The sequence below is a fragment of the Kryptolebias marmoratus genome, linkage group LG4, assembly GCF_001649575.2.
Source record: "Kryptolebias marmoratus isolate JLee-2015 linkage group LG4, ASM164957v2, whole genome shotgun sequence".
NCBI lineage: Eukaryota > Metazoa > Chordata > Actinopteri > Cyprinodontiformes > Rivulidae > Kryptolebias > Kryptolebias marmoratus.
This window is the reverse complement of record NC_051433.1, coordinates 11562475-11633539: the sequence shown is the minus strand read 5'-3', so window position 1 is coordinate 11633539 and position 71065 is coordinate 11562475. Positions and strand designations below refer to the sequence as shown.

The 71065-nt window shown below is 37.7% G+C and overlaps 2 protein-coding genes across 3 annotated transcripts; both read left to right on the top strand.

The window, feature by feature from the left end:
• The first annotated feature begins 10507 nt into the window (after nt 1–10507).
• LOC108231132 (caM kinase-like vesicle-associated protein) lies at nt 10508–28057 on the top strand. Its single transcript, XM_017408014.3, has 11 exons — nt 10508–10733; nt 21120–21259; nt 21353–21484; nt 24580–24654; nt 24736–24874; nt 25471–25591; nt 25695–25770; nt 25861–25997; nt 26092–26170; nt 26310–26397; nt 26652–28057. Exons 2-11 carry the CDS (start codon nt 21165–21167, stop codon nt 26952–26954), a joined length of 1245 nt encoding a protein of 414 aa, XP_017263503.1. The 5' UTR covers nt 10508–10733; nt 21120–21164; the 3' UTR covers nt 26955–28057.
• Nucleotides 28058–28970: 913 nt separating this feature from the next.
• LOC108231348 (RNA-binding protein 6) lies at nt 28971–44010 on the top strand. 2 transcript variants are annotated; one of them, XM_017408362.3, is made up of 23 exons: nt 28971–29116; nt 29602–29667; nt 30711–32238; nt 32332–32421; nt 32510–32579; nt 33458–33531; nt 36758–36832; nt 37233–37506; nt 37593–37750; nt 37873–37973; nt 38057–38126; nt 38527–38614; nt 39390–39442; nt 39520–39652; nt 39832–39929; nt 40875–41225; nt 41319–41468; nt 41553–41618; nt 41703–41930; nt 42009–42083; nt 43161–43258; nt 43359–43407; nt 43490–44010. In XM_017408362.3, exons 2-23 carry the CDS (start codon nt 29615–29617, stop codon nt 43577–43579), a joined length of 3972 nt encoding a protein of 1323 aa, XP_017263851.1. In that variant the 5' UTR covers nt 28971–29116; nt 29602–29614; the 3' UTR covers nt 43580–44010. The 2 variants fall into 2 exon arrangements, with proteins under 2 accessions (XP_017263851.1, XP_017263850.1); XM_017408361.3 differs by having other exon boundaries at nt 43487–44010.
• The last annotated feature ends 27055 nt before the right edge of the window (nt 44011–71065 follow it).

The window sequence follows — 71065 nt, the reverse complement described above, 5'->3', positions numbered from 1 at the left end:
GGGGGGGGGGGGGCACCAGGAGACAGAGAGACAGAGAGAAAAGAAAGAGTAGCACCAATAATATATATATTCACATAGTTACCTTTATGGTGATAATAAGACACAGCATTACACTCAAGAAATAGACATTGTCTTCACAAATAAGCACTGGTAGACTTTCCGAACCATCACCAAAGAACTTTTTAGTTTTATTTGCAATTTTTCAGGCCACTTTAGTTGATCACAGGTTTTGCTAATTCTTTATTCTTAATTCATAGTTCTAGCTTCAGTAAAACACAGTGAAATTTTATTTTGAAAACTGCTGCTTTTATTGTTTTTTTTTTTGCAAAAACAAGGTCATAAACGAGTGAAGCTTTGATCTCGGACAGACCTCAGACAGGCAGAGGTGAGTAACCGTGTTGACATGTAACAAGAAATTCTCCTTCGCCAGTAACAATTTGCCCTGACAACGTTTTTGTTCTCCTTTGGTCTGTTAAAGTCACACTTAACATTTGCTGAGACTGTATCTGTTACTTTCACACTAAGTCGCAACTCTGGTCTCAGTTCAGCAGTACATGTTTTTGTTCAGAGGGGTGAACATGCTCAGTTCAGACCACCACACGCTCACGCTGTGTAAATAAATGTATAAAATGTCAAAGTCGCAAGCAGTGGGGCCGTTACTGCCGGTGGGAATCGTCCCCCACTAATTAGGAAAATGGGGATAAACATGTTTAGCCACTAACATGTGGTTAATATTGGGTTAAACTTACCCCAAGGACTTTTTTTCTCACCCACAGAACCTTTCAAGGAATAGAATAAAAAATAATTAAAGTTATTCAAGTCATTTAAAGCACTTCCATGTTGAAATCACTGTTATTTTGTGATACGATCAGTGTTGCTTCACAACCGAAATAAAAGATTTTGTTTCTCATCTGAAGCAGAAACTGACCGTGTTAGCTTATGCCAGTAAAATTAGGGCAGGTTCTCAGACAGCAAAATGTAGATAAAAGAGATTTTATTTGTTATGCCAGGATGTATTTGTCTTCCAAAAGCCCTGTTGTGGCTTGTGAGCTTGTTGCCATGACAACCGCCATTTGATACCAGTAGTGTGTAGGAAGGCAGTGAAAAGTGGTCGAAAATTAGCAAACTGTTTTATGCATGTTTCGTAATCTATTCACAATTTTAATGTATTTCCTGTCAAGGGAATCATTAACATGAGTTGGGGAGAGTAAAATCACATTCGAGGAAATAGGATTCATTCAGGTATTGAATAACACGGGTTTATTCTCCTGATTAATGAAAAGGGATGAATGCCTTTTACATGCCCCAAAGTGAATGCCTTATTGTAATCACTTTGAATACAAATACTTTTTTTTCCACACACATATAAAACTTTGTATTTTTCTCTTTTTTTATTATGGAAATAGGCTTACTAAAGTGACCTAAATCTCCTAATGATTGTTCCACCTTTGCACCGTCATCAAGACTTGCTGAAAACTTTGTTTTAAATATGTTAACAGGAAGCGGTTTGTTGTGTTTGTCTATAGAAGAAAGAATTTGGGGTCAGATCAGGAGGTTTTATGTGATGAATGGTGGCGTATAAATGTTTATTAGAAGCAGAATTGTGTTATTGCAGAGCGTAAGTTGATATTTACGCCACTTAAACATGGTTATAAAGTGATTATTGAGCAAAAACTGTTCACAGAGGTATCATAACATCAACACATTCAAAACAATTTTTGTGTTTTGTAATGGAAAGATGAACTGTTTATGTTTCCTGGGGAAAAAAAAAATGTAGCCAGCATCATTTCTTGGATGAATCTAATCTGTTCAACTTTGTTAAGATTGCTGTGCATGCAGCACCCTGATTGAAGTGTAATAGATCTGCAGCCAGCACAGCCTGCAGCAATTAGGAGGAAGTCCCACTGTTTCTGCAAGTGGTTAAGTGTGAGCGCAGACCCTCATAAACTGAGAATTAGCACCAGAGAACTCGGAGATGAACTGCTGTTCCGCATGAGCAGAGAGACTACAGTAATTACAAGGTTATGAAACCCTCACCGTGAGTTAACGTATTTATTGGTGCTGCTTTGTCCCAAGAGCACGGCCTAATAATGAAATGTACCAAGCTTAAGTTTGTTACCATTGAGCTTTACTCTCATCGCTGCATTTAATCTTAGTTGGGAGAAGATGAACTATTTTTTCTTTGATGTTTTTCCACCACCTAACTTATATCTCTGCAGTGACGCTCACAATGCAGCAGATTGTTGTGGACTGTTTTCTTTTGACACAGAAATCATTGACGCACGACTACAGCCAAGCCAAGCGACATTTTGGACATCCGGTCTCACTGTGTTGTGGTAGCTATGGTAACCTCGGAGAGCACCAAATGTTCTGCTTCAAGTGTGAGGGTATCATCTGTGACATTATGCCTCCCTTCCTGTATGAGTGCAAAAATCCAAACCACATCCCCAGCTGTCAATGTAATTTACTCCTAAAGGGTGGAAATATCCAAATAAAATCAGTGACAACTAAAACAAACATGTTCTTGTAGCTACACAGATTTTTAGCAGACACAGTGGAGTTTTGGTTGAGATATCTGGAAGTTTTTCTCGAATCTCACTGAACAAAACATCCCACTTTCAACAATGTTTATATTCAAAGATTTACAAAAATAACCAAGCCAGTACTTGTAGGTACATATAGCATATAATAATAACTTTTTGCCTGTGTGTTTATTTATTTGTCTGTCAGTTAGAAAAATATCTCGAGCCAACATGTTTTAATAAAACTCTCAGAAAGTAATCAGTGCATGTCCATCTGCAAATGATTCACTTTGGAGGTCAACCTAATTTAAGGTGGCCACCACAGCTAATCAACCTCATTGAATGCAAAAATGGTTATAACTCAGTTCATTTTGTAGACACTGAGCAGTATTTTGGTGTGGTAGTAGCTGAGAGTGTTCCCCAACACATACTCTGAATGCAGACAGAGCTCTGCCTTTAAATAATTAACTAAATATTTTAGTTATTCTTCATCTATTACTTTGCGCAGCTCATCTATTCACTTTTCTTGTTGCATAACCAAAACAAGAATGGCACAATCTCATTTCCTCTTGAAGATTAATAAATATATCCACCCATGAGTCAAAGTTGTTAGAAAATTGTGCAAAACTAATGTATTACAGCGAACTGCTGTTTTGTAATAAAGTACAAGTCATAATATAATAGTTCTCATGCTGTTTTTGGATTTTATATAAAAAAATAGAAAAAAAAGAATTATTTTCAAAAGAAAGGTAATTAAGACTGACTTAAAGGCCACATGAAACAAGGGGAGCTAAAAGCTGCTTTCTGACATGTCCTATGTTCTAAATCTTTCAACAGATTTTGTTGTTTTTTTTCAGTCAGCATGATTCATTTATCCTGTTTACACACTCTGATCTGTAATTATGTGTGTATAAATGTTAGTATAATTATATCATTTTGATGTGTGTTAGAATGTAGTAGTCAAAAGCTTTTTTACGTCATATTTCACTCTTTTCTACATCCGCATCTGGTTTCAGTCCGAAATTGACTTTTGCAACACGTGAAACAGTTTGTTTTCTGACAGAATTCAAATGATCATGACTTTTTTGCATTCATACACACTCTGTGTTGTTTCTCCCCTGAGCATCACGCCCATGTTAAATTAAATAAGTACAGCTGTTTTATTAATAAATTGTTTGCGTGTCTTCAGAGACTGCTGTAGCGTCGTTCAAGGTCTCCTCTAATGTCGGAGAAGCATGCCTTCAGCTCTTCAAAGGATTCCATCACAGACCCCATGACTATTGGTTTTGGTTTCTATGGCAACTAAGTTGAAATATAAGTTGACTCATCTTTTACAAGCATGAGTTCAGGACTGTGGAGAGAAATATTTTGGTAAAAAAAGAAAAAGAAGGACTTCAGAGCCAGTCCTGTTCTGTTCGACAAGTGCATCCCTGTTTCTCTAACAATGAAAATGTTGTAAAAGATTGTAGGACAGTGGCCGACTTATGGGGTCACTTCATCCCTCGCAACAAAGACGCTGCACTAATAAACTTACATAAAGTCGAAAGCGATGCAGAGTTAGAAATTAGCTCACTTTTTTTTTTTTTTGAATTCCTCGCTAAAGAATCTGTCGGTAATCGAGAAGAGAAAAACAGAAGCAGTTTGCAGAGCCATTTGAGTTCATTCATAGACTCACAAATGTTGGATTAAGACAGTGCAGCCATGGTAACATGAGGATGAGCGGAGCATTGAGTATTTTCTGTGAAGCACAGTGTGGTTCTGTCTGCGAGCTTCGTGACGCAGATTCTTCTTTTGCGTATGCCTCCGTTGCATGAAAGCCTAAAAAAGCCTCATTACAGATAATTACAACTAATATAGATTACATTAGAGACATGTGCTGCCTAGTTTGGACGGAGCTCATAAACAGTCTGCAGCCTTCATAAATATGTGCAAGGCAAAAATAGCTTTTGTCATCAACGACAATTAAGGGTGGTGTTGTGTTTGCATGCCCCCAAAAAACTAAAGGATATTGATTTTTAAAAAGTTACAGATTCATTACACAGAATCAGTAAACGAGGAAGGTTTGAAACAGATTAACAAGTTTCTCTAAAGTTAAAGAGAAACCATAGAAATAATGAAATGTCTGGGATGCATATTGTCCACTGTCTTTTAAACCTGAGTTTTAAACTAAGATCCTCTTTTGATTAGAAATGATGGCGTTATAATCTTTTGGTCAAATCTCGTATAGTATTGTGAGATCATGTGAGATCTGTTAGCACTCTGAACATGTGTTCAAGATGATGCTCAACTACAACATCAGACTTGAGCTCAATTTCGGTACATTTCAGTAAATTATAGCCTTTTTTGTGTTGGCTGGTGTTGATTATCTATTGATAATCACTCCAAAAGTTAATCAGTTGTAGGTCTACATCCAGAGATTACTTCCTGAAAGTTTCATTAAAATCCATCCATGTATTCATGAGATATTTTGCTAACAGACAGACAGAGTTGACTCCTATAGTTAGAAGCAAAGTTTTAAAAACAGATCTTATATTTTCAGTCAATTCTTCAAGTGTAAGTTGAGTATGAGTCTAAGCTGCTACCACAACAAATATTAGTGCAATGTCTGTAAACATGACTGAGCTATAGCCAGTGTTGTGTTTTGTAAGGTCAGTTGTCTGTGGCAGGCATCTTGAATTGGATTTACTCCAAATAATAATAAGTTGTAGATGTGCATCTGTTGATTTCTTTCTGAGAGGTTCAATAAAATCCGTCCAGTGGTTCATGAGACATTTTGCTGACTTGACATGCAGATGAACACACGCACACGGGCAAAAACATTGTTGCCCTTTTGCCTTCGGCAGCTGGCAACAAGAACAAGTAAAGAAAATTCAGAGATGCACAGTTAGTCTATGGGCATACAAGTCTAATATTTTGTTGCCTTTTTTTCAACTCATGTAGTATTTTGCTTCAAAAGTAGTGACAAACAAACAGCCAAGAAATTAAAAAAAAACATCAAGGTTAAATTAATGAAAATGTTCAGATTTAATGCAAAACGACTTGTTGTATCCCCTTATTTTTCCCAAACTGCACCAAACACTGCAATATCCTTGTCCTTAAAAGCCAGTTACTATGGCGACAGCGCACCAGCATCGGAGATGTCAGAGTCGGTTTAGCTGCTGTGCCAAACTCATGCGCGTACAATTACCTGAGCACACACAGGTGCTGAGTAAAGACCCTTCTAATGGCAAACATTTCTCATGATGTGACCTCCAGTGACCTGCTTATTCAACTCTGCATAGGTGTGGAACAGATCATCAGTGTTCCAGGCAACATTTCTGACACAAACTCCACAAATCATGTCTGTGTTTGAGAAAAAAAATATGATTTTTTTTTTTTCTGCTACTGATTTTACTGAGTCACTGGGAGTTATACGCCTTTTCACTGTGCTTCTAAGGCCTGAAGCGGACTCAAGTTTTGCCTTTCAAGTTAAAGGGATAACCTGGTCATTTTTGAAGTGAGATTCTGTCAAATAGTCAATAATAGTTACTTTGAAATGACATCAGTCATAGAGAGCAGATACCTTTGTTTAGACTAGGCAAAGGCCTCATTTGGCTCATTAGCCTAGCCAAATGAGGGTCTGTTTTATGTTGTTTTTCAGGCTTATAAATCAACCCTTAAGGCTCCGTCATACTCCATAAGAAATCAAGAAATCAAGAAATCAAGAAGTCATGAAGTCGGCCCTCATTCACTTGGCTGCGTGGCAAAAATTGCGTCATTTTGTTCGCGTAGCAGCTTTGTCTGCCCCTTCACTGCACAAGGCCCCAAACTTTTTCTCACATGGGTTCAAGCCAAGTATTGTGTGATTGGTCAGAAGCTGTTGTGGGCGTGTCTATGCGGAAAAGCCGGTGAGCTTGAATGGAGTCATTTTACTTCGTCTGCTCCGCTGAGAAGCAGCCGACCGAGGCTGTTGGAAAATACAGCCGTCCTTACGACTGTTCCAGCAAAGCTTACAAACCTGTGAACTTTAAAAGGTAGTCACATGACGAAGATATTGTGGAAGGAGCCTCGGCCGAGCAGCAATTATTGCGCACCATCAAATTTGAAAATGCTAAACGGCGTGTCTCAGTCTGTTTAATAAAAAGTGTCTGGTCACACTAAGGGAAGCAAAATTCTGTACAAGGACAGGAGATTTGAGAGGCTGGCAGGAAGGAACCTGTTTTAACGCTGTAGGAGGAGGGAGGAGGAGCTGTCTCGTGGACTATACTACAAAAGTTGTGTACAAAAACGAACATCTTACAACCACGTGACTTCGAACCGACTTCTTGACTTCTTATGGAGTATGCTGGAGCCTTTAGCCTAGTCTGGACAAAGACTTCTGCCTTTTTGCTCGATGACTGATGCCAATAAAGTACCTATTATTGTTAACTATGACTTCATAAATTACCAGACTTTCCCTCTAAGTTTGCAAACAGAATGTCTGAAACTCATGACATCACATTTATTGGTGAAAGTCTTACAAAAAGCTGAAGGAGTCGGATCAGACCAGAGAACACCCCCTAGCATCCAGAAGGCCGTCTGATGCAGGCAGCTAGAAAAGAGAGGAAGTAGAAGGTGTAGTTTTTGTGGGGGGGGGGGGGGTTGGGAGCAGGTTAAAGATGCCCCGCTGCTCTTATTCTTGTTATCCAATTGGCTTTTTAGCGCCGTTACTCATTTCAGGAAAGAGAAGTCACTCCTGTTACATAAAGCAGTTCTACGGAGCCTGCCTACCACCTAGAATCCCAGCAGATGCTTTGTATGCTTGCACATAATTGCAAAGTTGCTGACGATCAAATCAGTGTTTGCAGCATACAGGGAGCTCTTAAAACAGACAAAAATTTGTGATTATCTCTTTTAGGCCTTTTTTTTTTTTTAAACTTCCACAATATTAGTAAAGCCAGTGGTAATAAAGCAAAATGTACACCAGGAGTGAGTTGTAACTATTGGAACGACCTCACTTAGTCCCAAAGAACGAGGTTATTCAACAGGAAAATCATTTTTAGCACCACAGCAAATCAGCAACAGAATGACTGAAAGAAACAATTTGTTGTAAAGGCCAAGTGACATTCCAGACATCATCTTGATTAAAATGCTGCTGCTGCGGGACCTTAAAAGGGTTGTACAAAAATAAATACTTGCACACCTCAATGAAGTTACAAAAAACAGGGATAAAATTTTCGGCGAAACACGGATAAGAATTGAAAGGATTTTTTTTTGTTTTTTTTTACCACTGACTCAATGTCACGTATCGACTCTGGAGCTTGGATACAACACATTTATTTAGCCCTGAAATTCCTGGATTTATAAAGCTGCTTCGGCACTTCATCCTCCGGTTACAGTCCATCTGAGACACGGGAAGTGCTTTGTCGACATTGGTAAATCAGCGTCTGAACGCACGTCTCAAGCTAAATAAAAGCACAATGTAAATTCAGTCCATTCCTGACAATCAATCTGCAGAGATTGAAATAAAACTGTGTTTTGATGATGACATGCTCCTGCTCCGCCGTTCATCCAGTCACACTGTGGCCTACTGAACTTACCCAAGCAGGCGTGACTCAGTATTCGTTTTGGTTGAACTTTCATATTTCCTCTCTCCTGGTAGGCAGAGTTATGCAAACAGCCAGAAACAGCGAAGCGCAATGTCCTTCTCTCCGCTCTCCCTGTTTTATAACCGCAGCATTTCACTTGCAAGAATATTCATAAGTTCCTCTTCTTTTGAGACACTTCTGTTGAAAAGACATCAGCTATGGGCTGGAATCCTATTCACAATCTGTGGAGCACTCCAGTGACATTGGTGGAAACATGAATGGCCAAGATTCAGTTTTAATTTGTGGCCAGGCAAACTGCTCTCTTTGCCAAAAAAATAAAAAATAAATAAAAAAGGTATGAAGTAGAAAACTGTGTTTGTGCAAATTTTTTCTTCATGCAAACAAGAGTGACTTTAAAAATAATAAATTTCAGTTGACATACTTAGTCTCTAATGTGTTTTGTTGACTTTTGTCAATCTGTAAATCAGACAAAGGATATTTTTAATTGTCAACAAACATTATTAAAATGTGGCTATAATTTATCTATCTCATAATTCTCACCTATGCAATCCGTTTCCCCCCACTCAAGTTAACATACAATTTATATTAAAGTATTAAAGTTCTTAGGGTTTTTAGGACATTTTTTAAACTTTTTTTCTTGGGACTTTGGATGCTTATAGGCACTCCTTTTAACTCAAGCCTGGCCATTTTCAGGACCTTCTTTAAATTTTGCTTTGTTTTTAATGATCGTTTTACACTGACCTGCGACTCATTCAAGTGTGAAAACACCCAGACCCAAGAGACAATCCGGAGTTCTGACCGCTGCTGATTTAGCAGAGAGATGTATTTATCAGGCAGCATATAAAAGAGAAGAGGGGTGGCTCAGGACTTTTGCACATTACTATATATAATTTAAAGTGAGGGTGGCGTTTTCACTTTGACTTGGACAATTGCCCCTTGGATTGTAGGCGTTTCTCAGTTACAGGTTGTAGTGTTCTCACTCAACATGAATCCAATTCTGAATATTTTTGCTCTTGATAATATTTAAATCCAAAAAGACTGTAGAGCCGGGCCAAGATGACAAAAAAGAAAAAAAAAAAAGTCTGCAACACCTAAAATCTTTCAGGAAGAATTTATATCATTATTTGTGAATTATAGCCTGATTGTTTTGAAATCGTGTGCCTTTCCAATCTGTTTAGTCTCAGCTGTAGGGATCACTCACCGCTATAGAAGATGGGCGATCATGTAATTAAACGTTTCTGTGGGTTTGTCTGAATGTTTGTTAACAAAGTATCTCATGAACCATTGCATGGATTCCAATGAAACTCTGAGAAAGTAATTATTGGATATACATCGGCAACTGATTAACTACTGGAGTCAACCTGATTCAAGATGGCCGCTAAAGCTAATTGATATTTGCAAACACAAACATGGGAATAACTCAGACACTCTTCCATATATTGACCTAAAATTAGGTGTGGTGGTAGCTGAGAGTTGTTCCTAACACATACTGTAAAGTCACACAAAGTGTGCAAGCCCTTTGTTTAATACCTTGGCATTTACTGTTGGAGGCAACTTTGTTTGTCTGTTAGCAAAATATCTCATCATCCACAGGATGGATTGTAACGAAACTCTCAAAAAGGAGTCAAAAGATGTATATTTATATTTAAATAACTTTTCGATTCAGCCTGATTTAAGATGGCCGCCACAGCTAATCGAGCTTAGCCAACACAAAGATAGCTATAACTCAGGTAATATTACAGATATGCAGCTAAAATTTGGAGTGATAGTAGCTGAGATTCCTTCCCAACCCATGCTCTAAGCGCCAACAGATCACATAAGATATTTGCCAAAAACCTTGGCATGTAAGGCAGCGGTCGATGTGCAGTCCTTCAAGAATTGATGTTTCACATTATTTATCTATTTGTTTTGAGCAGCAGGCACTGGCTTTCTTTACAATCTTAATAAAGTGTCTTTATGGGGTTTTTTTTTTTTTTTGCTTTTGCGTTTTATACAAATACATGAACATTAAAACTACTACAGGCCATTTCTGTTTTGATTATTAAATCAAACTGTAATATGGTACCAAAAAATTGCTTATTTTTTAAACGAAATAAAATAATTTTTTAAAGGTTGCTCATAATATTAAACATAAACCAGAGAAAGAGTTTTGCGTAAAGGAGGGGAGGAAGAAGATGATCTTTTGACTCCGTTTTTCCCCTCCCCACCCCTCCAGTTGAGCAGTGTGAACATCACCAACAAAAGTTGGAGAAAAAAAAGAAAAGAAACGACGATGTGGAAACATTTGATGCAATGCTGCAGGCGCAATCAGACGCTGGAGCGGCGCGCACACACACACGCGCCCGCGCGCGCGCACACACACACACTCCTCCTCTACCTCCTCCCTGCATCATCGCAGCCCGTTCTGACCATCATACATTCACGTAACAGCACTCCGGTGAATAAGCTGACTTGTTGGAAATGTTCGAGGAGCTTACATTTGTCTGACAGCGCGCTGCGGTGGAAGATCGGAGCAAAGTGAAGCCGCACCAAAAACAACAACAACAAAAAAATAAATAACCAAAAATATAAACACAAATAGAAGCAAGAGAGGACAAAAAAAAGGAGCAGGAGTCCTGATTAGAACCAGTTTACTTCATTAAAGGTAAGTGAGCGCGATTTGAGTTTGGTTTGAAAAAAACAAAACAAAAAACAAATATTGTTAATGAACACTGCTAAAATGATGGGGAGAATTTAATTATTTAACAACTGCATGCGATCACATGGGAGGATAAAACTTTTGTGGCAACGAGAGGTTTTGCTCGGAATATGATCTTTTTTTTGTATTTTTTAGCTTCAGTGCAGTTTGTGCAGATGCGTGAGCAGAATGTGTGAAAAGCTGTCAATCTCCTTCATTTCTGATGCTGTCTCATTTATAGACCGCAGCACAAATCTGTTTTAATGACTTTTGCTGTCAGTTTTATAAGTTGCTTCAAAAAAAAAAAAAAAAAAAAAAAAGAAGTAAACCCAAAACAAACTTGACACAAGTTGAAGACGTCCTCGAGCCGTTCTCTTCTGGGTTCATTTTAAGCTCCTCTCAGTCACACAGTCCTCCTGGCTTCTTGTCATTTCTCGTCACCGTTTCGCACCCATCCAGTTCTCCTCACTTACACTGATGGTGCTTAAAACCATCACTTCTCCAGAGGGAGGATAAGTGGCCATGTCAGAACACTTCTGCCCAGAGAAGAGATCTAATATAGTGACTGCCTTTCCTGCAGAATAAATCAAGCCACGAAACTCTGTTCCTGTAAAGAATACCAGCGCTGGGATTGGGAAAATAATGCGAAGCACTCTTGCAGCTAATTTCATGCACAGAAGTTAGATCAGCTCTCCTATACTCAGGTCAGATGAGGTAGACAGTGTCTCGTGTTTTAGTGAAAATCTCACTGATTATTAAGAGGCCGTAACTGTTTTTTTTCTAAATGTCCAACATGGTCAAAATCAAGTCCCTTCAGGTGAAATATCGGCAACATACTTTACATTTCTTCTAGTCTGTGTCTGTTTTCCCTTCCTCCAAAACAGTAATCGAATATTAATTGGAACAAAAGTGTTCAACACTGAATGGAGTGTTTAAAAAGTGTATTTTCTGTGATATATAAATATATTTGTTTGCACGAGCTTTGCCCTGACTGGAACACCTGTGTCACGTTTTATTCCACTGGGCGTTCACCTACAGGTTGGTAAGTTAAAGCTGTCAGATAACTGAGACCCTGTTACGTAATGTTGGATTCACGTGGGTAAAATGAGCGACGACACGACAGCTTATTAAGTTTGGACGCCGTCCACGCTGACTGTTCGGCTGTTTTTTTTGTGCGAACTCTGTTGTTTCCGTGGCAGCCTCGTGAAGTGGCAGCTGTCTTGGCCCGGTGATGGCAACGAGAACACAGAGAGCTGTTCTGCACAGACAGTACTCTGGTGCATACTGTAGCACTTGGAAACCATGGCAACAAAACAACATCAGAAGAAAAACTGGTCAGATGAGCCAGTGATGCTCGAGAAAGGAGATGAATGGTCGACTCGATGCAGAGGAAAAACGGAGCACAAAAGAAGGCTGATTCACGCTGATCAGAAAGTTGTTTCCGCCTCTGTGGCCTTTTAGATGGGAAAAAAGGGAAACATTAGACTTTGCTCTGGTTTATTTCTGATATAATGTTGTTGGAAAATGGAGGAACGGTGGTGTGGTGAAGTTGGAAGTTGTTGCATCACAGCAAGAGGGTCTGAGTGTGTAAAATTTACATGTTTTCCCTTTGCCTGTTCAGGTTTTCTCTATGTACTCTGGTTTCCTAATGGGATAATGTATTTGCCTGTGTGTGCGCAATTGTTTTTCTGTTTGTTAGCAAAATATCTTGTGAACCACAGAACGGATATGAATGAAGTTGTCAGAAAATGGATCTATCCAGCTGTTACATCTACAACAAATGAACTTTTGAGGTCAACTCAACTTAAAATGGCCGCCAAAGCTGATCCGTCATAGAAAACAAGTAGTGTATTTCATCTCTCACCTGGTGACTGGATGAATAGTTTCCAACCCCTTTTCCCACTGACTCCAAACAGATAAAGCCCGTTTGAAAACTGAATGAATGTCCTTAAGAAGAAATAAAAACTCCAAATGTGCGACATATGTATTCTTTGCGTTTATAGCTGAAAAGCAGGACATTAGAATAATAAATAAGGCATTAAGAGCTATGAATTTGGCTCAAACATCATCACTACCATCTGCCCCACGCCACCAAGCAGGTCCCTTTGAAGAGGCTGTGCTGCGGCCAAATCCGCAGCTCTGGCCTGCTTCCACTGTCTCTCATAGCTTTGACCAACAATCCAACTCTAAAATAGCAACATGAAAAAAAAAAAAAAAACATAAACAACATATTTTTGGAAAACAACTTTGCAACAGAGTAGAGTTTTCACTTCTTGGCCCACATTCTCCAATAAAGATGGGCCGTCATCAGTAAATTTAATTTATTCATATGTCCTGCACAGGCAAAAATTGTGTCTTTTTTAACTTACAGAAAGGTCAAAAGGATTTAAAAGATAATACATTTTAGACAGATTAAACACCCTTGGGATAACTGAATACAATCAACCAGGATTTCTGTGTAAAAAGGCAAATATTAAAAGCAAATCAGTTGGAAAAAGAAAGTAGATGTAGCAGGAGTCACATTTCAAAGGTGCGATTTGCCAGAAGAACCCAGATGTACAGAAATATGGCCAAAGAAAAATGATGAAGCCAAACCACCATTGAGCTATAAGACTGTTTATAATAAGGACATAAAAGACACGTTGTTTTGTGTTTTAATGAGATGAGAGGGACTCCTGATAGATAAGCTTTTCCAACGGACGTATAGGAGTCCAGTCTGTCCAGGCCCCAGCAGCACGGAGGACTGGTACTGTCATGGGCTGCTGTCCTAAAGACATGCAAGCTTGACTTTGTTTTAGGTTAAAAGTTGACTCAAAGTTGACTCCAAAACCTGATACTGATTTCTGGAACCCACTTTCGTCAGGCTGTTGTACAGAAAGGAGCAAGAAGAGGCATCAAAATGCTTGGCAGACCGACTGAGGCCTTAAGTTATAACCTGATGCAAATCCTGCTCAAGGAGTTTTAAGTTCTTCTCAGACAAGCACTATAACAGAAGACTTCACTGAATAACATTCGGGAGGCTTTGCTTGGTTCCTCAGAGAGAGACAATCAAAAACAGATCAATAAACTGAGGTCAGTTTCACAGCTAATGAGCAGAAATCTGTCATATTACCATCAATTCTGTCTGTTTGTTAGCTTAATATCTCATGAACTTGCAGATTTTTAATTGAATTAAAATTAGATGTGGTAGTAGCTGAGAGTCCTCCCAGTGTTTGTTTAGAACACTGGCATGAAAGGAGCTCAAACCCCCAAAATCTTCTTTATCTCTGTGCACAACTATTAGGCAACTGTTAACAGGCTGAATTATGAAGAAACCTTACTGTGTTTTTGATTTTCAGCAGCTAATTTGTTTATTCTAAATCTCTAATTTACTCATTTACATTTCAATTCAGTTTACAAATTCAGCTTTCTTCTCTCGATAGCTTCCAAAAGCCTTCCACACGTGGAGATTGTCAGATTTTCTTTTTTCTAATCTATACAGAAGCAGCAGCAACATCCTCCAGAAGGATGTTCAGGAAGGTGTGCATTCTTCGTCCGCGGCTAATATCCTTAAAATTCCAGCCAGATAAAAATAAATAAACAAATAAAACAGAACCAGGCCATTGTTCGGTCATGTACGATTATTTTCTGGTAAGCAGTGAAATCCTCGGGTGCTTGTGATATTGAATTGTCCTTCTAAAAGATCATGGCCTTATTAAATGCTTCTTTTTCTTTTTTTTTCTTGTCTCTACTGCTTGATGAAACATGGTCCAGACACTGGCAGTAGGTGTGGGAGTTGATTTTCGGCCCATCTTCAGCCTAAAAAGGTCCAAGCGGTTCATTTTTAATGAAAAGCACACGCTGCCTCTGCATCGGACTTCAATTAGTTCTTTAGTCTTTCAGCCAGGGGCTCGTTTCTCTGCTCCATAAAAAGGTCACTCTCATCTCAGCTCCTCGTGGAACCTGTTTAAAGTCTGCTTTCAGGAGCTTTTTGGCCCAATTTTGTTGATTAAGTTTATAAATAATATTTTCACTTTTTCTTTTGTTGTTGTTCTTATTGAGACCTTGACACCTGCTGTCACTTTAGAGCGGGGGGGATTTATCTTTGGGATATGACGCCACAGAAAAACAATTTCCTGATTACGTTTTTAAAAAAAACTATTTGTGCCTAATTTATGCACATTTTCTCATCGAGCAAAACATTTGATTGTTCAACAGTCACAGTGGCTCAGCTCGTTTTGTGTCGCAACTTAAAAAAAAAAAATTGGTACTGCTGAGGCTGAAAATTGCAAATATGACTGAGGTATCATGATTATCAGTGGTTTTGTCACAGTGACCCAAAGACAACTTCTCGGAGGCAGAACTCCTCTCACCGCTATGATAACATGTTCATCTGTGAAGATAATGTCTGTTCGTTATGTCATTTTGTGTCCTACTTTTGCTTTAAAAAAAAAAAAGATAAATATAAGGACTGTGATGCTTCTCTGAAAGAGAATCCTCCGATCTGCCCGGCTGTCCGAGCTGCAGTATGCCATGCTGTGGTTATGGTTATAAAATAAAGTCTATCCAGCTGTCAGCTTTGTTTATTCACAAAGTAAAAAAATAAATAAAAAGATACGTATTTTAAAAAGTTTTTCATAATTCTGCAATTAAGCTGCTTAATAACAATGTGCACACACCCAAAAAAAAATAAAAATAGATCAAACCCTTCCTCGTTGCACAAATGGAAGCTTTCTAATATAATGTTCCTTCAAAATCAGTATCTTAAATCGATACAAAACCAAGGCTTTTAAATCAATAACTAACTACAGAACTGTCATATCTGAAAGCTCTTTAATAACTGACCTGCTCATTTGCGATATTGAACATTTCTATCTTACCTGCTGCTTTATCTGTACATATCTGTGAAAATGTGGCATTTGCTCATTATATTTACACAATATAAACAATATTTGCACATTTTGAAGCTGTAACACCAATGCACAACTGTTTGCAGCTTATATTTTGATTACTCACTTAATTTGATCTATTTTTCTATTTTGGAGTTAAGTGTTTTTCTTTCTTTATTTCAGCCTACTTTAGTGTTTATTTCAGACGTGTAAAGGAAACTGACAAAAACTGACAATAAACGTCTTCAGTCTTCAGAACCTTTACTTAAGTGCTGTAAAAGGTTAACCCTCTCAAGCTCTAATTAAGTTTTAGTAACAGGAAAAATTTGATATTTGGGGAAATTATCATCTGAGTAAAATAAGGCTCATAAAATATGAATATGGAGTAATTAGGTATATGCAATTTGCTGTTGCAAATCTGCAACGTCTTCCTTGAGAGGGTTAATGTAACATCCCCAAACAGCTTGTTTTTGCTCTGTCATATAATGACCTGAATATTTACTGTATTATTGTAACATTTCCTCTGACTGCTGGCTGGAAGTATGATACTTTGAACTGCAGCTAAGGTTCAATAAATGGTTTTCAAATGACAGCTTGCTACATGGTTGTGAAACTTCAGGTCAAATTTATTTGAATTTCTTGGCATAACTCATTTCACTCACACTTTAGTCAAGGTTCCTCCTGTTATTTATGCAACGAAGCAAAGAATTAATAAAGAATCCAAACTGCTGACAATTTGTCTTTTAATTTATATGAAATTTAGCTGACTTAATCGTTTTCATCTATAGTCTTCAAACTGTGTCCACAGTTTTCTCAATCTGCAACAGTATTCATTTGAAACGGCTCTTAACATTTTACACAGGAGCCTTTCATTTAGATTTCTCAGAAGGTGAAAATAAAACACCATTGATTCAGCAATAGTCAAGGTCCTTTTCTGTCCTTTCCTCTGTTTGCTGAAGAACAGCCTTTAATCTCTAAAATTGCTTTAGGAGAAGAAAAACAAGTTCTCAGAAAATTTTCTCTTCTGCTTGCAGTTGAGTTTTTTTTTTTTGCTTCTTGCTGGTTAAGCTTCCACGAGCAGGTGTGTGGATCTGTGATTCACCGTGATTCTGATTATTGCAAGAAAAAAAAAGCCTACCATCAGCACTCCCCCTTAATAATGCCTGCTGTTTCGAGTATCGTTTGTCTTTCTGACGTATGCGTTGGTGAAATGATGAAGGGAAAAACAGAATAAAACTATAAGTTCCCAGTTAAGAATGATGTGAGATGCTGTTTGCTTAAGACTCTGAGTTGACATTATCTTAGTTTTTCTTTAGCTAATTCCAAAAGTTAAATATTTTGATGCGTGTTGATTTAATTTTGCTGGGCCTTTAGTCTCAGAGAACAGGGATGGATTAGGAGGACAAATATCTCTGATGTATGGAGAGCACAGTTAAAATGATGCATGTGAAAACCTGAAAGCACTCTGGATGTTGATGATGCAGAATGGATGCAGACAATGTTATTTATCCGGAGCGCATCACTCAATTGCTGCCCGTCCTCCAGTCAGAAAGGAGAACAGAGAGCTCTCCTCCTTTAGAACAGAAAAGGTTCATCTTGGTGCATCCTGCATTTTGAACAAACAAGTTGTTCTCTGAATTACAAAACTGCTGAAACCAGAGCTCTGCAATAAGAAATAAATTGTGTGTTTTAACCCTCTCAAAGAAGACGTTGCAGATTTGCAACAGCAAATTGCATATACCTAATTACTCCACATTCATATTTTATGAGCCTTATTTTACTCAGATAATTTCCCCAAATATCTGATTTTTCCTGTTACTAAAACCTAATTTGAGCCTGAGAGGGTTAATAGTTTCTTCTCAGATTTGCTGAAATAAATATATATATTTAAATTGTGCACATTGCACAATGAATTAGCCTTGTGTAAGTCATTGTCTGGAATAATAAAAGGTAATGGGATGACTGATTTAGTTACTCTCAACTGAACCTCAACTGTAAACCTTATAAATATAATTTGTGAACTTTAACTTTACTGTAATCTGTAAAGTTAATTATAAGTAGAAAAGATGCAAGAAGTGCTTTACTTTTTATCACATATTGTGACCAGGATTTGGGTTGCTTGAATTCATCTTCACATCAGATTACATCCTTCTAAAACGAATAATAAACAGATCAAATTAAATGGGTAGTTCACCTATTTTGACTTGAATTGCAAGAAAAAACATTATATGCCAAGAAGAAACAAAAGAACTTATGAATATATAACTATAACATGTGACAAGTTGGCTGCCAGTTGTAAAATATATTTTTTATGACAACTATTCTGCAAGATGAAGTTTAAGTACAAAAATGAGAAATTATGCAGATTAATTATTCTAATTTTCTTGCATTTCCGTCAAAGAACGTTAGACAAAACCTGGATCAGTGTTGTTACATTTTGTTGATATGACGGAGCAAAATAAAGTGATTTCACTGAAAATGTCTGAAAAATCCCCTTTTTTGTGTGTACTCAGCCACACACCCTGGATTTATGGGACTAAAGCAGAAAGGATTAAAAAAAACGCTTAAAGAAATCGTGTAATAATTTGTCCTACAATACAAAGATTAGAAAATGTTGGAAGGAAAGTCATAGAAAGGGGACAAAATTCAAAAGAATTACAAAATAAATCTCAGTTTTACATTTAGTCTCTTGCAGTACAGACAAGAAAGTGATGAGGCAGTGCGCTCATGTCATACGTGCGTTCTCACGTTGTTATTTTTACTCTTAAAGCTCCTGTTTGTGGACTACATTTACTTTGTTTCCAAGCCTCTGGATGCCATCGCTGGGAGAAATGTCTGCCTCTGGTCTTGACTGAGGCAGACAGTCAGAATCTCTGTACTCCCACTCTTCCACATTGGCTGCTGTTTCCTTAGTAAGGTTTGCAAAAAAAAAAAAAAAAAGAAAGAAAAGAAAAGAAAAGAAAAAAGTCTCGGTTTTCCGTACAGGCGCTATCTGTGAGCGCTAACGTTTAGCTGTTAATCGCTGACCTTTGGTGAAATCAACTCAAGATGTCCAAAGTCGCAATTGTGGCTAAGTACACAAGAAATTATTTGATATTTGAATCTTAAGTTAACTATAAATAATAAATCACCTTGTAAATGCATCTAATAATGAAACTAGCAGTTTTTGAAGAAATACATGTTGCTTACTGCCTTGTTTACCAAAGTTCTAAACAAAAATTTTGTGTGATCTGCAAGAGGACACGATATGTGAAGGGGATGACTCTCAGCTACTACCATGCCAAATTTTAACTTAATATCTGCAAAACTGTCTGCGTTACACCACATTTTGTGTTGGTAATGTCAATTAGCTGTAGTGGCAAGCTTTACATCCAATGACTACTTTTCTGAAAAGTTCAATAAAATCCATTAATTAGTTTTTGAAATATTTTGCTAACAGACAGACGGGGTTGACTCCAAAAGTTAATGCCAAAGTTGTAAACAAAAATCTCATGATGTCTCTTCACATTCAGAGCATGTAACTGAGATGATTCTCAGTTACATGCTCTGAATTTAGCTTAATATCTGCAAAACTGACTGAGTTACAGCCGTTATTGTGTTTGCAAATGTAAGTTGGCTGTTGCAGCCATCTTGAAACATGTTGTCTTCAAAAGTTAATCAGTTATAGATGTACAGCCAATGATGACTTTCTGTGAATTTCATTAAAATCAGTCCTCGGGTTCACAAGATGTTTTGCTAACAGACAGACAAACACACACACAAGCAACTAACATGAATGCTCACCTTTCATGCCTGCGGGCCATAAATAATTCAAAAATCAGCTTTCCTATTAAAGCTGGTTCTTGTGCTTAAATCATGCTATAGCCAGTCATTCTGTGTTATATCATCCACATTTGTGATAGTTGTTGAGGTTTTTTTGGCAGCCAGGTTGTGAAAGTGGCAACGAAACGTGTCAAAAAAAAAATACATTTTATCTGGACAGATTTCATCTATTACACTTTTTCTTGTCTAAATGTAGACATATTCTGTTTATTAGATACAACTTGTTACCTAAATGTCAGCTGTGATACTTCGAACACGGAGCTTAGCTGATCGAGGAATTAATCAAAATGTGACGATCATTTAGGTTTTGATTTAAAACAAACAAGTCCTAATATAACTGAGGCCATTGTTCAGTTTTATATATACAAATATACTTTATATTTTATTAACTTATACTTTTATAATAATGCAAATTTTTTCAGATGATACCTAAAATGTATGTACAGCAGGAGACAAAATGTGTTGTGCTTTAGGATTTTTTACACAGTTCTTGTTCTGAAAACCTTTATAGGCTACAGTAATGTATTACAAAACAAACATTTATGACAAACTGCTGTTAACATTCATATCGATATAGAATAATTAAAAACAACCATGTTTTAAAGAAACCTTGTTGATTCATCTGACAGAAATGATTGTTACTTTATTATAAACCTTCAGTTTATAATGCAAAACAAAAGCAGATGCAAGTTTTTGTCATTTTAGCATCATATAATGAAGAACATTTAAATGTACTTAATCGAATAATTTTCTTTCTGTTAAGGTTGGTTTTTCTCTTCTGTTCAGGCACCATCATCCAAAAAATACCAACCAATAAACTATATAAACCACTTTTTATATTATTCAAAGTATTTAATATATGATTATGTGCTACATGTATTAATCTTTTATTATTTTCTCAAACATGTACCTAATTATGTTCTCCTCATTAGCCGAAGTTGTACCTGAGAGAATGTGATCACGGTGGAGGAAAGTACGCTATTCATTAAAACTTTGCTGACTTTGAAATTAAAATGCTAAAATCTTTGCCTTTTTTTTTTTTTTTCTTTCAAGGCTCGCGAGTTAAGAGCTTTCTTCGGCCTCCGTGAACCCTCAGAAAAGTAGACAAAAGTTACCGCTTTAGTTCATTTTTGCAGTCTTTACTGTAAGAAGGAGACAAATGAAAATGTTGCAGCATCTCCTGCTGTTGCTGCAGTACAGTGTCGACTCTCCGCAGAACGGAGAGAAACAAGCTCCACAGCCTCTCCAAGTGCGCTGCAGACGGTTGCATTATTAAAATTAGTCAATTTTATGTTGTGTTGCTCCTGCGATAATGTGAAATAATTTGCCCTTGCATGCTCAGTTACATCCACCGATTGTATTCTCAGACGTGTTTATAAAAAAAAAAAGAAAACACTTTATAGAAGGAATTGATCATGAGTCCAAATTGCTCCTTATGCATGAGGGCATAGATTTACTGCATTCATTAAGTGCATCACAGAGCAACATTTTCTTTTGTTTTGTTAGTAAAGAAGTGAATAAAACATTCAAGAAGGTTTTGTACTCCACAGCTTTAGTATTTAAGATGGTATATTTAAAAACCATAGCTACAGGTTACTGTGGTGTCTGTCGAATTGAGTCTCTGCTGCACTCGTTTTCTTAACATTTTCCTCCTTGCTGACAGGTTGTGCTGTGGCAGGACGCTCCCTGGTTTAGGGCACAAGCTGCCATGCCATTTGGTTGTCTCACACTTGGGGAGAAGAAGGATTACAACAGTCCCTCCGAGGTGACGGACAAATATGACCTTGGACAAGTTGTTAAATCGTGAGTACATCTACGTTTCAGTCAGCTCTGGTGAGAAGCACTGGCGGGGTTTCATGCAAAGTACGGCAAATGTCTGCGGTGCTTTTTCTACAGAGAGGAGTTCTGCGAGATATTCCGGGCGAAGGACAGGAACACCTTGAAAATGTACACATGTAAAAAGTTCCACAAAAAGGACGGAAGGAAAGTGAGGAAAGCTGCCAAGAATGAGATAATGATCCTAAAGATGTGAGTAAGACATTCAGAGTCTTAAGGTGGAGTCTGCAGGACCGTCCTTGTGTTGAGAAAAATGTGGTGACCAATGAGGTGTGAAAGAAAAAAAAAGAGGGCAGAATGTGATGCAGAAGCTAAATATCCTGTAATACCTTGCATGCTGTCAGAGATACACACTACATGTGCAATACAACCTATACCTTTGTTTCTTTTTTATAAACCTGACTTTTTATTACATAAAACTGCATTTTGCAGTTTCCTACTTCTTCAAGAATGACTTTACTTTTGTCTGAATCCACTGACAGACAGAAAAATGATAAACAACCCAGGGTTACAACCACGTAAAATAAACCTCCTTCCCATTTGAAATCTTTATTTTATCTTTTCCCAGATCTGATTTTGTATGATCTCTAGCAAGAGTTCACTTATTGCCAAAGGATTTTTTGTCATGGTGGCTACTAATCACCAAGAACAAAACAAAGTTCTGAGCAGAAAAAATAAAGAACACACTGTCTACATTATTTATCAACGGAGCCCCGTATGGGATATGTCGGGGGAAAAAAGATACTATTGCATTCCCTCCCAAAATCCTTTTGCGTTAACTCTCAGTGCTATTTGAGTTACCTCTGGAGTAGTGGAGCCAACACCCATCCATCATGAAGAGCTACGGATCCAGAATGCAGCCTTCATTTTATATAATTTAATGTGTGCACTGGGAACCAGTTCAAATAAACATCCTTTCTTTTGTCCATATAGACATATATATACTGTATACACACACACACACACACACACACACACACTTTTTTGGATGCATTATTTACATGTCTGGGTGTACTGTTTCCTTCCCATATTTCACTTTCATGTGTAGTATGTTTGAACTCAGGTATTCACAGCTGATGTTTACTGAAAAGAAATCCTTTTTCTCAGGCAAACTGTGTCTTCATCATGCTGATTCCTGAAGCGGGCATGTTTGTTCTTAATAAAAACATGCACACTATTAAGATTCTGATTCTCCATACTGTGTGCATGCTTACCATGCACCCTACAGCTGTGGTGTCCAATCCTGGTCCTGAAGGGCCACTATCCTGCATGTTTTTAGATGTTCCCCTGCTCTTGTTCCGCAGAAGCAAATCAGGTGAGTCAAAGCAGAGAAACAACTAAAACATGCAGGATAGTGGCCCTCCAGGACCAGGTTTAGACACCACTGCCCTACAGTGATTTCTTTTCTGTATTCAGGTTTTCTTTCTTCAGCTTTTACAATGTTGTTAAAGTACAAATCAATGAAGGGGTTCTGTTCTGCCATTCTTGCTCAAATGCTGCCACCTTTAGGGTATTTTTGGCATGTTCAGCTTCTTCTATCTTACCTTATAACAACATTTCAACAGTCACTTATGTGAAAAATTCAACTTCTTAAGTAGCTTCAACCAACAGCTTTCTGCTTGCAGCATGCACACAGTTTTCAGGCAGAACAGCTTTTCTAGTTCTTTATTCATTTATAGCGTATTACAAACATCAATCTAAAATAAAAGTGCAAGAACATACAGAAAACCTTTAATAGTGCCATGAATGTTGTGATAAGTCCTTCCAAGAACCAGTCTACAATTACCTGAACTGAAAGGAGTCTTGGAGAACACAGTTGTGAGGCAGGAAGTTAACATTGTTGCCTCACAGCGTTATAATTTCTGAGAGGGAGCTTTATGACAAAACTAATTATTTAGAAATCATAGCTGGTCATACTGTTTGTCTTTCTCCTTCTATCTCTCTTTTTGTTTTGGTTTTCCCACAGTTGCAGTGATATGTTCATCTTAGACATATGTACAGGTTCACCGCCTGATATGGATCGCTGGGTGTCATCAAACAACATATTGCACAGTTTATATACATCAGGATCACATGGTGTGCTTTGTGGAAAAGCACATATGTCCTTGCAGAGTTCCTTATCAGCAGGTGAAAGGAAGAGTCTTGTTTTGTAGAGTTCTGGCAGTGCAGACATCACATCTGTCTGCACATTCTTGTTTTCTGATGGCCTGATGTGGTGTGGGAGTCATCCAGTTCATCCTGTTACAGATAACAGACATAGGCGAAGGAAAATGCATAGATGTTAACTTAAATAGAGTAGTAAATTGTGGTATTAACAAAAGAATTGTTTATATTCATATGTTCCAGATATCATTCCCTTCTATTTCCCTCCTGTCTGAACATCTGTCTCCACGTCTCTCTAAAAAAAAAACAAAAGCAGTATAATATTTGTATAAACACATTACAGTTAATGTTTTCTCCCTTACACTTGGATCTGCACACCTTCTGTCATCACTGTACACACAAGAAATTATTACATTTTACATTTTGTATAAGTCCCAAACAGCAAAACTGAAGGATGCTTTTGTTCAGAAAACCATCATCAAAAACTCCTCTTGTCTCTCAGGTCGGCAAACAAGCACAACCAGAACTAGAAAACGCCTCCAGTGTTCAAATCTTTGATTTGCGGAGCTTTCCCCCTCCGGGTAAGAGTCCAGAGTGTCGCCTGGCTGAGCAGGGATAAAGAAGTGCTCTGTGACCATTTTCTGTCCTGAGATAGCCTCGAACAGCTCCAGGACATCCCCCAGGTCAAAGTTATCCTTGCTACAGCTGTGTCCCAGTGAATTAAGGCTTCTTTTCAAATGTCTCACTGATGTGAAAATCATTCATTTTGCTAAGCACTGACTGAATGTCTTTATATTTAAGGCCAATTTCACAATAAAAGTCTATGAACCTCTCAATGGTATGTGTCTGATCTATTACTGAGTTTGTAAAGTAACCCAGAAAAAAAACTGCAAGAGAATCTTTTTTTCCCCCGACATGCCTCTTACAGAACTCCGTATTCATCTACCTGGCCACTAAGAAAAATATATTTTAACAAAATAAAAACATTCCTATTATCTATACTGTCAACCATTGTGGTGCTTTTAAATTTCACCTGATGACATGTGAGCTGTGTTTTTGAAGCTTTGGTTCATTTATCAATTGTACTCTAACCGTCATAAATATCTAGCATTGTGTTTTTGTGTTTACCTGTTACTTAATCCCATCATTTTACCCACATCAAATTGTTTTGTTCTTATTTAAAGGGTAAAACATCACAACATCCTTCAGCTGGTTGATGCGTTTGAAACTAAGAAAGAGTACTTCATATTTTTGGAGCTGTAAGTAATATCAAGACATTTCTGCATGCCTGTCTTCATAAAAAAAAGTGGTGTTTCAAACATAAATATCTTATCTTTTAGTGCAACGGGAAGAGAGGTCTTTGACTGGATCTTGGATCAAGGTTACTACTCGGAGAGGGACACCAGCAACGTCATGAGGCAGGTTCTGGAGGCTGTAGCTTACCTGCACTCTCTGAAAATTGTCCACAGAAACCTTAAGGTGTGTTTCCCTGCTGACATCTGGTGAAAAACAAGAGCATTTCATCATTGGACAAACCCAAACAAAACTCAGTAAAACATCACCTTTAAATGGATTTATTTTAAATTCTATAAACAACAACTGTGTAACTTCTGCTGTGGGTTGCATTTTGGAAAGTTGTGATGAGTGGTTCTCTGTTTATTTCTGTAAATTTGTTTTTGGTAAATAATTGATCTTTTTTTTTTATTTCCTTTGGTACACATATAAAATGAATGCTGTAAATGACATGTAGCTTTTACTGCCCTATAATGTTTGGATCTGATTGGTCAGACACTCACAACCATCTCTTAATCCATCACTAGATTTTGATCAAAACTGTCTGCCTGACAAAGTCCAAGTTATCAAACTGCTGCAGTCAAAAAAAGTTTCAGCCTCTTACTTTTTTCCTCCTTCTCCTGCACACCTGTCTTAAGAAACAGATGCACCAAACATTTTTTTTTTGACAACGAAATAAATAAAACTCAACTCAGAGTATGAGCAAACCTCTAATCACTTGTACAAAACTGAACTATTGTACTTTGCTGATTGACAAACACAAGCTTCTGCGTTCATTGCAGCTGGAGAACTTGGTGTACTATAACCGTTTGAAGAACTCCAAAATTGTTATCAGTGACTTCCAGCTGGCAAAACTGGAGAACGGACTCATCAGGGACCCATGCGGGACTCCAGAATACCTTGGTGAGTCATTTCTAACTGGTAATTTAATCAACTTTTAAGTACAAACGAACTAATTATTCAGTGTCTTTCATGCATCTCATCAAAACATTTGCTTTGCTTTTAGCCCCAGAGATGGTCGGAAGGCAGAGATATGGAAGACCCGTGGACTGTTGGGCCATCGGTGTCATCATGTATATACTGTAAGACAGATTCTCGAGCTGACTATATCTATCTGATAGAAGTGTCTCACTGAGGGTTCCACCTAAAAACATCTATTGTTTTCCTAACAGTTTATCCGGGAACCCTCCTTTCTATGATGACTCTGATGAAGAGGACTCTGATAATCGTGATAAGAACCTCTTCCTAAAGATTTTGTCCGGGGACTACGAGTTTGATTCCCCATACTGGGACGATATCTCAGACTCTGGTAAGAGACTGTCTTAGGCATATGTCTTAGGCATATGTCTATGTCTGCGCATATCCTTGACATAGCTCATTTGACCATTTTTCGTGCTTTACAGCCAAGAACTTGGTGGCATCTTTGATGGATGTTGACCAAGATCAGCGTTTGACTGCACAGGAAGCTATTGCCCACGAATGGTAAAAAAGGAAAAGAATTAGGAGGGAGACAGATGGAAAAGAGTGAAATATAAATGTCTCCATTAACATAATTTGAATTATAAGGCTTGTTGAGTCAAATATGCAAAAAAACTTTTTTTCTTCTGTTCCTTTTTTTCAGGATTTCTGGAAACGCTGCCTCAGATAAGAATATCAAAGATGGAGTTTGTGCACAAATCGAAAAGAACTTTGCCAAAGCCAAATGGAAGGTATGAATTCTAACACATAAAATACAGTTTATAAGTTGTTTTTTATTATATTTATTAACAGGTATTTTATATTCTTTATTATACAGCTTTAACAAATAGAATCAAACTTTACTCGGAGATGTGTTTCATCTAATCATTATGGCACTGGTTGGATTTTATTACTGCTTTAATATGTTTTCAATGTTTACTTTAGGGAATATATTACAGTATCTTATAACTTCAGATCATTTTGTTATTGGTTTAATCCCTCACAGAAAGCCGTGAGAGTGACTACCTTGATGAAAAGGCTCCGAGCGTCTGATCAGGGCGATGCTGCTGGTGCATCAGCTGGGGCCGCAGCTGACCCCAACGCACCCAGCGGTGCTCCCGCCGCGCCCGCCGGTGGAGGCATCAGTATGGCTGCAAGCTTAATGGCCGCTCTAAAGGAAAAGGCTTCTGAGACACAGACTGCAGCTGTCCCTGCGCCCGCAGTGCAAGCCGCAGCCCAGCAGGACGAGCAGCAGCAGGCGCGGTGCAACGGCGACGCTCCACAAATGTTGCCAGAGAGGAAAGAATAGGCACCGATCGCACACACGAACAGGACCCATTACAACCAACGAGCACATGTACAGCAAATACATTTGGCATCATGATTTTGTGTCTGTGCTGTCCAACTATCCTCAGTTTGCAGAGTTATTTTACAGCACCAAACTTTTCATCTTTTGCTACTGATCAATTGATGGTGTTCTCCACTCTCTCTCTTGTTATTTTGTGTACAGGTCACTTTGAAGCTTGCTGCAAAGTAGCTTATTTTTGTGATTTTCCTATTCCATGAAAACTGTAAGAACAAATATCGGGTAATTTCTCTCTCATGGCGTAATTTTGTGAAATTTCTCATCTTCGTTCATTGCCTCGTTGTACATAGATGTATTTTTTCCTCAACAAATTGCTACTTTTTAGCTTTAGAATTTAGAAATTTGAGTTTTATCTCTTGTGACTTAAAATTATGAGTTGAAAAAAAAGAGTAATTTTATCATATTACTGTTCATTTAGAAAACGTGTAAAAAATAAGAAAAGAAGATCTTTTGAGCACATGTGAGTTAAATCTTTGCTCCAAAATAAAGTATAGCAACGCTAAATGACAATCTTATTATGTGCATATTTTTGATTGGAAGATAAGTATTTTTTTTTAAGAAAGATTATATAAGTTATATATTCAATACAACAGATATTTGCAGGTTTGGAAAAGTAGCTACAACTTTAGACAACTTAGAATTTTAAGGCAACAAGATAGCCATTTTTAAGTTAAAGTGCCTTAACATTTGTTGCTGCCATGTTTCTAAACTTAATTTAAATTGCTTCTTGAAATCACAAAACTGTTTTAGCTGTTTTATTAACTCTTCTGTTTTGGGGGTCCTCAGTTGATGTATCAATTCTCGTATTCTGTCTTCTTTGAAACTTCATTTAAAAAAATACACTTTGTGTAAATGTTCTGTGTGGCGTGATGTTTTAGCTGTGTTGTAACCTGTAATTAATAAATTAAGAGTTTATTGTAGAGTCTATAGACTGTACGACCATGTATATTTACATTGTGTGTGTAGACGTGTATTTTTTATCGTTTGTGTACTAAGCAACATTTAGCTGAGCTGACAGGTTGCTACATTGCTTGTGGATAAATAAAATGAGCAATATCAAAATTGCTAAAACTTTTTTGACTATCTGATGTGACACAAAGTAAGGTAACAGCATGTCTGTGCTTTATAAAAAGTAAGAAGGCATAGGGTTGTAGAAGGAAAATTACTTGCATTGAAAGAAGATCATGTTTACAAATGCACAAAAATGGATGTAAAGAATTTGAGGGTTAGAGGAGATTCTGAACCATCCAAGAAGTAAAAATTAGATCAGATCAGGGAGGACATCAATATCATGATCACTTTGGTTTATACCTGATGACAAACCACAGCTGCATTGCAAATTTATGCTATGAAATTGTATCGAGGATTGTTAAAGATTAGAGGATATTTGACATTTTGTTCCCTCGGCAGTGGCTAGAGGATGAAAAATAAAACACCATAAAGTCAAATAGGTTTTGGCACAATCAACTTTAACATCAGGCTAACCATAATTCAGGACAGAAAATAATTAGATTTTTTAAAATACTGTACAGTATGAATGACAAGTGCTATCATACACACTTCCTATGTGTTCCTGCTCATGTTGGTGTGAAGGAAAATGAACAAATAAATATAAACTCTTCGCCTAACCCAAAAACGAAGAAAAAACCCGACAGACCTATATTTCATTGCAACAAATGTGCAGTCAGTCTAGCAGAATTTTTATTTTATTCAACAATATGTGATTGTTGTGAAGAAAATGGAGACAGGAAATGAGGCAAATGAAACAGGAAATAGGAAGTTAAATAGCGAAAATACAGCAACAGAAAATTAATCGTTTTAATTTATAACAAATGCAAAAAACTCCCAGCATTTTTCTAAAGTAAAAAGGACAAATAGTCTTGTTGTCTTTGCACATTTAGTATGTTCACGTTCCTTTCCAGTAGGTGGCAGAGAGGCGCCATCAAGCCGGCCTAATAAATCCAAACGAAGAAGAAGAAGAAAAAGCAGCTCTGTCGCCTCCGCAGTGATAGAAGAAGAAAAACGCCAGCCTCCATTTTTCATCAGTTCCTTCAACGACGAGTTTATTTTATTTATTTAAAAACTGAGCTCTAAAACTAATCAAGGTGGGTTTTATATAAACATATATTTTATCATCCTAAAACCAATGAAACATGTTTCGTGGTAGCATATAAACGCGGACATTTGCTAGTGTTAGCAAATAGCCTTAAAGCGTCACTGATTTATTATTTGTTGTTTGTTATAGGTTAACAGTGGTGACTTTTCTCCGATTCCAAACCACTAATATTTCCATTACTGCTCTGTTGAAAACCTGCAGTAAATATCATTTTTTTGCGGCCGATATTTGCTTTCTGTTTTTGCCGTGGCGTAGATGAGGGCCTACAGAGAGAGTGGGCTACTGTAGCAGTGACTTTTTGAGGAAATTACATTCTCGACATTAGCTCATAAATAACTATATTAATGTTGCTATACGCCCAGTTACTACAATTTAGAGTCTATCCGTCAAAGTTCATTTGCAACCACGACACAAAAGTGGCATCCACCTGCAATTTTTGATCATTTACTTTTACTTTTATTTTACTTTATGCAGGTTGTATACAATCATGTGGGAAGGACCAGGCCCAGGACGAGGACCATGGGGAGGGCCACATTTTCGGTAAGCAAGTCTTTTTAAATATTAAATGTGCACCTAAAGTTCATCCGAGTGATAAGAAGTATGTGTTTGTGTGCATATATATACCTTAAGGTAAATGTTTTTATGTCATGCTTTGAAACAGTGTATGCTAAAATTAGTCACCATATATTTCCAGAGTTCAGTGTAATAGGGAAGCTGTAGAAATTTTATAAATTGGATGTAGGGCTGCCAGTGTCTGTTTATTTTGATCATACTGTCGACTAATTTATCGATTAATATACTAATCTACACTATTTTTCCTCCAAAAAAGTCACAAAGCACAATTTCTTTGAGTTCACTACCTATCAACTCCAACACACCTGATTTGAATCAATGGGTGATTAACAGGCTTCTGCAGAACATGAAGAGGTGATTTAACCTCTGAACCAGGTGTGTTGGAGCAGGGAAACAAGGAAAACATGCAGGATAGTGGCCCTTGAGGACCAGGATTGGACACCCCTGTCTTAGACCTAAACATTTCAGAGGCATGTGTGTTGTTAGCAGTAATTTTAGTTATGAATTATTATTCAAGTATAAATAAAGAACATGACTCAAGAGATGAACTTGTTTTGTGTGCAGAACAAAGGTGTGGCTCTAACAGGGCAGTTTGGTGACACTATTCTGATCGTTTACATTATTCTTTTAACGTTAGGCTTAGTCCGTATATCTGTTTTTACTTGAAGCTTTACATGGTAATGTTGTTGCACAATTTTCTGGTTGTAATGATTCAAGCTAAACGTTTTATATGGTTTTTAGCTTTTAAACCATACTGGCAGCACATTTATTTGGTTGTGATCTAGACAAACTTTTGGTCAATTCTAGATCACAGACTATATCTAGGTGTTTATTCATCACCTTTTGACTTAAATGTTTTTTTTATGTGCTACTGCCCCAGTGTCAGTGCTGGCATTGTAATATGCTGTGTCAAAGCAAGAAAGTAATCTTAATTGACAACTTATCCTAGTCCTACTTTGCTCCTCTGTTGTGTGCATTCCATTGGGCTAATATATCAATGTGCATTTCAGTGGTGATCAACGGGGAGAGATGTTTGGTGGCCACGATCATCCAATGCCATGTTTTAGAGGCAGAGATGGGATGAACATGGGTCCCATGGGTCAGATGGGCCCAAGACATCAAGGTTTACACCCTATGGACAGGAGGAGGATGGATGGGCCACCCATGAGGGGACCGATGCATATGGACCCACGAGAGATGCTAGGAAGAGACTCAAACCAAGAATTTTTCAGACCTGGAGAGGAGGCAGACTTCAGATTCAGGAGGCATGTTGAAGTTTCCATTAGAGAAAAAATAATGAATGCCTCTGATTTTCCAGGACCTGGCAGGGGTTTAGGAGACATGGGAAGCAGGGATATGCCTCCATGGGATTCAAACAAGAGATTTTTTGACACGAGAGACAGAGAATCAATTCATCATGACATGCCACGGTTCAACAGACCTAATTTCGATGACAGAAGAGGTTTTCCTATGGATCGAATGGAACCAAATGACGGATTTGGGGAGATGCGTGATAGATACCCAATGGGTGTCCATGATGCTGGTCGCTATGATAAGGACTGCCCCCCACATGAAAAGAGAGGGATAGACATTGATAGAAGAGGACAGCCACCTTTCAATCCAAGAAATAGATTTGATTCTGATGTGGATTTCAGAAATCAGCCTGGACCACCAGTTGAGTTTAAAGGTAGAGATCGGTCTCCTTTAAGATTTGGAAGGAGTAATGACCCTCCAGTGGACAGGGAAAGATCAGACATGCCCTCAAATGTTGGTCCTCGGCAGTCAGAGTTCATGGATTCAAAAGACAGCGTGGGTAACAGACAGTATCCAAGTGGTACTTCTGTTATGGATTATCGAAGTGGTGAGGAGATGACTCTTGCTGAAGAGTGGAAGAACCGTCATAAGGACAAGAATCCTTTCCTGGACAAAAATATGGGAGTTGTACCTGAACCCAACTTCCCGGTAGGCTTTGTCAGTGATGTGAACCTTAGGGACTCACTTTCATTTAATGACAGGAATAAACCACCTGTTGGCTTCCAAGGTGAAGATGGTAGTTTTACTTCCAGTGACCATTTTCTTGCAAAGGATCTACCAACAATTGGCAGCAAGAGTCCACAACATCATCCACTCCCAGAAATAAAACCCTTACCTATTCAGCTGGATAGAGAAAATAAAAAGTGGCTTGAAGAAAAGGATCCAAAATACATTTTTAATAAACCAAATTGCGATGAAAGGCCCCCTTATCTTCAAGGAAAGAATGAGCCTTCCTGTGGGAGTCAAGACCCCAGTGATTCCTTTAAAGAGATGAAAAATATCTCACGTGATCAAGTTCCTTCCATAGATGACTTTGGAAATGAACAAAATTTCCAAACAGGCAGCACATTACAAGCAAAAGATCAGGACTATAGGGACATAGATTACAGAACAGGGTCTGCAGTGTTGTTTGACTACAAACACAAAGAATTTCCGCAAGCAGAGGAACTCCTCAAGGATTCCAAATCAATCACCCCTTCAGCATTCACAGATTCTGGTTCCCAGGTATGTGTATTTTTTAATCTCTTTTCAGTTCTCTAGAAATGACATTAGTAGTTTTTATGTTATGGTTTATTTCCTGTGACCATTCTCTGCAAGGATCAAGATTACAGAAATGCATCAGTGAAGAACAAAGTTTCAAATATTATATCCATATCTGGTATTCCAAAGACTACCACAGTGGATCAGGTAATCACAGAAAAAAAATTGGCTTTGTTTTATAGATTCTGGTGGTTGTTATGGTATAACTGACCTGGATTAATATTGCCTCTCGTAGATTCTCGGTTCCTTTGCAGTCCGTGATGGTGTGCCAATGCAGGGGATTAAAATCCAAGATGTTGTTCCAGGTAAGAATTAAGGTTCTTTGAGAATGTATTTGGGGCAATCGATCGCTAACATGTCCCTCGACATTTCGCTGTGGCAATATCCGAACCTCCGCCTTTTTTATTTCTTTACATTCTTGGTTGCTTTTATTGGTGATGACGTGTGTCGATTCGCTCGGTGAAAATGAAGGGGGGGGGCTGCATTCACACATTCATTTTACGAAGTCTGAGGATGAGTGGACATTGAGGTCCACATTTAGAGGATTGAGAACAGCTTTTGGAGTGATATTTATAGTGTTGGTGACAGAAGATCTGTGACAAGTGACAGTAAATTTGCCCTTTACGAACACTAGTGAAAAATAAGAAAAGAAATTGGGAATGGAAACCGCCTTGGAAGCACTTTGTTCATCCTGCTGTTATAAACACTTGTTGTAAAGTCAAAGTCTTTCTCAGTTTTCTGTGCTGTACACACGGTGCCTCCATGTTGCCAAGCCTTTTTGAAGAGAATATGTCTCAAAGGCCATCTTTTCTTTCCAAAAGTATCCAAACGGCATCACAGGTGGTGCTTTGAATTGAAATAAACACAAAGTTTTTGTGGTGGACGCCACTCAAATGTTTACTGCCAGTGGTCTGGGATATATGAATGCTAAGGCTTGGCAATTAAAGCCTTTCATTCATGGTGAAGTTTGATACATTACCTCACTGCTGTAATGACTTAAAAAATAAGAGGGAGAAAAATGTCTGCCTGTAAAGGTATGTGTTTCAATAGAGGTGTACAAAAGTGTACTCGCATTGACGTCGATGTGCTTACGAATGTTTTTTTTTTTTTTTTTCCACTTGGTTATTGTCATTACTGGCATTGACTAACAAAAACCCGTCTGTATTTCAAATGCTGTCCCCAGGTTACAGCTACGATATGGCCTATGTGGAGTTTTTAAACCTCAAGGATGCAGTCCACTTCATGGAGTCCAACAAGGTGGCCCATCCTCGTCACTCTAAGAAGGCCGTCTCTCCCATCAGGATTTCGAGGGGTTGAGGGGGGCTCTCAGTAGCTGGGATTGGGAAGGAGTTTGGGAATGGGTTGAACTGAACTTGTTTAAGAAAAAAAAAGTCAGATGTTGACATTTTTGTTCCCAGTTAGTCCTAATATTACTTGATAGTACCGCAGATTTACTTTATTTTATTTACAAGTTTAAGAAAACATTCATTTGGAACATTATGTGAATGAATTGAGAGCAATAGGCTTCTCTCATATTGGTTATGATCTCCAACCTTTTACAATTTAGATGCAAACCACCCAAATGTAAGTTCATTTTTCAAAAAAGTAAAAATAAAACCAAGGAAAATGGTCCATCTTAACTCTTACAGTTCAAAAGTTTTACAATTAATGACAGAATATTGATTTTGGCAGTGACATTTCTGTACTCTTCCAACAATCTGTTTGGATTTAGTTTATATAACAAAAAACGAATTGGTGAAGGTTGGTTGTAGAACTTGCACTTGTTTGTAAAGAGTTCCATTTTTATGGCAATTGCAAATCTGAACTCGGCACCCAGCATTGTTTTAGCACAGTTTAAAAGCAGTATTTTAGGATGGTGGCAGTCTTACTGTTTATTCAATTCAGTTTAAGTAGTGCAAATTGACAAGTCATCTCGGTGCTGTACAGAAACATTCACAGGCATTATTAAATGCGGCCGTCCATCCTGAGCAAGCGCATTGGTGACAGTGGAAAGGAACGACTCCCTTTTAACAGGAAGAAATCTCCAGCAGAGCCAGGCTTAATGTGGGTGGACATCCGTCTCAATTAGCTGGGTTTTGAGAGGACAGGGAAGGGACCCAGACAAACAAAGAAGGGCAAGAAATGATTACAAAAATGAACATGGAGAGTAGAGTGAAGAAATGTGGTCCATTTGTCCTCCAGCAGTTCGACAGCGGCATAACTAAGGGATCGCTCAGGAAACCCAAGAAACCCCAACTATAGGAGACAATCTGTTTAATTCCAAAGACTGAGTAGTTGTCTGATCGTAGGTTTCTGAAAACCTTGCATTGAATAGTTGAGGTATATTTAGTTGACCGACTTCGCAAGTTAAAATGATCACTTTTGAGATCAGATATACTTTCCTAAATGTTTTCTTTCCTGGCTTGTACTTTGGATGTGTATAGTAGAAACAAAGTTCTTTCAAACGTCACTGCTCAAGATGACGCGGATATGTTTTCCTTGCGCTTCGGGATCATGTGTGAAAGTACCAAGGCTGAATGGGTGATGAAGGTGTTGAGGTTGATCCGCTGCTGATACCCCCGCAGAGTCACAGATCCGAGTAGGTCTTGGAAGAAGGGGTGGAGTAGCGGTGATGGGGCGGGGGTACGTGCACTACTCTAACCTACGACGCTGTTGTCACTCCGCTGAATCGGTGACACTGGTTCACTGCGTAAGCACATATATCACACAGTGCTGAGCTTTCTAAAGAGATCGAAGCTGGCTTCAGGAGGTCGCCCTTTTTTATTTATTTGTCTTTTTATTATTTTATTTTTTCAAATTTATAACTCAGATGGTACAGATGTAAAAAGGGTTAAAATGTTCTCTACGATGTTACCATTACATCTGTATTTTTAGCAATCTTTGCTTTTTATTTTGCTTTTAACCTTTTATTATGTAGATGAAAATATTTAAGCATTTGGATGCAATGCTATCCTAGTCTGATTTAATTTAGTAAATTGTTAATAATCTTGGTTGACCAGTTTTTCTCCCTGTCTTGGGATGTGCGTAAAGTTGAATATTTTTGGATTTTATTCAAGTATCTTGACAGCTTTTGTGCGGATAACCTTTACGTTTTAGTTATTTGTGGTTTCCAACAAACTCTACATCGGTGGGTGATCGGTGTGTTGCAATTTTATTTTATTTTTTTCTCAGTCTTGGAAACTTTGATTATTGGACTTTCCACCTATGTTCTGTTGTGGCTGCTGATTCTTGGTTTTCAACTTTTTTTTTTTTTCTTTATATCCTGCAATTTTTCTTGTTGCAATATGTTTCATCGGTTAATCAATCTTCAATCTCTTTAAGTTCTTTCATGAAAGTATACACATACTTTCTGTGGTTCTTTCTTGAAGCTGGCAGAGCGTTTTGGTAATTTAGGTTTGAGCTTCTCTTGGTTTGCTTGCATCGATTTGAATTAAGTTCACCTTTTGGCCAGTTCAATGCAATCTTCAGCACAGGAGCCCGTTGTAAATGGAGTCAACTTGGTTGCTGCTACAATGCGTAGCCTTTATTGGTGATTTTGTTGATGCTGTTCCTTGAGATAAGTTATGACAGCTTGTTTATTTGGCTCTAGTTTGCAATTTAATTCTTTTTTTTTTTTTCTTGTTTTGATTGAGAGAGGAAAATGTCAGTTTTATTTGTAATGGGTAGTTACATTTTGTGCAGCAAAGATTTAGAAAAATTAACCAGTATCAGTATAACTATTCGATATGCAAAACCTTCGTGGCAACTTCGGATGCAAAAGACTCAACTAGCAAACTACCTTTCAAACTATATTCCTTTTTGGCACATATGTGGTCTTTTGGCAGAAGCAGGGTTTTTCAAAAGGGTGCTGCTTGTACATGATATGCAGAGAGTTCGAACCTCTGACAGTTGTTGGTACTTTTTTGTTGTTTTTTAAAATTTAGTATAATGATATATTATTAATACTGCAGTAAGACCAATCAAGCTTAATACTTGATGGCATAAAGTAAATGCATTATCAACTATTGTAATGTTCATTTACCACTTCGTTGGTTCAGCTTTTTAGTTTAGTTAGGCTTTCATTTTAGTTTTGTTATTGATTTCATAAAAAAATCTATTTCACATTGTCATTTTTGACCTTTTAGTTGGTGGGTAGTTTTCTCTGTCGTCTGACAAACAAACCAAACGATTATTTGATAGGCTGGTCCTGCAATTTTCAGGTAAATCATAAAAAACAAAAATCCTTAGCTCAAAGTGGTAGCTTCCTCGAAACGATGCTAGGATGGAGGCAAATGGCCAATGTGTGTCAGGACCACGGACCTCGACTTTGCACACTACCATAAGTGCTGGGCCCTTTTATCCTGAGCAATCATGGAGTGTGGCCAAACCTGCCTTAGTGCATGTCGGTTGCGATTGGTATTATTTTAGCAGCTTCGCTATTGTGGAACAATGCTAAGTGGTGTGTTTTGTTATTTTTTTCCAGGGTTTCCTAAAGCTTGGCACTAGAATGGCTTGCATGAAGTATGTCCAGCCAGATGAGTGTAAAAGAGATGTTTATGTGAGTATGATGAGAGAAAGTAATTTCCTTATTATCATGATACAAAATAATGAATAAATAGAAATTCAGTCTAAGCACTATTTTAAAAATGCAAATATATAAATAAATGGCACATGTTCTTACAATATTTATTGTAAAATTTGCAGAATATTTACACTATTTTGGCATTTTAGCTATGTTACATTAATCAGAAATACCAGTATCAGGTGTTTATATGTGCCATGTGTCTTTGGCATTTGATTTCACCAAACCAGTGGAGTTTATAAAGTACTATAACTATGAAACACTTCAGACTTTCAGCTGAATCCCATTTTTCTGTTAAACCCACCATTACTTTAGCTTGCCTTTTTTGTATTTTTATAACAAAAAACATCCTTCTCTTCTCACCTTTTTAAAACAGGAATCAGACCACCAAGTACCCCAACCCCAGGACTCCCAGTTACACAGATCAGATGAACCTTCAGAAGTGCCGAATGGGTCGAACCCAAATCACCCTATGGAGCAACTGTCCCATGGTCGGTGGCAGCGTAGCTCTGACCTGACTCCAGAGGCCTGGCAGCAGCAGGTAGACCAACAACTCCAGGAAGAAGAAGAAGAAACAGAGCAACAGGGAGACTCTTTGAACAACAATCACGGCTTGCAGAACTCCAAATCTGTCTTCTCAGAAAGCAAAAGTACATTAGCTCCTTGTTCTATCTGTCTTCAAGTATAAAATGCTACAGAGCCACACTCTCATCATTTTCCCCATGCCCTTTTACAGCCATGATAATAAAGAATTTAAGGCGCATCACCACTGTGGAGACAATCCTGAAAGCTTTGGATCCATTTGCCTATCTGGATGAAAGAAATGTTCGTCTTGTGAAGGCGAAGCCACCTGGAACGAAGTGCTTCTGCTTTGTTGACATGGACTCCCACGAGGTACTTTTTGATGTCAGCAAACCCAGTTAGCTGTTTTTGAATTTTGTGTTTATGCCGAGTTCGGAAATACCTGCTGTGTACCGCGTTCATCACAAAATGTTATTTTCTTTTTTTATTCTCAGCAAGTGACACGTCTGGTTGAGCTCCTCACTGAACCCAAGCCTCTTTTTATCGACGGAGTCCGAGTTCAAGTTGAAGTTGCACGACCACTCAAGAACCCCAAGTAAGTTTAAAAGCTTCTCTTATCCATCCTGTACTTAAGAAAAGCAAAGTAACTAATTGCTTGAGATTTATCTTATGTTTTAGTTTGAAGAAGGATTATGATAAATCAAATGCTATCATCCCTGAGCATCCGTCTGAGCCAGGCGTGATGCTGGTAAGTTGTCATCTTTACATTATTTTTAGCCTTTCAGCTAAACATTTCATTTAAAGCTGAAGAGAGAGAATGAGAGAGTCCAGTAAAAATCTGTCACTAACAAAAATGAAAATGCTAAATTTAAAAGAACATTTCTGGGAAATTCAATACAAAAGAGCAAAATAAAGGGACTGTAGGTGTTATTAGAGAAGTGGACACCTGAAGAGACGAGTTTAAAGATTACTTAAGGTTTAGGGGGATGTTTGTTCTCTCATTTTTTGTTTTTGCATCAGTAGGGAACGACAAATAGAAAAATGTAGATTGAGAAGCATGGCACTAATAAATACAAACATTAATATTGGACAAAAAAAGTAATAAAATGATTGTCTTTGGTAATTTTTCTGTGTTATGTTAATTACAGCTGCAGCCATACCCTCAACCTCTGCAGTACGTTCCACATTTGATGCCGCCTACTGTTGCCCCTCCTGCAATGATGGTCGCAATGCCAGGTGACTATTCAATTCTGTATTATGGCATTTTACTCCTAATCCACTGTTGAAGCTTAAAGCCATAATCACTGTCAAAATACACGTTTTCAATGTGTTTGATTAGATTTTTTTGTACATGTGTATAATCTTTGATTTAAAAAAAACAAAACACTAAATATCCATCGTTTACTACCAAAAGTCTACCGCTTAATTTGTAGTAAATGAGCGAAATCAGCAGAATCGGGTTTTGTTGCCAACAAATACAAATGTTTACGAGTACACTTCAGATAGTCTTGGTGGATAATGAGTTGGTAAAATAATCCCTGGATGTAAACTGAGTCGGAGGGAGAACAGTGGAATCATAGACGCCAGGTTGACAAAGAAAAGGTAAAGTTCTTCTCTCCTCTTCTGAGGGGGGAAAAAAAAAACAACTAAAAGCTGAGAAGACGGGTCGACAGAAGTAGTTATATTGAGAGAGGAAATCGATCGAGTGGTGGAAAGCTATAAAGCAAAAGTTGTGGCTAAGATCATAGGCAAATGAGCTGTGCAGAGATATTCTGATCTCTAATGAGAATTTCTGTAACATATCGCCAAATTTAGTTATAAATAAAGGTGAGGAATATTTGCTATTTTTTAACACAACTCCTACCAAAAACTCATTCACCCCCAAACAATCACTTAATGATGTAGAGATTCTTTCAGAGACATAACAGTTCAAATCAAAAAACTATTGTGGCTTTAAATATCAAGCAGCCTTTTTTTAAATTTTTTTAACCATTATTTATTTTGCCATTAGGCGATTTATTGACCGTACATCCTGCTGTGTCATCAGACCCCAGCCTGAGCCAGGTAGACTGCAAATCAAAATAACCACAGATAAACCAAACAGAAATCAGGATATTTAACTTCATTTTAACCTCACACAGGGCATCGGCTGTGGAGAAGCTCCTGCTGCAGCTCCTGTTGCAGCTCCGGGATACCAGCCAGATGAAGTTCCTGTTCCCACAGACTCGTCAGACATGGCTGCCACCACAGACGGATCACAGACTTGTGGTTATGGTAAGAAGAAACCTCAAGTTTAATAATGTTTACAAAACCTTTAAAATGGTCACTACAGGTTTTAAACAAGCATAGTCATATACACTGTATTTGCATGTTTTTTTTTCTCCTTTCAAAGATCACTGCAGCTGATATTTCCTTTTTTTTTTTTTTTTTTTAATCAACTACATTTCCTTCAGGTTCTGAGATTCCTGACACATCCAAGTACTTATATGATTCAACGTCTGGTTTCTTCTACGATCCAGAGACAACACTGTACTACGACCCAAACTCAAGGGTAAGAGTCAGCAGTGGGGTTTTTTTTTGGTTGTTTTTAATTTTTTGGCTGTTTTTGTCTATAAATAAATATCCCCTGCAGCTGGTTTTATGCTCCAAAACAGTCTTAAACATGGAGCAGTTTCTATACATGTACATAGTTATGTTACTTGGCTTCAGTAAAACTTTACTGCAGACAATTTGATTTTCTATTTTTGCAGCTGTGGATGTCTGTCACACTACCTGTAAATCCTGTGGATTTGTATAAATCTGTAAAAGGGCCGTAAGAATTATTTAAAACTGTAAACCTTTTTAGTGACTTTACCTAGTGATTATTTCTTCTATATATTTAATGCAACTTTTAAAATGTATAAAAAAACGTCTTGATGATGCTGCTGCAGTTTTTTTGCAAAAACAGCCACAAACTTAAAAAATAAAATACAACATCTTGTTGCTTTTTTACAGAGTAGAATCTGCTCGGTTATGTTTTATAAAACAACATTAGTGCTACATTTTCATATCAGTTAAAGTATGTTTAATTTAAAATTAGATGTACTTCTGTAGCGTGTGTGTGGGCTGTTTCTATGACTCAGGCAGTAAATTATAGCTAAATAAGTACATGAATAAAAGTGAGTAACTAGGCTTATTACTTTTTTCTCAGTGTCATTTTAGCTATTAATGTGTTTTAAATATGTGTAAATTTAGATTACGGTTGTTGTTTTAAAGTATTGGCACATAAACTGAACTCACTCCATTCTGAAAAACTCATTTTCTCACTGAGTTTGCCTTGTTTGAAGACTAAGTCATACCTAAAAGCCTAATTAGGTGAACAATGATGAATTGTTGAATCCAAAATAGTTTTTAAAAAAGTCATCTTTGTAAACTTTTTAGTAGTATGCTTGAGTTGGTTCATTTCTAAATTTTTGTTACCTCTCTTCTTATTCTTACCACTTCTTTTCCTGTTTAGTATTTTTACAATTCGCAAACCCAGGAGTACTTGTACTGGGACGCCACGTCGAAAGCCTTCATCCCAGTTCCAGGAGGGAACTCTCCAGAAACCCACCAGACGACGATGACTCCAGAAGACCAGGCCATTCTGTCCAACCCAGCTGCGGATGCTCCTCTGGAAATGAAGAGGCCGTCGAAGCCGCCCCAGCCTTTCGCAGCTGCTCCGGCTGCCGTTTCAGGCTGCGGCTCTGCAGAGTCCGTCCCAGCTGCCACAGTGGCTCTTGACAGCAAGGACGAGGACGAGTCTCCTAAAAAGGACAAAGAGAAGGACGGCAAAGACGACAGACCGAAAAGTCTAGCTGCTGTCAAGGTAACACTTCTAAACTCATTCAGCTGGACAGTGATGTGCAAAATAAAATGTATAGATCCCCAACAGTTAGGTTTGTCTTGTTGCTGTTTGCAGATAATGAAAGATATGGAGCGCTGGGCAAAGATTCAGAATCGCCAGAAGGAAAGCGTGCGTGCTCCATCTCCAATCCTGAAGACAGAAATGGACATTGAGAGAAGGCCATCAAAGTCGGCTGATGCTGCTTTTGCTATATTTGAGAGGAAGGTCAGGGGCTCGCCTTAATAAGCATCTGTAATCCCTCTCATACCAGTAATAGGTTTAACTCTTTTCATCCCTTTGTTGTTATAGATCTCAGGTGGTGATGGTCTTTTTAAGAAACCCCTCACTCCTGTCATAAAAGAAGAAAAATCAAAAGTAAGAATCATCCCTATTTCCAAGTGTTTGGATAGATTTAATCTTATTGCCACTTATCTAAAATCTGTCTGTTGTCTCTCTCAGAGTTCGATGGGCTCTTTGGGTCTGCTGGCATCAGACTATGGAGCTGGAAGTGATGAAGAGGTGGAAGAAGATAAGGAGGAGGCAGCTAAAAACAGTCAGAAGAGGCAGCCGGAGGAGAAGGAGGACAAACTGACAGACTGGAAGAAGATGGCCTGTCTGCTGTGCAGGAGACAGTTCCCCAACAAAGATGCTCTGATCCGCCACCAGCAGCTCTCAGATCTGCATAAAGTACGACCCTTTAACTTGTGTATAAATAGTAGGTAAAGTTAAATATTTCCTCTAATACTTGTTTTATTGTCTAAACAGCAAAATATGGAGATCCACCTCAAGATCAAGAGGTCAAAGAAGGAACTAGAAGCACTTGAGAACCAGGAAAAAGAAGTAAGTGTCGAAGTTCTGCTGAGGAACCTATAATGTTATCAGATGATACAAAGTGTGGGACTCTCTAGGAATCACACCATTTGATTATGATTCAGAGGGCTGGGACACGAATATAAAACAAATATTGATGCATCTTTCTCTCCTGCTCACTTCCCCCAGGTGACTACTTGACACCTTTAAATCAAATTATTTGTAATGAGCCAACATGATTTTACTTTCAGTGTCTTTTATTAATAAATCAAAGTAATGTAAGTTCTGAAAACTGTTTGCTGAACTGAAATCACAGCTTTCATACAAAAAAACTTGTGAACTTTAGCTCATTTTAAATAACATAAACAAAGGGGGAAAAAAATCAAGACCTCTCAGTATAAAGTGCCTCAGACAAAAAATAAAGAAAAACAAATCTATAAACAAATGAATAAAATAAACAAATTCTTTACTAGCAGCTCTCATGCGAAAACGCTTGTGGACTTCAGCTCATTCTGAACAGCTTACAACAACAAACAGCTGCTCCTGAGTTTGCAACATAACACAAAAGCTCTGGTTCTCAACAAATAAATACAGACGCAAATCCTCTGCAATAAAAGTTGCGATGGAAGTTGGGTGGAAACTTTAAAATCACTCACTCAGTGGTCTTCATGTTAGCGGTGGCAGCCACCGGCTCTTATTCTTCCTCCTTTGGGTGGAAACGGAAAATGGTTTCTTGTTTCCAAAATATTTTTAGTTTATTTTTACACAACTTGTATATAGTGTGGCTCTTATCCAGGTCTTTTTCCTCTTCAGCTTCCTAGAAATTGAACTGCTTCCAAATGCTTTCATTGCAGAGGACGTCTGATGTTTATCTGGCTCAGCCATCTCATGTGTCTGTTGTGAACACGCCATAAACTATCTGAGCGCTGCGCCTCCAGCATGTTCTGCCTTCTGCCTTCCTCAGCATTATGATATTGACATCAGCGAAACAGATTGTCCATGTTTGCATCAGGATGCATCTAAAAAGATTTTAACCACAACCTGTAGCTGATATTGTTGATGTTGTGTACTATAGTATACATTAAAGGTATTCTTCTTCTTCAACAGCTTAACTCTAAAGGAGCTTCCAGATCACCAGAACAGAAAAGAAGAAAACACCATCACCAGCAGTCACATCATCAAAACAACTGGGCTGGAAGCTCCAGGTAAACGTATGGAGTGTGAATAAAATATAAAGCAAAGAAAAATTCAAGATATGTTTTAAAAGAATGTTTCATTTATTATTTGCCTGTTTTCTGTATTCAGGGACAACAAAGTCAGTGAGAGGCCTGGACTGGGGTCTGAACCTGTTCAAGTGAGCCTGATAGTTGATTTATCTCATATAGAGTCCTGTAATCATGTAGATGTTCTTTAACCCTTTTTTTTTTCTACAGCAGAAGAAAAAAGAGCATGTTGCCTGGGACCACAAGACCTACAAAGAAGCAGTGCGCAAAGCCATGTTCGCACGGTATAAGGAACTTGAGTAATCTCATCTGGACAAATCTTCTCTTTGATATGTGAATCGTTTATGACATCCTCACCCGCCTTTTGCATTAGAAATGTGTTTTTTTTTTTTACCATTTCTCTGCCTCTGACATTGTTACTCACAGTTTACACCGTGGAAAACAGATGAGATATGATGTAATGAACACATTAAGTCTCCAGTGAATCTAAACGGTTAACAGGAAAAAGTCCTCAAGGTATTTTGTATGAATTATTTCATTCTTTTGATTTCTGTGGCCTGTACAGTTGTGAAATGTCCATCCTCCCCACCCACCCTTTTTTTTAAATTGTTAATATTGCAAGACTGGACTCGGATACATTTTCTTTTAAACTGAAAGATGTTAATATTTTAATTTTCGTGGCTTGAAATTGCCAAAATTTCTGCTTGTCTAAAGTAAAAAAGGAAAAAGACTAATTTGTGTTCGTCTTTAATGTTTGCATTGCAATCAACTAAACACTAGATGGCAGTATGACACCATCTTTTCTGATTATAGATCAAGGAAATCAGTTACGTGATCCAAAACCACAGTAATAGTTCTCTTAAACATGTAAAGGAAATGCTTTTAGTTTTTTTTTTTATTCCCCCTGAACATCAGTTGTGTTTTCATAAATCAGGTCATTTGTTTTCTGACATTCAGTTTGAGATTTTAGATGATTTGATATTCTCTGTCGTGCACTTCACGTTTTGGAATATAAATACTCCTTTTTGGCATTCAAAGGAATAAAATAAAGGAATCGTCCCACACACATTAGGATAGCTGCGGTTTAAAGAGCGTAGGGGACTGAAGGATGTGCTGCCATCGCTCATCCGAGAGCAACAAGAACACAGAAGATTCTGTGGAGGGGAAATAATTTTGTATTGTGTCATTCCTCCAACATCCGTCAAAAGGTAAACTGGTAAAGGTGAGAATTATTTTTGAGTGAATGACAGCATAAAACAATCTGATTAGATAAGGAAACAAGGAAGAAAAAAAAACAACTTTATAGTTCTGCGTAAATCTTGTTTTGTGGCTTTGGAACAAAACCGCAGTGATTATCAGTTTCCAGATGTTTTCTTTTTGTGAGGCGGTAAGGGGACTTAACGATGTTGAACTTGGAAACAAACAAGACAGTGCTGCTGAAAGATGATCAAGCATCTCTGTATCTGCTCCAGTTTGCTCGCAGAGTTGGCAGGGAAGGTGAACGACATGAGTAGCTTTCTTCTAAATGTGACCAAGACTTTAATTTACCTTGAAGGTGCAAACATTTGCTGTCTATATACTTCTTTTTTTATTTTAACTGCATCTAACCACATTTAAGCAAAAGGGGCCACCAAGTAAAACCTCAATCCTGCATTAATAAAAATAAAAAGGGGAAATAAAGCATTTTTGTGACTGCAAGGTCTCTCTGTGTAAGAGTCAGTGAGACTTTTGTTAATTGGTTCTTCCCAGGGCTGTCATCTCCACTTTAAAAAAAAAAAAAGCCTTAAATGATAAACTGCTGTCAAAATCCAACATGCTGGAAAAAGTTTGCAGATGGCTCAGAAACCGTTTGTTTTAAGCAAAAACCTAATCATGGCCCAGTCCTGCATGACCTTGGCTGATGGAGGTCATTTTACCTCAGTATTAGGGTGTTAAAGACAAATGACATGACAATGGATTTTAGAAAAAAAAAAAAAATATATATATATATCCTTCAGTGTTGCCTCCGGTGGTCATTAATAACCAGGCTGTCAAGATGGGGGACAAGTATTAATATCATGATGCTGTCATTAACAATAAACTGAGCTTTGGTTCTTTTATTGATCCAGTCTGTAAAAAGCCCACCAGTGTGTATATTTCTGTAGACTTCATAGTCTTCTTGTCAATCAAATAATCATGATCAAGTTATCTTTTTATTGAATTAGGTGGGCTGTTTTGCTTAGTTTGCTGGTTTAAGTCACTGGTAATTAAAAATAAAAGCCAAATGTAAAAAATCTGTAAGGTGTGCAGTGAATGCACTCTGAATCTGTTTCTGAAACACTGGATCAGGAACCTTATCTGAACCCTACAGTTCATCTTTATAATGTTAGCAAACTCCTTCAAAAAGTCCTTGTAAATACTGTGACATCTTTGCTCAGTTACTTGTTACACATTCATCTTACATCAAATAAGAAACAGTTTTACAGCCAAGAATAAAACAGTATATTTATGTCCCTTCTGCTTAAATGACCACCTAAAAACTGAACGCAGTTTTCTGAAGGGAAATCAAAACAGCCCGTTGTGCATTTTTGTGGTTGCTGTTAGTCCGCGTGTCCTCGGAACAAGGACTGCTTGGATTTCTGCTGATATAAAACATAGATCATATCAAAAAGACATTTAAAAAGACTAAAATTACTTCCATATTTGCAGGGAATTTTCCGTCTGTTTTAGTCCCGCTGACAGGTTAAAATGACAACATATTTCCTTGTTGTTGTAGGTTGCTATGTCACGGCGCATAAATCAAACAAAAAAGACATTCTGGTGCAGGACCTGTGTGTGTATTTGAGTATACCTGTAAGTGGAAAATTTGTGCATTTTGGATTAAACGGACTTTAGTGGCACTGTTTCTGACCTGCTGTAAGTTAAAAATTGTTTGATAATACATACGAATAGTTATTTCTACTAAGATTTTCAGTAATATCCCCAAATCCTTGCCAGCATGAGGAGTTACATCTAATTTTTCCAGGACATTTATGAGCAGTCTAAACGCAGACAAGCACAAAAAGCTTTATCAGATGTATCCTTCATCCAGAGTATGAGCTTTTGCCTTCTGGCAGAAGGTACAAAGTCCCCAAATACATACTGAATTATTTTTAAAAAATCATTTGTTCTCACTCCAGTCAGATTTTTAAATAATTTCTCCAAAGGCCGAATGGGGTTGTGCAATATACAGTTGAAACCAGATGTTTCCATAGACAACCATTTTTTTCCCCCTTATTGTCTGACATTAAATCAGACTAAACCTTTTCTGTTTTAGGTCAGTTGGGATTCCCCAAATGATGTTTATTTGCTAAATGCCTGAATACTAAGTCAGGTTTGTCAGGGTTTTTGTGAAGGCCACTCCAAAACACTGACTTTGTTGTCCTTAAGCCACTTTGTTACTAATTTGACAGGATGCTGAGCGTCACTGTCCGTTTGAAAGACCCATTTGTGCCCAAGCTTTAATTTCCTGGCTGCTGTCTTGAGATGTTGCTTTAACATTTCCACATGATGCTGTTTGTTTATGATGCCACCGATGTCATGAAGTGCATCAGTCCCTCCTGCAGCAAAACATCTCCACAATATGATGCTGCCACCTTCGTACCTCACAGTTGGGATGGTGTCCTCAGGCTTGCAAGCTTACCCCTTTTTCCTCCAAATGTAATGACTATCAATATGGCCAAATAGTTTAATATCAGAACACAGGATATATTCGGAGTAATGACTTCTTCCCCTCTGAGTTGCCTTTCAGCCCACGTTGGTACAGGACTCATTTCACTTTGGATAATGACACTGACCAGCTTCAGCCAACATATTCACAAGGTCTTTTGATTTTGTTTTGAGGTTGATTTGCATATTTCACACCTAAACATGTTAATCTCAGGAACACAGGACCCGTCTCCTTCCTGGGCAGTATTCCTATGGTGTTTATATTTACATGTAATTGTTTGAATAGAAAATTCTACCTAAGGATGAACCAGGTTTGTAGACAGTTCTCTTCCTGATATCTTGACTGATTTCTTTAGATTTTTCCCCACGATGTCACACAAAGAAGCAGTGTGTTTGAGGTGTGCCTCTGATTAACTCAAATGTTGTCAACTAACCTATCAAAAGCTTCCAAATCTTTCGAAAGATTGGTTCACAAGTTAGGTTAGTTAATTGTGGGAATTCTACTTAAAAAAGGGAGGCTGTAGTCTGATTTAATGTCAGACAGTGAAGAGAAAATGGTTGTTTTTTTTTATACAAAGTATGTAAACATCTGGTTTCAACTGTACCTGTATAATATAGTCTTTTTTTCTCCTTTCAAACAGCAGTCAAGAAGACTGTGGACAAGGAATTTCTATCCTTTTTCTTTTTTTGTGCACTAATGTCCATTTATCTTTTTTCAGTTCTGTCCCTAAACAATTATTCCCAGCTCCCAGTGACAGATGTCATTACCCTGTCCTAATGGTCTGTGGAATGAAAATTAATGCCCAATTAGAGAGAGGCCAAAGAAAAAACCCAGGGCATGGAGAACTTTCATGTTTCTATCTCAAAGGAGAGCACTAAAGAGCATCGTAGATGGCAGAGAAAAAAAATAGGTGGATAGGGGGTCCAATTATCCCAGCTTGATGTCTTTTAGCAGTTGACAGTTGGGCTGGAGCAGGACTCTGGAAACAGAAATGGAAGATACAGTCAGTGAGAACCTCAGATGTTGAGGCATGCTGTCAGAACACAGAGTTTAAGAGAAATAAGAAGATGCGATTCCGTCAACTTTGGTGGTCGTACAATAATCTGTTTTCTAAAAAGGGAAACACTAAAAGCTGCACGTAGTTTGGAAATGTTTAACATCAATATTTATACCCACCCCGACTGACAGGCTGTTCATCATGCTGTCCAGTTTTTCCCTTATTTTTTTTTTTTCTTCTTAAAGAACTTCACAAATGAAATCCACACAGTATAAAAGATTATATGGATTATTTATGGTTAAATCAAGAATGATCCTGCGGATTATTCAAATCTTTTCTTTGCTCATATTGACAAATGATCAAAACCATATTTCATCGCAGAGTGACTGCCTTAAGAAGTTGCATGTGTTTGTGGTCACCCCATGCAAACAAAGAGACAGGCTCAAAGGAAAACCATGCTTGTCTGAGCAGTCTCAACATCTGGCTTGTCCTTTCAAGTGTGAGATGAAAACGTCCGTCTGTTATTGATTGCTAATCTTTAACATTGTTTTGAAAATGCTAACAGGATTTTGGGACGCACTTCAGAGTGTGGCTTTTATTGGGAGAGTTTATAAAGTTACTGTTTAGCAAAACTGGGCTTTAGGAACATTTTAGGCACTAAAAACTTCAGACTTGACGCCAAAGTCCTGAACTCAGAAAACACAGCAGTAACAGCATTTCTCAACACAAGAGGATTCTATTCTATAACTCTGACATAAAAGGTGGTAGGCCTTTAAAGGTTGCTAGGCCTTCATTTTTTATTGTTTTGCAAAATACAATAACATTTTTTTTTAATAATTCTTGGAGCAACATAGTGGTGCAGTGGTTAGAGCTGTGGCCTCACAGGAAGTATATCATTGATTTGCTTCCCGGCCTTTCTCTGTGTACTCCGGTTTCCTCCCACAGACCAAAAACATGAACGTTAAGTTAATTGGTAACTTTAAATTGCCCCTAGGTATGAGTGATAGATGGATGGATAGATGGATGGATAGATGGATGGATGGATGGATGGATGGATGGATGGATGGATGGATGGATGGATGGATGGATCCTCCTCAGCTTCATCTTGGTACATGGTGGTCACTTTAAATAGCACCCGTATATTCAAAGAAAATTACACTAATATGCAAAAATGAGAGGCATACATAAATCTGTCTTTTTGACCACATTATAAATTTGGCTTGGACTCAAATACCGGTCTAATTCAGTCTAATTTTTCACTAATGTTTTTCATCCTGTCTGCTCCAACAGACACAAACACAGACGTGCTGGTATTTCTGCTGATTGTAGTGGGGGGTTGGTAACAAGAGGATGGGATTTTTTTTAATGAAAGCTGAACCTGCATAATGGAAAAGAGACTTTGCCAAAAGGCAGCAAAATATCCCCCAACACACACACCACCACCACAAAAGCAATAAAATAGTAATAATCTAATTGTGTGTTCCAGCCTCACTCAGGAGATTAGATTTAAATGCTGGAATGACCAGGGATCCTTTTGTTCTCAGGTGCCACCACATGTTCAAACAATCACTACTTTCATCAGAATAAAGTACACAGATGCAGTTATCTGATGTAGAAATTATATCGTATTTAATCAATCAGCCAGTGACTCTTAAGTTTATAAATGCATATTATTCATACCTTTCACTTTTATGCTGTAGAGAGTTTCGATGTGTTCTCATTTCTTCTCCTACAGATAGAAATCAAGCAGTAAAGAAATCCTAAAGATTTACATGTAATAGAATATTGAATATTGAATATTCCTTTATTCTTTAATCACATAAACACAGCAGAACAAAAGCTAGAAACTAAAAGTAACATAAGAAGACAAAACTCGAGCAGGTTTGCTGAAGCAGATTTGAAAGAAAACAATGACTTTGAAGGAACTGAAAAGATCTCAAAGTATTTCTATGAGGACAATATTTCTAAATAAAGTTAAATATTTTGAAAAAAATAAAAGTTACAAAAATAAAAAATCATAGCAGACATCTCCTGAATGAGCTGAATATTCTGATGCATGAGTGGCTAAATTAGCACAAAGTATGCAAAAGTTGTTAGACTGAAAAAAAAAACAGAAAAATAATTAAAAAAAAAGAGGTCAAACAGAAATTAGGGAAATGGCCCTTTAAACGTGTTTTTCCTCTCAAAGTCAGGTTCTGCTGAACATCAATTTTATGCACACATATGTGTGATTTAGATATCAGATTTTCATATCTCTGTATAATTAATGGCCCAATAAATTTTTTTTTGTACTAATATGAGGCAGAGTGAGCGAAGATGAACAATATCCTAAATCAGCGCTGGCAGGAGGGATTGTTAGACCTGAAATCTATAAAAACATACTAAGGTTACATCATTTGGTTTTGTCCGGTCTGGGAATATCTGAAAGTGATATTGCAAACATTTCGCTGTACAAATATTGCTCTCAAAACTCAATCTAATCTATTTCACATTACAGAAATAAGGATGAAATATGATTTTAAGGTCATTTTCCTGGCACAGTTTTACTTGCTTGTAATGATAATTACACAAGACTGAAATAAACATCCGTGCAGGCTGTCATCACTTCTGTATTGTGAATTGCGATGCTACTTTTAATTATCCAGTACCTGCAAAGTGAAAACAAATAATCATGTGCCAAAACGATGATCTAAGGCTCTCCTGCAGACCACTGGTCTTGCTACTATGAATGAACTTTTAAACATTCCTTGGCAGATTATTAGTGCATCCTTTTAACTTGTCACAGTAGTTATTGATTGTAATAGAAGTAAAATTTAGTTAGCAAAACAAAGGTCCTTGGTTCAGTGTGATATAAACATCATCCTTAATCAGACAACTTGTGGTAAAAAATTGAGTTAAAGTGTCTTAACGTCACAAAGATCTGCCAGGTCCTTATGCAGATGATACACATTTTAATTAGTTATCCTGCAAAGCCTATAAGGACATAGAGATTGTTAGATTCCTGGTGAGAAATTACTCAAAGTTCTTCTTTTTTTTATATTGACAGCTGCCAAACCAGCATATTATCACCAGCGATTAGGCTGGAACATAACACTTTAAACCCCTGGATCTAATGCTGTTGCACAGCTGACCCAAAAATAGTATGAAGATGTGATGCGTGCGTATGACACACAGCGTGTCACCAATGTCCCAATGGCTTGTGCACACAGACACGGAGAAGCATGTAGAGGCTTTATAGTGCATCCCATTAGTTCTTAGAAGTTAGATTTCCAAGTTCCAGGTTGGAAAAAATAAACAGTCGTATATCTGGAAGTCGTAATTCTGACTTGGAAAGTCTGAGGTTTCTAACCAGCTCAAACTTTAACATCCAATATGGCTAATAGATGTAGTACAGTACTATCTCTGGGACTTATTTAATGACATACAAACCAACAAAAGTGAAAATAAGAAGTTCATGCAGCTATCATAGATTTTGTGCACGAGAAGGCCACATTGAATCCTGAGGCCAGGAATCTCCCTCCTTCTGACTTTGAGGAGCATTCTAACTAATTTCACTGGCTTAGAAATTGGAATTTCTGACTTTCAAATAGAAATAGAAAGTTTGTATTTATTTAAATCTGTCACAGACAGGGTTAGTGAACATGTTACAGTGTTCAGTTTTACCAAAAATAAGTTGCAATTGGCTTGTATTGCTAATACTATTTAGCTTGCTCACTAAGCACAAGATATAGGGCTGGCTTTCCGACTTGTAAGTCGGACCTGGTTGTTGGATGTGACGTCAATCCCAAAACAGAAATTCAAGCTCCGAGGTGAAGAGAACAGAGCATTAGGACCTACAGCCAAACACTGCAGTAGAAACATCTTGGGAGTTGAAAGTAACAATAAAACAACCTCACTCTTTCCCTGGTGCCATTTACTTTGCTGCTGCCTTCTTTCCTTGTGCTCCTCCACAGCCTTCTACAAAATGTACACGTGAGAGTGATGACCTCCAGCTGCTGTACCTGTATTTCCCAGGATACCACAAAGACTTTTCTTGTCAGGTACGCTTTGGAGCAGCTGGAGCACAGATCCAGGTTACAGACCCCTGTTGACAGAAACTGCCTGTGTTTTTCAACCTTCCTGCAGAGCTGTATTACCTGTGCATTTGAGTAAATGTGCACTGAATCAGAAGGCGCTGAAAGGTGCTTGCAACACCAGTTTTCACTCAAGAGCAGAATTTTCCGCAGGTCTGCTTAGTTTCTCTCCCTTAAACGAAGGTGGAGGATACATGGGCAGTTTCAGCAGAACTACATTTACATTACTTCTCTTCGAATGATAAACATATCAACGCCGCGTTGGAAAACAGATGGAGACGTTGTGTTACTGCATTTCTCATTTACCCAACATTTCAACTTGATCTGGGATTCAGGATATTTTCATAACTGCTCTTGGATTTACAGCGTTCAGCACATTTTCATACAACAGCATTGTTGGAACACAATCACCTGCGCCGACACCAGGTTCTTGAGGGAAAACGGCTGCACAAATCGCTCGTTGTCCCGGAGGCAAAAGCCAGTAACATTAACAGCCACATCACAAATGTCAGCTTTGAGGGATTACGGCAATCTGTAATGTTGCATGTGCTCTTACACAAATGAGAATGGATGGGACTGGTGGGAATCATGCAAATGTTTTTGTTTGTTTTTTTTAGTCTACAATCTGAGCTCAGGCTTTTTAAACTCACACTCCATTTGTGGTTATCTTCTGTTTGTGATAGGAAACCCAGAGCAGGTCTATATCAGCGCCACCATTTGCTGCTCTAGTTGAAATCAGAAGCCACCAAGTGAAAAATTTATGCCGGCATCGATATGAGAATGTTTATGAAAAGACGATGATTTCTATGAAAAAGTCATTGTTTTTACAGAAAGGTTTTCATGTCTGTTCAATGTCCTTTATGTTTAGCTGAAGTAATTGACCCAGCAGGTGACAAATGGAGGCTATAAATCATTTAGTCTCTTTTAAGAAGGGATCAAATCACGTCAGATAAGTGCCACTTTAAATAAAATAGCATTTTGACAGCTTTATGTTTAAATTTACTTCACCTATTTCTTTTAATGTTATGCCTGTAGGTACCACGCACATTCAGTAATGAAAGAAAGAGCCTCCACCTGAGACACTTGCAGCTCCCAGGTGGCAGCACTTAACAACACCATTTGGGGCAGACGCTCCCTGACTGCAGCGTGGGTGTGCAAGCAAAGGGAAAGGGGCTGCTACGTGTGTGTCTTAATGGGAGCCTGTTAAGCCTAAAGTGCTGCATGCATCAGCATATTATAGCAGATGTCTCAATTTTGCAGAATTTCTTACTGTCAGGGGTAGGAAAAAAAATATTGACGTTGATGGCTTTTTAGACAAAGCATGTAATTTACATTTACGTGCTTATTAAAAGCACTGCTGAGAATAATTTTTATATATACATATTTTATTTCTCACTCACAGACTTTTAATAATGTTCCTGTTTTATTTAATTATACAAAAGGACTGTAAATGCCAGAGTGCTGTGCAGGTTTAGGCTAAAGATACGAAGCAGGAAAAACTGAATGTGTTTCTAAACCTGCACTGTCACAATAAATGGGGTTTTGTGCTTTTGTTTGAGTTTTTGTCTTCTGGTTTCAGAGGCTTTGTTCCTATTTTCTAGCTGACAACATTTCTTGTTGTTTTGTAAGACTGTTTCAATTGGGTTTAGCTCTTCGATTGCCATTTTGTTCATAACCATATGCAGCTGATTATTTCATGTTGGTATATACTGTAGTTTTGTGTAGTTTTTCTCTTGTACATGGCGATGACACCTGCTCCCCACTTTGTGTAACCTGCTTGTGGATTTACACTTCTCTTTACTTATGTTTTATCTGTCCTGGTAAGTTTTCAATTGTCTCCAGCAAAATTAACACTACATGTTCACTACTCTTGCTTTAAATAAATTTATATTTCATCCACTATTCTTCCAATTCTCCTCGACTAAAATTTAGACAATTCTTGAAGCCAATAGGAAAACTCCAGCATACAATATGTGGCATCTTCCCAGCAGATTTCTTGGATCATTGATTTCAAACTTATAGTTTGCACAGAGGCCATCAGTTGCTTGAATTTTACATGGATCATCTTTAACTTTAGCTGCAACTCACAGTTCCTCCTTCAAGCACTCCCTACAAATCACTTTCAGAGATTATGAAGTTGTATCTGCAGAGGCTAAAGGACAGAAGAGATCCATCTTTAATGTTACATGTGTTTCAGGCCTGTTTGGCATGTACTGTATACCACTTTGGCAGCTGTTCATGTACAAATCAAAGAGTTGATGAAGCCCACTTGTGGACAAAGTAAGGGCATACTTGAGTAATCAGTGAACACTGGAGGTTTCATGTATTGTGTTGATCCCACAAGTGTCCCTGTTATTGACAATGGAGTCACTGGAAAGAAACCCATAAAATGCACATAAAATCAACTTTCAGCAGAAAGATTAAGAATGATTCATGAAGACTTCTGAGAGCTGTGAACTTCCAGACTTGAGTCCGATGACTTGGGTCTTTTCCAAGAGCTTGTTTTGTGTTACACCGAGTCCTCCTGAAATCTTAGAAGGTGTTTGATCTGCTGTTCTGTATGTGGCCTGGACCATTTATATGTCCTTGGCATAGCAAATGGTGCAACAATGGCATGCAATCACTCTGGCCTTGACTTCCATTTGAAAATTATTTGTCTGCCAGTACAAGAGGAGACCTGCTTTAACCAAAAATGCCCGTCTGAAATTACACAGCAATTTATGTGTCATCTGTAATCATTGTGCATCCACTCTGGATCTTGTGACAGCCAATAATTAACAGAGTGATTTTTCTTTTTCCTCTTTACGCCTTTGCTTTAGAAAAATACCTGGATTCTCTGGTTGTTCGGGCCCAATATGAGCTTTGATATTGGAGACAGTTCTGATAAAAGGAGGAAACATTACACCTCAGTAGATGTGGAGATGATTTCACAGCATCTTTGTGAGATCCGATACACTTTGAAGTGCTGGGTAATAAGTTATGTGATGAATGTACTGTAATGTAGAGCTGTACGGGGACATATATAATCCCTTTCAATTGAGCTGCTGCCTTTTGTTAATGCAATAATAAAAAAAAAATCCCTCCATAAAAAGGCATGTAATCTTATTCTTATGTCAACTAAGGGAAAACATGATTAAGTTTTCCTGCCAAAGAATTATGAGACACGTATGCAAACGCTGCAGGGGCCGTAGGCAGAAACAGTGCTCAAAACTTGGAAGAGATGCTTTTGCAAATGAAAAACAAAGAACAAACAGGGCTTAACACAGCAAAAACAATATGTGTCATACTTTATTTGGGAAGCTTGTACCTAATCTTTATTTCAAAGATCTGAGTTTGTGGTTGTGTCTTATTTATTTGGATTAAATGTCCGTTAATGAGTAAATAAAAGGTGAATTTGTTAAAAAGTGATACTACAGATCTTTTAAAGTGGGGTCTTATGAACAAACTTGTTGTTTTGTTGTAAACAGTTCTTTGCATGACCTCAACTTGGAGGGAAAAAAAAGTTTAATTTTGACCAAACTGACAAGCTAAAGCGAGCTCAAACAGAGCCGAGATCAAAGTGGATTGCTGCCATTTTTAAATCATTTTAGTGCTAAAAAGTTTATTGCGGTTAATGCAAACACCGTAAAGCTTTACAACACTCTCAATAGTTTTAAGATGGCAGAAATCCACTTTGACCTTTGTCCTGTTCGGACTAGCCAGAACTAAAAGCTTTTCTTTTTTTTTTTTTTTACCCCCCACTAAACTGAGGTCATGCAAAGTGCTTTCTATAAATAATAAGTTAATAATGGTTCATAACCTTTCTAAAAATCTCACTTTAAAACCTGAACCATCTCTTTAAGTCAGATTCAAACAAAAACGCTTCAGTTTAGGATTGTCATACAGCAACCATTTTCTGCACAATGCAACATTGTTGTAGGTATTTTTATTTGTGTTACATTTGCAACTTATGATTTTAAAATAATTTCATGTATTCTCCTGCATGTTAAGTTTAATTGAGAGTGTTTTCATGTTCAAACTTGTTATGTAATAGAATACTTCAGTGATAAACCTTGCAAAAACATAAAATATAGTTAATAATAAAAATGTAAAGGCAAAAATCTTAACCATGTGGTTCCTAACATCCATTCAAATACAAGCCTAAATGACATTCCCTGGACATTAAATGCTACTTTATTTATTTTTTTTGTTTGTTTATGTGTTCATTTATTTTTGTGTATGGTTGCTGTATACTCAGTAATTTATCCAAAGCAAAACATTTTTTTCAGATTCACAAGTGTATTTATAATATTACGCAAATAAATACAGTATATTGTCAAGCCTCTGCTAATATTGTTTTGTTTGGTCTGCTAGTTAAAATATTCTTTATGCAAGAACATGTTAAAAGATTAAATGTTATATTCCTATACTTTATACATTTTTACAAGGATAAAGAATATTTTCAAATGCAGATTTTGAATTTTCACTGTAGGCTGTTTCCACTGAGACTTTCTCTTCAACAGAGAGTCGTTCCAACAAAAACTGCTGAGTGTGGTCTGTGGCTTGTGCCAAAAAAAAGGTTTTGTGTTGTTTGGGGAGATAGTGTAATTTTGCGGTGCATTTTGACCCAAGAATGAAATTCACCTCTGCAATGTTTTGGTGGGAAACGGTTTCCCCAAGCTGTACAAATAAAACCAAAATACTCTGAGCAAGATTTTATGACGCTTAAGAAAACATGCATTTTATTGATTTAAATGAGCCGAAGTCAAACATTTTCCACAGTCTTCTTGTTCTTCCACAGCTTCACCTGAAGCTCATGAGAAATATTTCAATGAATAAAAGCTAATTTGATGAATCAGGTCACATTTCTCCCAGCTCCACTGGATAATCATCAAGTGTGTTAAATTACTTTTTATCATGGGATTCATTTCACTGATTAAATATCATGATAAAAATAGCTTTAATACAGTTTTAAGCAAATATCTAATTTGTCTCCACTCCTCATCAGCAAATTCTCCTTGAAAAATTAGTGAACTTCAGGCAGACATGCAAAGTATTTAGAATAAGCTGGTTATGCACTAAGACAATACATAATATTTTTTCTGTTGCTCTTTTAAAAAATTGTTTTTTATTCATTCTTCAAGTTTCATATATATATATATATGTATATATATTCCCTGACTGAATGACAGTTGACTGCACGAGCTGCTCATTAAAACACAAAAACAAAACTAAAAGGGGAAAAGCTGTTGATTCAGCTGCAATCTGAGCTTTCTTTTTCCCAAACATCCACACAGTAAATAAAATGGATTAAAATAAATTGCTGCAGTTCATAAGGACAACTGAAACGCAGGATCAGAAATGCTGACTTGAAGTGAACACTTTGTGTCATTTATGTTAGTAACAACAGTTATTGTACAACATTTTGGCTATCAGTAGACCCGTCTATTCATCTTTTTTTTCAGGGTTGCAGGTAGCTGGTGCTTATCTCCAGCAGCCAGAGTATACCCTCAACAGAAAAAGCTATTTTTCAGCATATCCCTATTTTACTGTAATTCACAAACGATGGCTGACATTTGTCTTCTGAGATTTGCCTCCAAAAGATCCCCACCCCACAGAAGAAGGAAGTAAAGTGAGCAGAAGCTGAATCCACACCCCAACAATGGCTGCCCAGAAAAAGGCTCTTTTCATCAGAGTTGAGACAGACAATCCTGAACTTTATCTCTGTTGTTATTCGACCAAGGTGCAACACAGATGTTTCAACGAGACCCAAGGAAATTGTGCCAAAGCTCCAACACACAATCACAACATCTGTTCAACCTCTGCTGAACATATGGCCTTATCCAGCTGTTGCCAGTGGTAGCCCTTCCTGTTAGAAATGAGCTTTTCCTGCACTCCACTACATACTAACCTTGAAACTTGTGCTACATACTGTACATGCACACATGCAAACATGCTCAGGCCCATCATATGATCATGTGACTGAAACGCCAAAGAATCTGAAAAAGATCCATTATACTTAAAATGAACCATTACTGAGTTTAATGGACCCATATTTATGGTTTTGTTTGAGCATTAGAGGATTCAAGCAAAGCCTCAAAAAGATAAACTCATTGTTTCCATTAGCATTAAGAAGGTTTAAAAAACAGAATAGAAATTTTCACATAACTTAGAATAAACTCTTTTTAAAAATTACCACAAATTCAGCACTTAAAACAGGCAAACTTGGAAAAGTTTCTAAAAACAGAACGGAGTATGGTGAAAATACACAGTGAACAATGTGTACAAATGTGTGATTTTTAAACGTTAAAAGCTTAAATGTGATACATTTGGGTTTTTTTCTGAGAAAACCTGTGGCAGTTCGATTAAGCACCTCGGGTCCACACCTCTTCGTGTGTCACTGCAGCACGGACCTCATCTGGACCTCATCAGGCCTTTAGCCATCTGAGGTTGAGGTGTGAAATTGCCTCACAGATGATACAAAGGTGCAAAGGTACTCTGCAGAGGAAATTAGGAAAACAAAGATGTGACGCCTGAGCGAGCCAGCCTCACCAGTAAATTCTTGCCGATTTATTTTAAATTTGTCCAGAAGAGAGCCTGTCTTAAAAACATGCTAGCATCAAAAAAAGACATTTTTGTGATTGACTTTAGTTCAATCATTTGGCACACAGTACGTATACGTGTTGACTAAGTGAGTACATTCACTCAGTGGTAAATCTGTGTTGTTGCCACAGTTCTGTTTCTGAATGGAGTCTATTTTTGTTCAGTCTTACTGATTAAAAACTGGGAGCCTGAATGTCACTTTATCACTTCATGCAGACTGGAGGCAGCTTTATTTAAAAACCAGACACTCAGCTTCCTGTAAAATATAACTAAGTTTTCTCATCCCAGCGGGACTTTTCTCTGTCACTCGGCTCTGTCCAAGCTGTTCCTAGTTAAAGCATCGGCAGTATATTTCACACAAGTCTTGCATCCACTTCCTCACAGTCATAACAGACCTGAGGGCAGAGTAGTGCACAGCAGTTCAGTTTGAAGGTTAACGCTGCTAATGAAGCCAGGCTGGCCAGCAGGAATGCTTGTTTCTTTCTATGTTTTTTAGGACAAAATGCCACTCTGAAGGAGCTAAAAGGGGTCCAAAGTGTCTGCAATTACTGTCAAAAGGCCCAGAAAAAAATGTAAAGGTTAAAATATCTCCTCCAGTCTAAAAATCCTAATAAGGTAGTTTCTACTAAAACACTTTATTAAACAAACAGCAGAGGAGTTATTGTTAACAGCTAGTGAATCAGTTGAAAAGATGACCTGCCGAATTAATTCTCCTTTTTGTTTGTTTTCACACACGATACTGTCTGAATCATAACTAAAAATAAATTCTTACTCTAACATATTTTCTCTCAGATCTGTTTCACTAGAAAACTAGCATCCTTCTTGCTAGAATTAACACAAGGGAACCTAAAAAAGCAAATATCTAATATAGCATATATCACTGCAAAAGCTTTTCAGGAGTCTTTTTTTTTCTCAACCTAATGGTGGTGTTACACAAAGGGTTTGTAGTTCAAAACTGTGTGAATCTGCACTCTGCGGCTTTCTGCATTGTACATTGAATAATGCAGCCGTAGATTTTTATGGGACTTCCTGCCGAAAAACTAATTTCCAGACCCTGTTTAGACTTTTTAAATGTGCAAGTACTTAGATATTATGGCTTTAACTAAACTGACTTCAACACTTGTTTTGTTTTATGAGCAATGTGGAACAGTAGGTGCTTTGCTTGGTAGTTTAATGGAAGCAATAACAGCACATGTAGCCCTGTGCTCCCCAAGGAGTTTACAGGAATAAGAAGAATAACAGCATATGAATAATAGATTGATCCAAACATCCTTTAACAAGTGCAGCTCAAGGATCACTTGAGAGTCTGGCTTTAAAAAATTCCATGGTAATATTTGCTTTGCTTTCTTAGTTAGTATTGGTTTAAGGTAGAAATTAATTTTACAACATTGATTCTAAATGTTTTTTTCATCAGTAGTCTCTGATGTTCATGTTCATAAGGGCGACATCCAGACTATTACTTGTTGTTTAACTTCTCCATTGAAGCAAACAGAAATACCATACTATGAACATTCCCAAATATTCAGCCTCACAGTTTTGTATCCTGAAAAGCTGAACCTTCAGTGAAGTTGTAACAAAAGAACAATCAGTGTCTGCTTGTTGTACAGTGAAATGTCTGCATATGTGTTTAAGCAAATAAGCTAATGTCATAATATGGGAAACACATGCCAGAGGTCTTAGGCAAAAGAAGTGAGCGTTTTGTGTCACTTCATGCCCTGTTAGCATGAGCTGCAGAAAAGGTGGCAGAATGTGAAGGACGCATGAAATAGAGTCAAGGGGTCATATAAAGAGTGGCTTAACTCCCCAAACTGGTCTCACTGAGGACTGGCTAATGTGGTGTGACTGGAAGTTTATTGTGATGAGGTGTTACAGGACAAGTTTTATTACTGACTCCTCAACACGTTACAGAGCTAATCACTAACAGAAGTACATGTAAGGTTTGTTGCAACACTCTGAAGTTATGATACTAATCAGTACTGTCATGTTTCTAAACATTCTTGCATAAAAAAGTTGTATTTTTTTTTTTGATAATACAGGAATGTCATCAAGGATGTTGTTATTTTCAGATCCTTTGTGGATTGATGGTAATGAGGTGTCATTCAGAAAGTCTGTGATGTGCAGGAATTTTCCATCAGCCTGGATAACATTTCCCTTTGGTCCTTTCCTGTTATGATTTCTCCAGATACAAACACAATATGTTTCCAGAAAACGTGTGTGACTGATATGTATGCACATCTGGAAGGACACAGTTTGTGGCTTGTGAATACATTTTTTTCATGTAATAACTTCCTTACAAGAAATATCCAATTTTCTAAGGTTGTTTGGTCTGTTATTGTAAGTGCATATTATCTTGTATATAAAATGCCTGTGGTCTCTATGCTTGTGTCTGTATAAGTATGAGTTTTTACTGTCATATACTTTATATTCTATGAGTAAAAATTATTTGCAAAAAATGAAAAGTGACATTTTACAGCAGTAAGACCAGTTTATTCACCATACCAAACAAGCTTAAAATTTCTTTGTAATTTACATGAGCCACTCTCAGATCCATTTAAGTCAAAGAAGTAAATTAATCGCATTTATACCTTAACAAAAACTGTCACATTCTCACTTTTATACCCATAAAAAGAATATAAAAAGAGACTTACAGAGGATTTAATCATAGTTCATGTCTGATACAGAAGATTGGGGTTGAAATGGAAACTAATCCAGTGTGAAATGGGGCTTGAGGGCAATCTATTAGACCTGTCTAACAGGAGACCCTATCACTGATGTCTGCAGCATCTTGGGGAAAGAAACCCAACGTGTTGTTTGTTCAAGAGACTGTTGACAGCCCTCAAATTTATTGTGACCCCATTATTTTGTTTCCATGATGAGGTATCAACAATCTCAATAAGCACTCATAAATAATGCAACTGTTTGAATGGAGACTCCACAGGCTGCAAGTCCAATGTGAGTTCCCAACAAGACCTCACAGAATGAGCTTAGGAAAGTTAAAAGGCCTGTCAACAGCATAAACAACATCCTGAGAGATGAAACAAGGGCCCGCCGGTGTTTAAAGCCAGTCTTTATTTCCTCTTTCACTTCTGCTTTGCAGCCTTCACAGAAATATGTGGTCATTTTCTATTCCACTGCTTGCTGAAACAAAGATCTGTCACCTGTTGCCGAATTTTTCAAGTCCTAATCCTCATCTGAAGTGACTCTCCAAAGAGCTTAAGGCAACTGAGAGGTCGAAAGCAGTGTGGTTGACATGACACTGCAATTTTTAGTAATGGGGCTTAGACGCAAAGTTGCCATGTATAATTTCAGGAGATTTAGTAGAAATGTTATGTCAGGGCAGACAAAGTAATTGTATATTAGAAATATAAAAATCTTTTAACACATATATTCTTTTTGGGTGCCTAGACAATAGTTAAATATCCTTTACCAGCTAAATAAAACCAGAACCTTGTCAGTGTTTTTTATATTAAGACTTCTTTGTATCAAACTTGAGAACAATGCTGATTTTGTTTGCAATTTTAGGTATTTTATGCACATCTGGATCTAGTCCAGGATGAAGCCAGTTATTGCTTCTCTGTTTTCCCTTCATCTCACCTCCTCAGTCCATCTCGTCAGAGCGAACAACGCTCCGTCAACCATTAGCTTGATCTTCACAGAAGAATATGATATCGATTGCCAGATCTCTGTGCTAAATGATGACTTTATGGCAGGCTGTAGAAGCTGCCAGGTCATCAGGTTTCTGATGTTGGAGGAGTAGAAAACTCATACTCTCCTCAATAAAAATGAATAATTGATGCTAGAAGCACTCTTTGCTCCTTTCAGCCCTCACTCTGCCAAACTTGACTTGTTTACTTGTGTAATGGTGGTTTTTAATGGCTTTGGTTAAATCGGAGACTTGTTTGCAAAAGTGGCATGTTTATTATCCAATATATTTCAGACTAAGTTCATTGCATACACATTAGGATATGTATTATCTAGTAGTAATTATTTCACAATACTACATTAAATATATTAAGCAATGACACTTGATTGATCTTGATTAGTTTTTTTTTTTTCAAACAAACACTTTTTAAAAGAGCAATACACTGATTTGATGATGCAATTTTATAAAATGAGCAACAGATGCACCACAGACCAAGAGATCCTGACTTTATATTCTCAGTATGGTTCATGTTTCAAAGCCTTGGGTTCCAAAGTTTCCTGATCCAATCTTCGCCTTTTCCCATGATACAGTCTGTTAGCACCTTTTGTGAAGGTTTGAGTTAGATTACACCACCCAGAAGGACAGTCTACTACAATAGGTTACCTATGTTGTTTGACTCTTTGAACCAATGTACTGTGAGTGGTTTTTGCACAGCCATCTGTGGACAGAGTTAACAACTTCTGCAAACACATCACTACTTTAAATGCACAAATCCTAATTGGGGATTCAAATTTTGTTAATCCATACAAAAATGTGTTAACATTTTAGTAAAAAAAAGTCACAATAATGGTAGGTGGTTATGATGGACCCAGACAATCAGGAGGCAGGTGATCAGAAAACTGGATTGTGTTTATATAGCATCTTTCTAGCTAACCAGCCTACTCAAAGTGCTTCACAACTTCATTTACTCATCCACACAGCATTCTGCAAAGCTAATCTGAATAAATCATTCTTCAGAGTCTAACCAGTGCTTTATATTACATTCATACACCAATGGGGCACACATCAGAGGCAGTGAGGGGTTCAGCATCTAGCCCAGGGACACTTCAACACATGACTACACACTGGTGGAATTGAACCTTCAATTTTCTCATTGGAGGGCAACTGCTCTAACCACTGATCCACAGCCATCTTTTCTGTTAGCAACTTTAACCGACAGCAATCCAAGGCAACATTAAAAGACAAGACAAAATCCTTGCCAAACCAAGGAGCATTTACACAATATGGGTGATTACAACAGGTGGGCTGATTATGAATGAAAGAAAGTAAAAAATGAAAATGAAAGGAGCTGAAGGCAGGGACATCTGAGAACATTTAGAGGCTAGGATAAAAACCAATCAGATACTTTCAGGAACTCAGATGAAGATCAAAGCCATAGTTAGCAGCAGAAATGGTAGTAACATAAGCTGAATAATGACATGGAGGATCTCTCTCTCTTTCTCTCTCTCTCGCTCTCGCTCTCGCTCTCGCTTTCTCTGTCTCTATGTCTTAATACCCAGAACAAAACAACAGCAATAAACAGAAATCTATAATGATCTGAAGCAAATGAAAGGAAATCCAACAGATGCACAGTTTATTTAGAGTAAAAATGATCTAAACTCAGAGAGAAACCAGGTTACATATTTTAAAATGCTAAAGTAAGTTCCATGTGACTGTGAAAAATTGTCGAATTGAGTCTTGATCATCCACTATCTTTAAGCCAAATTCAGTGATTGACATTATGAAATATTTTCCGATTCACGTTTGGATTATTCTAGCAGGCAGATAAACATCTTTCTGATACATATTAAACTCAATGAGGGAGTTTTCCTCTTCTCAGTAGCAGATGGGAGCTTCCTTGTACCACAGTGTCTTTTTATTTGTGCAAGACTTTCCCTTAGAGACCCTCATTAACAGAGCTGTGATAACTGGGCCTGAGTGTGAGCTGTGTGATGAAGCTTCACTGGGGGCCTTGTGGAGGTTGAACACACTACCAAGTTGCAAGAGAAGGCTTGAAAAAGCAGAAGACACACTGGGTGCGGAGAATCTCTCCAGCGGCCCTTTTAGTCCATATCAGGTGTCATCACCGCATGCCAGAGTTTATATAGCATCAGACAACAAGTTGTGAGGAAATTTGATCCTCTTAGAGGCGACTGCTTGGCTTTCCTCACACTCAGGCAGCCCTGTGGCTAGCCAGTAAGCCACGGTTTCCCCACTACTTTGGAGTGTGCATTACCCCCTTGATGGTGCCAAACCATCCCTCCCTCACCTCTTGCCCTCCAGTGTGAAGTCTGTCCAGCAACTCTCAGGTTTCACAGACACCGCTGGTAAAGCCCCCTGACGACAGCCCTGTCGGCGGTGTATGAAGCAGAGAGCCGATCATCTGACATGAGCCGCTCCCTGGATCTGATGTTTGTGGAATGCCCTCAAGGAAGAAAAGGGGCATTGCTGCTTTTAAGAGGAGGACACTGCTCCCTCTGATACTCGACTCATCTCCGCATGTAACACTATATGGACTTATGTACTGTGGGAGTATACAGTAGTGACTTCCTTCACGTAAACTTGTGCCTTATTCAGGTCAGACCAAGCTCCAGATACACTCACTGGCAAAAAAGAAAAAAGTTACACACCCAGATGAAGTAGTGGAAATGAAATGAAACGGCACGTGTTAAAAGTCCATGTGACTATATTGGAATGATTACAGTATGAGATCAAATAGACACTGAAGTTGGCAATATAGGTACACCACTGATTTAATGTCAGTAGGGTGTTGCACCTCTTGGGCATGGATACAATTGTCAATTTAGAATGGAACAGAGTCATACAGATGTTGTGTCCTCTCCTGTGGCAAATCGGCCCACAGCTGTTGTAACTAGCTCTTCAGATAAGGCAGACTGGGACTGACACTGGATTGGAGTTTATGTCTGAGCTGATCCCACATGTTTGAATGGGGAAACATTGAGGAACCTGGCCGGCCACAAGAGGATCTTAACATGATGCAGGCAGTTCATGAACACATGTGTTGTGTGTGCACAGGTGTTGTCTTGTTAAAAGATTATATCAGGATGATGTCTCAGGAGAGTTAAGACATGTACACACAGGATGTCACTGATGTAGAACTGGGCCATCAGGATACCCCGAATCCCTACCATTGGTGACCTGAAGTCAGAACCTTTCGCTCCCCACAGCATGATGAAGTAACACAGTTGTGTCTCTTCACAGCACTGGACGGACTGGTTCTCTCTCTTCAGCTCAGCCATACATGCACATAATAATCATACACATTTATGAGGATTTATTTCTAAACATGAAACAATGTTATTCATCATCAGCTCATGCCTCTCAGTTATGGCACCTCTTCGAACACAGCCAACTATGTTCTTGTTGTTAATGACTGCCTATGCATAGGACAGTGAAGTTTTAAATCATTCAGCTCCTTGCAAATTAAATCAGTAGCCATGGCATGAACAAACAGAAGCACAAACTATGTTGACAGTGGCCTTGACAAAATAAAATCTAATGATGTTAGAAAGAATAAAAAATACCTCTTAGGGCATAATGATAGGGAAGACAGTAGAAGTTTAGAATTTAAGATTTCAAAAGTGATTCAAGGGAGTCATTTTAAAAGTAATAAATCTGTGTTAGTGGCGTTGGAGAGTTATGACTTCACTGGAGTCTTTTGTGATTTGAGGCGGGNNNGGGGGGGAATGGGGGGGGGAAATCCAGCAGGACACTTGAGCTATACACTCTGAAGATGGTTTTATTGAACAGTGAGTAAAATTCCCATGAATCCTCACTGGTAATGAGCTCATACGGTTATGCTTTTGCTCCTCAGTGAAGCATGTCCCAATAGTGGGAGATGGATAAGTTCTTGTTTTTCTGTCTCTCTCTCTTTTTACATGTGGAATGAGTCTTCTTCACTCTGAGAAATGATCCTTGTCCTTTTCACAGAAAGATGCTACACCTAAGTAAGATGTTTGCATTTCTTGAATCTGAGCTTAAATTTCCTAAAAGTCTTGTCCTGTTTAACCGGGATGTAATATGTGAACTGCTCTACTGTTTTGACTTGTTTAAACATGAAGTTATATAAATGTCATTGATGAAAATCAAAAATAGTTTAATTAGACAAATCCTTTGACAGACAACGTTTAAGTGGCTTCTCAGCTCCCATAAACATTACTTCCAGGTTTGGCAGCATGTCAGACAGGAAGTGTGCTGGTAGAGCTGTTGTAAATATTGCTTTAAAAGAGGTTTACACGTGGAGGTGAGAGTTATTGGTTTATTCAATGTGAGGGTAGAAATGTGCAGACCAGAACGTTGCAGCAAGGTGATACATTATCCGACCAAAATATCTGTTTCCGCCTTTCACTACAGTCTTCTCTTTGTGATTACATTTTGTCCATATGGCTTAAATTAGATTGCAACATGTGAGTGAGTAATACATTTCAGAAAAACTGCACAATATATTTATAAAAGCTGTGTGGGATTACCAAACCTTTGATAAATGATACAGACTGTCTTTGATTAATAGCTCCTCTTTGGCTGAAGGAACACTGCTTTATCAGATACATATAGTTTGCTTCACAACTGAACAAAGAATCTAAAAAAGTTTGCAACGATGTGAAAGTTTTACCCATTTCCTTTTTAAAAGGTTATTCTGTAAGGCCGTTTTGCATGCCTCCCTTAGTAATTTCGAACAAAAGGCAAGGCCATAACAAGATAATTAGGGTCTGAGACATTTGTAAAAGTTGTTTGTGATCTCAAAAATTACAGGGTGCTGAAATAATTTGAACCTCTGCTCATTTCTTCACTCTAAAATTTTAGAACATAAAACTGGAAAAAAACAGTGGAAATGGAGAAATTAACATTTTTTCCCATGTCTTGGCAAGCAATATTTAGATTTAAATATTTACTGCAAAAAAATTAACAAACATTTTGCATGTCACTCTGCTTAATGCTTTCTTGTAAACTTGTGCAAGAGTCTCTTATTTTGGCCAGTTGAATTAGATTAGTTTAAAACAATAAAACATCCAGCTCTGTCCAAAAACAACAAAGTCCTGGAGCTTACCCTTCTAATATTTCTCTTTATTTTTAATTTATTTATTGACATCCTCACAGTAATAGCAATACTGGAGTAACTGGATCAAGCCAAGAAATAATTAAACTAAATTAGGCCAAGCTAATTGGTGGCAAGCTATACGTTTACATTTAAAAATGACAACGGCTTATTTTACTCCATTTATTAATCAAATTTGAGCAGTGAGGTTTCATTATGAGAATATTTTATATTTAAAAAATGAAATAAAAACAAAGTAAAATTGAAAAAGAGACAAAATCTAGTAACTATGTCAATATTTAGTGAGGTAACCATGGAGACAGATGCAAGAACTGCCACCATGCATAACAACATAGCGTGTTGTCTCCTCTGGACGTTACGTGTGCATCTGGATTCCACCCAACTCGTGCAGAGATAAGAAGTCTGAGGAAATCAAAACAAAACTGCAGATCACATCTCTCCCCTCTCAATCTGTCATCTTTACCAAAAGGATCACAGATACGGCGAGTCCATCATAGCTTCAAAAGCACCAACATCTGTAAGTTGTCTGTCTGCTAGAGACTCCTTTCTGATTCACAAATTGCTTTTTATAGTCGACCCTCAGTAAACAGAATGAGACAATATCAGCTTAGAAGCATGAGAACAAAAACACAAGCACTCAAACACTCAAGCATTTGAATTTTATTACATACAGATGTTTTTCGCACCACATGGAAGTTGATGAGCTTGACATTTACATGGCTAACTTTCCCCAAAAATGATGAAACCATACCAACAACCCAGTGCGGGAGCAGAGAAAGCCTTGCATGAAATGATATCTGGGTGCTCAAATGTTATCCAGGAGATCTAAGTCAAATACCCCCATCCCCTCCATGCAGCAACAAAGGGACGCTCTGCTGATAATCTGTATTCTGTGCACTGACAGCGAAAGGAAGGGGGAAGCTCTAAGTGAGTTGAAAACAGCGGGGGCATCTTTAGCAGCTGTTGGATGTGTTTTTTGGAGAGAGAGTGACTTTTTGTTTGAAGTGAGAGATAAGAAAGGCACATCAGAAAGAAGAAGGATGAGAGCCCAGGAACATCTATATGAAAATATAGCGTGCAAAGCAGAGGCAAAACAGCAGTGACACGGCCGTCATGACACATGGTGGCTGTAATCAGTTATTGAACGCATCGTGGCTTTGATCGCAATCTACATACAGTGAGTCCTGCTGGAATAGGGTGCACTGAAGCTTGAAGATAGCAACGCTTTGTGCTATCATTGCTTTCAGGTCATTGATAATCATCTAATTAAAGACCTTCATAGACACAGAATGCTGTCAAAACTATAGTGGTTACATGCTGTATTTGTTTTCTGTGAATGGCAGCTTTTGACCTCTAATTATAAATTTCACTTCTTGTGAAGACACATATTTATTAGCAGCTTGTTTTCATACTGATGACAAGTCAAATTTATTTTCTGACTAAATAAAGTCACCTCATAAATACATTTAAACAAAGATGCCGCTCTTTGAAATCAAGAGTTGGTTCCTAAAGGATACTTTATTACTTCTGCTGTACCTCATTTATACAAAAGCAATTTATACTCCTTGTGACAATACTGCAACCTTTTGTGCACCTAAAACAATGTAGTTACTAAAATCAAGCTATCTCACTTGTACATTAATTTCAGTTTTCAAGTTAAGCTAGCATGCATATTTTCTGATGACAAAATCTGCACACAAACAGGGAGAACACATGAACATCAGTGCAAACCAACGCACCACCGTGCAGTCACCACCTCTCTTTTTCAGACTCTAGCCTTTCTATTTGCCTTCACCTCAAGACTATTTAAGGTATAGATATTCCTTAGCAACCAGAAAATGATTTTGTTCCTTTAAAACTACTCAAAGGTTCCCAGTAATTAGTCTGAGAACCATTTCTGTACAGGGTAATTTTCTGAGTTCAGGATGTGTGAACATCCAAAGCAAAATTACTGTGAATGTGCTTTAATGTTCATATTTATGTTCATATTATGATTCTGATTTCAAACAAAATCAACTACAAAAATCCAGTCATAACTGCTGGCAAATTAACAATACAATAAAATGCAATAGAGATAGTTTATAGACATCATAACTGTATAATCTGAATGCAGGTTTAGGCTTACTTTCATATATGTGTTTGTTTGTTTTTATCACTGACCCTTGCCATTTGTTATCTTTTAATCATGTAGTGTTTTTGCTGAAGCTAGTCAGTGTTAACATTTTTGGCATATTGATTTTATTTCTTTATATTTCCGTTTGATTGCAAAGCAACTTTAACACTTTCCTATTAGTGCTTCAACTATAAAAAGGCACCTAACCATAAATAATGAAGCCATGGAAACTGGCAACTTAGCAAGGAACCAATTTAAATTGTTTATGTGGTCTTTTGTTTCAAGCAGCTCATCACAGTGACAGTTTGTTTGTTTTTTTATTTATTTCCAAAGACAAATTAATTAATTAATGATTCACCTATCAAATCTTGTCTCCTGCATGTTTGCTTTATTTCTGAAGAACATGACTTCTAGATACTGTTTAATTGCTGTAGATGTTTGGTGTCAGTTTTTTTTTTTCTTCTGCCCGTCACTTCTCACTTTTCAGATATTTTACAGACAAGTTATCAGTAATTGTGGTGCCTTTTTTGTGCTTGAGAGATTTATAAAGAAACAAACAGACAAAAACAACTTTTTACATGAAAAGTTTCTTGTCAAGTGGATGTTCTACAACTGACATTGCAAGTCTCCATGAAGTTTTCACAAGATTCACATCAAAGCTGAGCAATAGTTGCCAGAGACAGGATAGAGCTCAAAGCCAAGATTAAAATAGTCCTCTTTCTAGATGCTCCAAATGACAGAGAGACCTCGGAGAGGAGAGAGGAAGACATCATTTGAAGAATGAACTCTGGGTCGTGGGAAGTCTCTGTCATTAATGAAAAGATATTTCAGAACTTTAAAGTTGTCATCAGATGCTGCTACGCTAAGCAGATGAAGACGCAGAAATGTTCAAAGGCTCACAGAGAAATATTCTCAGACTTTAGGTTTGTTTTTCCATAAAACTTTTCACTTTTACATGAGAAACTATTTGACTTTATTTGAAAAACAGAGTTGCAACTTTTGACATATGGATTGCACAGTTTTTATTTTTGTATGTTGCTCTTACTCCTTATTTTTTTTGCTTGCATGCATTTACATGTATACTTGACACTGTCTTACTTTTTTCTATCCATTATTAATGGACCAATGTCCAAAAGTAACATTCCCTAATGCAGAAAGTTTCATGAACTGTGAATGAAAGATAAAATAATGGGTTTGGGTGTAAAAAGACACAATGAAGTCAACACAAAGTAGATCACAGAAAAAAGACCAAAGATGACCAATCAAATACATACTAAAACTCATCCGTTTGCAGTTGAGTTTTTCTGCTGGTTACAGTTACAATAAATAGACAATGATTATTCATTTATGACTAAAATGTGTAACAATTGTCTAGAGCCTTGGTTCTCAAACTGTTGTATAAGTATGACTGATGGTACTCAGGATCCTTCTTTTGGTACTCAGGAAAATTTCTAGTATCACATTTTTTGCAAGTAAAATAACAAGCTAACTGTCATAAGCTAAACTGTAATGGAAAAAATAAAAAACAACAACAACAAAAAAGCAGAGATGACCATAAAAAGATGAGCAGTTCAAGG

What these genes read in the sequence shown, in the direction of transcription:
- LOC108231132 (XM_017408014.3), top strand. Translation starts at nt 21,165, where the DNA reads ATGCCATTTGGTTGTCTCACACTTGGGGAGAAGAAGGATTACAACAGT. An exon ending in TACTTCATATTTTTGGAGCT is followed by an intron (nt 24,655 to 24,735) that starts GTAAGTAATATC and finishes CTTATCTTTTAG; the next exon opens with TGCAACGGGAAGAGAGGTCT. An exon ending in TTGCCAAAGCCAAATGGAAG is followed by an intron (nt 26,398 to 26,651) that starts GTATGAATTCTA and finishes AATCCCTCACAG; the next exon opens with AAAGCCGTGAGAGTGACTAC.
- LOC108231348 (XM_017408361.3), top strand. Translation starts at nt 29,615, where the DNA reads ATGTGGGAAGGACCAGGCCCAGGACGAGGACCATGGGGAGGGCCACAT. An exon ending in AAAGTCTAGCTGCTGTCAAG is followed by an intron (nt 41,226 to 41,318) that starts GTAACACTTCTA and finishes TGCTGTTTGCAG; the next exon opens with ATAATGAAAGATATGGAGCG. An exon ending in TTGCTATATTTGAGAGGAAG is followed by an intron (nt 41,469 to 41,552) that starts GTCAGGGGCTCG and finishes TTGTTGTTATAG; the next exon opens with ATCTCAGGTGGTGATGGTCT.